The 60569-nt window shown below is 44.5% G+C and overlaps 1 protein-coding gene across 1 annotated transcript; it reads right to left on the reverse strand.

Moving 5' to 3' along the window:
• Positions 1-1966: 1966 nt before the first annotated feature.
• On the reverse strand, positions 1967-6569 carry LOC140719117 (uncharacterized). Its single transcript, XM_073033501.1, has 2 exons — positions 6511-6569; positions 1967-4588 (listed from the first exon to the last, which is right to left on the reverse strand). The coding sequence occupies exon 2, from the start codon at positions 4191-4193 to the stop codon at positions 3000-3002; it is 1194 nt and encodes a 397-aa protein (XP_072889602.1). The 5' UTR covers positions 4194-4588; positions 6511-6569; the 3' UTR covers positions 1967-2999.
• Positions 6570-60569: the final 54000 nt, after the last annotated feature.

Below are 60569 nucleotides of genomic sequence, written 5' to 3' on the forward strand. Positions count from 1 at the left end.
TATGTCAGTCCATGGCCTCCTCTACTGCCACGAATGGGCCGCACTTAGGTTGGACGAGTAACACCTCATATTCCGTATAGGCAGCCTATAACCTGATGGCATGAACATCGTTTTCTCGAACTTCCTGTTATTACTACCCCCCCCCCCCCCACCTTCACCATTCCCCATTCCTGGTTCCCTCTCCCATCTTATCTCCTTACCTGCCCACACTACCCTCAGATGTTCCATCCCCTTCCCCTTTTTCCGTGGTCTTCAGTCCTCTCCTATCAGATTCCCGGCTCTTTACTTCTCCCCCTCTCCTGGTTTCACCTATCACCTGCTACCTTGTACTTCGTCCTCCCCTCTCCCGGGTGGGGGGGGGGGGGGGGCACCTTCTTACTCTGACCTCTTCCTTTCCTGTCCTGATGATGGGTCTCAGCCCAAAACGTCTACTCTTTTCCGTATATTCTGCCTGGCCTGCTGAGTTCATCCAGCATTTTGTATGTTTTGTATTAGATATCTAGCATTTTCACATTTTCTTTTGTTAACAATTCTTTGGAGTTAGCAAAGAAAATCCTTTTCTCATGTTAGCAATTCTTTGGATGGTGTCGCTGTTTCAGTCTAAGACAAAGGCCACTTAATCACCTAAAACAGAGGTAAACAGAGAGCAGAGTATAATTAGTTCTGACATCCTGCATGTCCTAGTCTGGACACCCAGCATTTACATGTTAGCAGGACAAATTGAGCCTTTAACATCTCAATACAAAAGAACAATCAGATCGAGGGATATTCCAGCTGCTCAAATAGAGCAGAATTTAATCATTTAGATAAGAGATGTTACTGAAATTAGGCAAGGAATATAGGGAATTTCCTGCCTTATCTCCACCTTTTGTTGAAACCAAAAAGGTGTGGAAAGTCAGGAGACATCCTGGGTCTGTGTGAGCTCTTATCTCACTCAAAAGAAGGAGCTGCTCAGACCAGAATACACAGGCACAGTCGGTATTCCACCATAACCTATTATTTACAAAAACCTGAGAATCCCCCGATTCCCTTAAAGCTTTATCAGCAAGACCCTGCAGCGGATAGTGAGGTCAGCTGAGAAGATCGTCGGGGTCTCTCTTCCCCCATTACAGACATTTACACCACACGCTGCACCCGTAAAGCTAACAGCATTGTGAAAGACCCCACACACCCCTCATACAAACTCTTCTCCCTCCTGCCATCTGGCAAAAGGTACCAAAGCATTTGGGGGCTCTCACGACCAGACTGTGCAAGTTTCTTTCCCTAAGCCATCAGAGTCCTCAATACCCAGAGTCTAGACTGACATCTACATCTTTTATTATTATACTGAAATTTGTCCTTCTATGCGCCTATTGTCTTGTTTATTATTTATTTATTAATTATTATACTGCCCTGCACTGTTTTGTGCACTTTATGTAGTCCTGTGTAGGTCTGTAGGCTAGTGTAGTTTTTGTGTTGTTTTACGTAGTCTAGTGTAGCCTTGAGTTGTCTCACGTAGTCTAATGTAGTTTTGTGTGGTTTCATTTAGCACCATGGTCCTGGAGGAACATTGTTTCATTTTTACTATGTACTCTACCAGCAGTTTATGGTTGAAATGACAATAAAAAGCGACTTGACCTGATGACTTGAACTGGTTGTATGAAGTTATGTTTTGACCATCTACTGACCTGCACATTTAACTAGCGCTCTACTGGTTTGTATGTAGCGCTACAAATCTGATTTTAAAAACAGCAAGGGAAACAGTAATCAATCCTGATTTCCATCCGATGATGAAAAACTCTGAACTGCTTTTTGTTCCTCAGACAATTTGGAACATAAAATTAAGTTCATACAACTTTTGTTGCATGCTGAATATTCTCTCTCTGTCTTGGATTGTTCTAAGTTCTAAATCCTGCCAACTACACCAAATGACGGATTTTGGTGTTTAAATACAAAGTTATTTTAGAAGTCAGGAACGAGGCATAAATCTTGTTGCTTAACGATGGTTTTATTCAAAGTTGATAGAACAAAGACAGGGGTCTGTTACTTGAAGAAGAGAGAGAAACTAAATATGGCGCCTAGCATAAAACAGCTACTTTTTATTCAAATCTATAGATAATAATAAACCTGTTAGAAATCACTTGCAGTTAAAATTAACCAATTAGAAAACCTTACTTTACAAGCTTACAAGCTTCAGAATTATACTTTGTACAGCCACAAGAGGAATATTAAACTCTTATGAATGTAAAGACTACTTAAAATACAAGCAGATAATGAATTGTTAAACTGCAAAGAAAATGACCATAAAAATTAAACAATCGGATCCAACAGACTCTCAGGCCCTGTGCACTCAATCCACAGTGATAATGCATTCTGAAGCTCAGAGATTTCTGGGTAAGAACAGTGCCATTGAAAGTGTTTACAAGCATTGCCTCCCCAGTCAATATATTTTATGAAAACTCAGTTGCCAGTTTAACACAGCAAGCTCCCACAAGCAATATCCTCAATGTAAACAGCATTGTGTGTGTGTGTGTGTGTGTGTGGACAGTCAAAGTCAACCTAATTGTTTTTTCTGTCATTCAGCTTCCAAATACTGCTACTCTGTCATTCATTGCCATCTACCCCATCCCTTGCTCCAATTTTCTGTTCCTCATTACATGATCCTTCCCCAACTTCTGTCCAGAGCCCCAAACTCTGCTCTGTGTTGACTCGTCACTGGTTTCTGACACTGCTCCACAGAACATCCAACTACTGGTTCTCCTTTCAGTCTTCAGAGGACAGTGGTGTGTTCTAACAGCCCAGCTCATTAGAAGCAGTGACAACGACCTATAACATTGATATTTGCAGAGAATAAGGAGATGAACTACCAAAGTCAATTCTTTTTCAGCACAGAGATGCAACGGATGAAGGATATATCAGTCAGCTTGGCTTCTTCAGTCAGCAGGAAATCCAACCAACAGCCACTTTTGAACTTTCCTCTGGATTCGGCAACTGTGATGTTTAAATATCCAGCAGATTATTTAAACATTTTCTCCAGTGTGAACTCGGTAGTGGACCACAAGGGTGGATGACCGAGTGAATCCCTTCCCACATTCAGAGCAGGTAAATGGCCTCTCCCCAGTATGAATTCTCTGATGTAGCTTCAGTTGAGATGACCGACTGAATCCCTTCCCACATTCCGAGCAGGTGAACGGCCTCTCCCCGGTGTGAATTGACTGGTGGGCATGTAGGGTGCATAACTGAGTGAATCCCTTCCTACACACAGAGCAAGTGAACGGCCTCTCCCCAGTGTGAACTCGCTGGTGTGTCTGTAGATTGGATAACACAGTAAATCCTTTCCCACATTCCAAGCAGGTGAATGGCCTCTCCCCTGTGTGAACTCGCTGATGATCCTTCAGTTGAGATGATTGTGTGAATCCTTTCCCACATTCTGAGCAGGTGAACGGCTTCTCCCCTGTGTGAACTGACTGGTGTGTCCGGAGGTGAGATGACCAAGTGAATCTCTTCCCACAGTCTGAGCAGGTGAAAGGCTTCTCCCCAGTGTGAACTCGCTGATGTACCTTCAGTTGGGATGACTGAGTGAATCTCTTCCCACAATCTGAGCAGACGTACGGCCTCTCTCCTGTGTGAAATCGCTGATGTGTCTGTAGATGGGATGACAGAGTGAATCCCTTCCCACAGTCTGAGCAGACATACGGCCTCTCCCCAGTGTGAACTCGCTGATGTACCTTCAGGTGTGAGGACTGAGTGAATCCCTTCCCACAGTCTGAGCAGGTGAATGGCATGTCCCCAGTGTGAACTCGCTGATGTACCTTCAGATTAGATGACCGAGTGAATCCCTTCCCACAGTCTGAGCAGGTGAACGGCCGCTCCCCAGTGTGAACTCGCTGGTGTGCCAATAGGTGGGATGACAGAGTGAATCCCTTCCCACATTCAGAGCAGGTGAATGGCCGCTCCCCAGTGTGAAGTCGCTGATGTACCTTCAGTTGAGATGACCAAGTGAATCCCTTCCCACAGTCTGAGCAGGTGAACGGCTTCTCCCCAGTGTGAACTCGCTGATGTGTCAGTAGGTGGGTCGACTGAGTAAATCCCTTCCCACATTCAGAACAGGTGTATGGCCTCTCCCCTGTGTGAACTCGCTGGTGTTTCAGCAAATCAGATGACCGAGTGAACCTCTTCCCACACGTAGAACAGTTGAAGTGTCTCTCTCCCATGTGAACTCACTGGTGAGTCTGCAGGACTGACTGAGTGAATCTCTTCCCACAGTCTGAGATGTACAGCCTCTCCCCAATGTGAGCTTCCTGTGTGTCAACAATCAGTTGACCAAATTAATCTCTTCCCACACATGGAATAGATGAATGTTCTCTCCCTTGTGAACTCACAAGTATATCCGTAGGTGAGATGATCAGTGATTTTTTCTCCCCACATACGCAACTCATGAACGGTCTCTCTCTCTCTCTTGTGAACTCACTGGTGTGTCTGCCAGTAGGCTGACTGAATGTATCTCCCCACAGCGAACTCACTGCTGGGTCTGTGGGTCGGCTGAGTGAGTAAATCGCTTATTGTTGTGCTTGAAACTCCTGTACATAATTATTTTGTTGTTTCTAACCTGTAAAAAGAAATACAAAAGACGTCAATGGGTGAAGGCAGAATTTTAGATGAGATCATTCTATGACGAGCTCTGACATCACACTGTTGAAGGAACAACTCCATCTTCTAACTGGGCCTGGATCAGGAATTTGGGACTAACCATCAAATCTCTGTTTTGTCTGTATCAAAATGGGGCATTTCTACTGTTACGTATTCGGGCAACAATAATATAGATGAGTTAGGCAAGGGGTTTTATAACGAATAACACGTTTATTAAACACTGATAACAAACCCCCTTCAAATGTAAACAAACCCAAACAATGGTCCGAGCTCAGCTGCTGGCAGCTGGTCAGACAGTTCTTAATAGCTTTGCAGTCCCAAACAGTCTTTAAAACAGTATTGAAGAAAACAGTTCTCCAAAGCGAATTGCCGAATGAAAACAGTTCAAAGAATGATATGCCGACAGTTCAAAAGCTCACGGTACTTTTAAAAGGAGAGACTTTTTAAAGCGATGTAAATTCTCTTCCACGTCGATGTCCTTCGATTCCCAGCGTCGAACTCCCACGTCGAATCTTATTAAATATAACAACTTAAAGTGACTGACCTTCCTTCCACAATATTCTCAATCTCCCGCTTTTTCCAGCGGAGACTATCGTGAGAATAGTAAACGAAATCCTTCCGAATGAGGATCACACAAGGTCGAAGTCAATCCATCGAAAATCGATTTTTTCTCGATCTCCACTTTCCAAACTTCTCTTCACTCTCCATCAGCAAATAAACCGTTGGCTCTGACCTTTTAAACTTTAGGCATTATATAAAACTTCATTTTTAACTAAACTGCGTCATCACATTAAATCACACAGTAACATGAAGTCATCTTGGCAAATCCAGCCACGAACTGCCCCACCCGACAGGGTGGGTCTTCCTTTTATACCCTGTAGAAAAAACCTGTCACATGACCTCTACTGGCGGGAAAATGACATCACTCCACCATTACCTCATGTCCAGTATAACTTCAACCCCAGTCACGTGACAAGGGTACCACCGTCACGTGTCACGGGTACGTAACACTACTCACCTTCAATCTGTGATGTGGCTCAGTTTGTCTCCCTCCATTAATATTATTTCAAGATCTAGTCATGTCCCACAGCGCTACAAAGCGCACATGGTTGATCCTGGTGACTTTCTCATTGTTCTGACCCCCTGCCCTCTCAGGTGATTGATGGTGGTGATCTCATTGATGGCAATGCCAATGAATATGAAAGGGAGGGAAGTAGTCTTTCTCATTGGAGTGTCACACTTTTGTGATGTGAAAACTACAGGTCACTTGTTACCCAGGACAAAGGTGTCTGATAGCATTATGTACCCAGAAAGAATGGGACAAAACATGTTCTCATAGGTAGAAAGGTCCAGAACAAGAGAAGGTAGAACAAAGGTCATTTTCTCAAGAACTGAAACTGTTGGGAAGATGTTATTTTTCCCATCCAGCACTAATTGGCATTTTCATTGACTGGAAGGTGGACTCTTCGTCCAAAATTAACTCGGAACTACATTTTTGTTTCGAATTCCATAATTCTCAGATTTAGCTTGCTTGTGCTTTGTAGTGTCTGAGAGATCCATCTGCCTACGCTTCCAATCATGCCCTACAGACTAGCCGGGAAGGCCATGGCTGCCTCTATACCCAGAAACCCCCACGAACGAGATACACATCTATCCATCAATACACCGGCGATGCGCGTGCGCCGCAGGCATGACGCGAGCGCTGTAGCCTATCAGCAGAGAATGTCCCCCCCGGCCTGTGGCGCTGACAAGAGAGCGAAAAGACCGGGACTGTCGAGGATTTGCGGTGCCACTCGGTGTCCAGAGCTCACAGTAATTGACCCCCAGTGGCGGTGCGGACACCGGCTCCAATGAAACCGCCGCCCGGAGCCCCGCTCCTACCTGCTGCCGATGCGCCAAAGCCCGCTGTCCACTCTGCGCATGCGTGAATTTCGGGCACATCAGTGACCTGCACGCTTGCGCATTTGATCGAAGGGTCACTGATGGTCAGTTCCAAACGCGGAGGCAAAGTGCCGGTAATTGTGTCTACAGGTTCTGTGCCACATGCTTCAAAAACAGTCAGAACTGTTACTTTAATGCAGTAATCTCCCACAATCAATACACTCGACATCAACAGGCATTTCGTGTGTCACAAGCACAAGAAAATCTGCAGATGCTAGAAATCCAAAGCAACACATACAAAATGCTGGAGAAAATCAGCAGGCCCGACAGAGTCTGTGGACAAGAGTAAGCAGCCGACGTTTCGCGCTGAGACCCTTTATCGGGACTGGAAAGGAGATAGGTGAAGCCAGGGTGTAGAGAAGAGCTGGGAAGTTGATTGGTGGAAGAGATAAAGGACTGGAAAAGAGGGTATCTGGTAGAAGGCGGACGATCGTGGAGGAAAAGGAAGGGAGAGGAGTACCAGAGGGCAGAGCCGGATTAACCTAGTAGCAAAAGTAGCATATGCTACGGGCCCCGCCCGCACTAAATGCTTGCAAACTGCAGTCTGGTGAAATCGTCATTCTCACCGTACTCTCACGACTGATAGAGTGAGTTTTGGGTAGACAATTCATTTACACTTAAATAACTTCAGCCATCAGTCTTCTGTTCTTTGACAAAGTACTGTGGATTCAGTTCATAACAATGCATTTCCTGAGAGCTGTGAACGCAGTTTCATTCTGATAATACAATTTACTTTGCACTTTTGAGTTTGCTTCGGAAAACAAACTGAGACTGACAGCTCCAGCTCCCGGTAGCAGTCCGTCCTTAGACACACTCACAGCCAATCAGCGGTTACCGCTGGGAGAATCATGTTCTAATTGGCTGAGGAGTGTCAGTGGGCGGGACGGTGTGCGCTCGGAGCAGTCTGGGGAGAGGCCGGAGATTGGAAGCAGCACTTCGGGTAAAGGCTGCAACACCGGCCGGGGTCCAGTTGCGCATCTATTTGTCACTTATGGTTACCAAATGCAGTGGAGAATGCTCATTTTCAAAACTGAAAAGAATTTAAAATGAACTATGGAGCACCATGGGTCAAAACAGATTGAACAGTCTTACTCAGATTGAAGATGAACTGCGTGAAATAGACTTTCCAGTATCATCAACAAATTTGCTCATGCTAAATCTAGAAAATCTAACTTTTAAATTGTAGTTTTGTTACTTTTGACATTTGAAATTGATACCTACATGTTAAGTAATACTATTACTGAAGAGTCTATCATCTGGCTGTATAGCAAATGAAAAAATTCAATTACTTTACTATACAAGTAAATAATTTGTTTTAATACTTACGTGCATGTTTTTAAATTTAGGGCCCCTTTATAACATATGCTACAGGCCCCGCAGACCCGGCTCTGCCAGAAGGAGATGATGGGCCGGTCAGGATATAAGATGAAAGAGGGAAACAGGAATGGGGAAGTGAAAGAGAAGGAGGGGACAGATACCCGAAGTTCAAGAATTCGAAGCTCTTGCCGTCAGGTCGGAGGCTAACCAGACAGGATATAAGGTGTTTCTCCTCCAACCTGATGGCATGGACATCTCATAACTTAGAGGAGTGGTTTAGAACAAACCAGCTGTGTGAAGTGCAACCCTTTGAAAACAGTGAAAACAACCCAAAACGTCGAAAAGAGCAGGGAAGAAGTTGTTTAACCACCCAGGACATTGTCCCTTTGCCCAGAGCCCTGAGGAAAGAGGAATATTTGAGACAAAACCCCAGTGAAATGGTCTTCTGCTCTCTGCAGAAAGTCGTAGAGGAAACTTTAAGGAAACCAACAGAGTGGAGACCAGTTGTAACCTGTCATCACAGGGAGAGTGGGAGGTGAACAGCAGGGGTGGGTTTAAAAATAATGGAACAGAAACACAGTCAGTGACTAGTTGGACTGGGTGGCCCCTCTACTGCACAATGGGTGCGTGACAGAGACAGACAGCAGAACAAACCCCTCCAATGCTCAGTGACCAGGGTTCAGTCCTGGACCTGATAAGCAGCCTGCAGAATCTGACATTAACAATTGGTCAGGAACTTGCAAGTGGATTCAGTCACTATGATAACATGAATCTTATTTGAACTTCTTCCCTGGTGTGAAGTTGCTGGTGGGATGGTTGAGTAAATCTCTGCTCACTCACAGAGGTGTTGCTTCTACTTAATGTGAACTCACTGAAACCTCACTAAGTGGGATAATGGAATGAATCCTTCCCCGTACATGGAGCATGTGTACAGTTCCTCTCCCGAGGGCACACTGGCTGGTGTTTCAGGTGACTGAATGTATCCCATGCCACACTGGAATAGTTGAACGACCTCTCCCCAGTGTGAACTCTCTAGTGTTTCTGCAGATCGCAAGCTTGGATGAAAGCTGGTGCATGTTCCCAGCTGGGATGACATTTGACTTCCTGTTCCAAGGATTGATAACTGTAGGAGCCATGGACCTTAACTTCTGTCTGTATTGTATTTTGTGTTTATGGGCATTTGTCACGTGAGTTGGGGTGTGATAGAAGCAAATGAGTACAATTACATATTCTCGCTTTCTCTCAGTCGGTTTAGTCTAGTTGAGAGTTAGAGACAACCGGGGGGATGATCCCACCACTGCCCGTATGGAGTTTGTACGTTCTCCCTGTGGTTGTGTGGTTTTCTCTGGTGCTCCAGTTTCCTCCCACAGTCAAAGCCGTACCAGTTGGTAGGTTAATTGCTCATTGTAAATTGTCCTGAGATTAGGCTGGGATTAAATTGTGGGATTGCTGGACATGGCAGTTCAAAGGGCCAGAGGGGCCTAATCCACACTGCATCTCAATAAAGAAGAGTTTATTTTTTGTTCTCTGCTAAATATGCTTATTTATCACTTACACTTAATTATACTAATTGGGACACATGCCATTAATTTCAGTTTTGTTAGCTTTTGTTGCTGTAGATCGCTCATCTTGGCTGCTTTGATAATAAAGGATCGATCGTACATTTTTTGACTTGGAACTCAGTTAACTGGAAGCAGGTCACACAGTGTCAACTCCCATTCTCAGCCTCAGCAGTTTTGCAAACACGAGGAAATCTGCAGATGCTGGAAATCCAAGCAACTCACACAAAATGCTGGTGGAACGCAGCAGGCCAGGCAGCATCTGTAGGAAGAAGTACAATCTGTACTTTTTCCTATGTATGCTGCCTGGCCTGCTGCGTTCCACCAGCATTTTGTGTGTGTTGCTCAGCAGTTTTGGTTTGTTTTCAAGTAACCGCAATATTTTGCCAACAAAAAAGTAGTTATTCCGAATGAATACCTGTCTACGGCAAACGATTGCCCTGGACCTGTTGGCGAAATTGGAATCACAACACTTGAGAAAACTGGGCACATCAGCAACTGGAGCAGCTTGTGGTCAGATGATCCTCAAACTTTTGTTGATTCATGCTGTGTTTTTGGTCAGCGCTGCCTGTCCATTGGGGGCCATCGCTCAATTGCACGGTGTTTGCCTGAGGGATCGTTGCTTTGCTCTATTCAAGTTCCGAAACATGGTCCTGGTTGCCGATATTTGAACTAAACACTGTTTGTTTGGCCTGGTTTAAACTCTGTGGATGAGCGGTCAGTTTGTTTCCTAGGTTTATTGAACAGGATATCGCCAGTGTGTTTTGCATATGTGCTGCAGGGGAACAAAGAGTTATTTGCAAGAGGCTCGATAAGGAGAAAGTAACATGAGTGAATAGTAGCATGAAACTGTCGTCAATGACCTTGAAGTTGGGGTTTGCAAAGGAGAAATTAAACTTAATTCGAAAGCTTTAGCAAATAGAATCAAAAGTCTTCAAAAAGAGTATACATGTAAAACAAATGTGAACAAAATTAAAGGATGAAAACAACTAAAGATTTTATAGGAAATAAAGAAAACAATTTACAAGTGCTATCTTGACTTGGGGACTCGACCAAGCAACATCATGTGCTAATCCCATTATTTCCCAAGGGCAAACAGGGGAAAGCAAAATTGTTGTTTTTTAAACATTTTTAGCCTTAGTACTGCTTTCATAGAGCATATGAAACAATGGTTGACTCAAATATGTTCTATTGAAAGTCATGTTTCTTCAGATTTTAAACAGTAAAAGTTGAATGTAAATATCAGAACACTGGAACGTGATTCTGGAGAGGTAGTAATGAATGAGGAAGTGGTGGATGAGCTGAATACTGAGAATTTTGCATCAGTCTTCACGGTAGAAGACACTAGCAGTATGCCTGAAGTTCGAAAGTGTCAAGGCAGAAGTGAGCGAAGTTACCTTTACTAGGGAGAAGTTGCTTGGGAATGGTCTGCACCCCAGGGTTCCAAAAGAGGTGGCTGAAGAGATTGTCAAAGTACCAGTAAATGAACTTTTGAGAATCAATGGATTCTGGCATGGTCCAGATCATAGGGAAATTGCAAAAGTCTCTTCAAAAAGGAAATTATGGGCCAATTGGCCTGAAGTCAGTGGTTGGGAAGACATTGGAGTCAATTGTTAAGGATGATGTTTCAGGTTACTTGGAGGGAGATGATAACATGGGCCAAAGTCACGTGGTTTTCTTCAAGGAAAATCTTGTCTGACACATCTTTGAAGAAATAACAAGGAGGACAGGCAAACAGTAACAGTTGTAAGTTGTGTACTTGGATTTTAATAAGTCCTTTGACAAGATGCCGCATATGAGGCTGCTGAATAAGTTAAAGGCCCATGGTATTTCAGGAAAGGTCCTAGCATGGATAGAGCATTGGCTGATTGGCAGGAGGCAAAGAGTGTGAATAATAGGAGGCTTCTCTAGTTGGCTACTGGTGGCTTGTAGACTTCTACAGGGCTCCATGTCGTGACCACTCTGTTATATGTCAATGATTTGGATAACAGAATAGATAGATAGATAGATAGATACTTTATTCATCCCCATGGGGAAATTCAACTTTTTTCCAATGTCCCATACACTTGTTGTAGCAAAACTAATTACATACAGTACTTAACTCAGTAAAAAAAATATGATATGCATCTAAATCACTATCTCAAAAAGCATTAATAATAGCTTTTAAAAAGTTCTTAAGTCCTGGCGGTTGAATTGTAAAGCCTAATGGCATTGGGGATGGCTTTGTGGCCAAGTTTGGGCATGGTGAAGAAGAGGGTTTATATTCCATCTTGATAACCTCCAACCTGATGGCATGAACATCAATTTCTCGAAATTACTCCCCTCCTCTACTTCACCATTTCCCATTCTTTTTTCCCTCTCACACCTTCTCTTCTTACCTGCCCAACACTGGAGTGGGCAGTGTTAGAGTGATTTTCTTTTTTGAAGCTTTAGCTCTTCAAGGCTTCAGCCCTTGCTTGAGGCTTGAGTGAGAGAAAGTGAAAAGCTGCAGGTAGACTTTCTCCCCACAGCTTATTTCTTGTTATTTTTCCCCTTCTTTATGTAGGCACAGTTATTAGAACAGTAGGGACGCCAGGTAGGGTAGCAGTATGTGGGAAGACAGGGAGACCTCCAGTGTCCCTGACAACTACACCTGTGAGGAGTATATTTAACTGCAGCACGCTGTTAGGGAATTGAAGCTGAAACTGGATGAACTCCAGATCATTTGCAAGGTTGATGGGTTATAGATTAGACATTTAAAGAGGTAGTTACACCCAAGATGCAGGACACTGGGTGATACGAGGGGAAAGCGGTTAAACAGCCAGTGCAAAGTCACACAATGGTCATCCTCCTTAATAACAGGTGTACTAATCCGGATACTTGTGGGGGCAGAAATGACCTATCAGAGGAAAGTCACAGCAGTCATGTCTGTGGCACCGAATATTATTCTGTGATTCAGTGTGAAGGGAGGGGGGAGAAGAGGTGAGCTGTGGTGATAGGGTACAAATTAGTTAGATCAGAAAGGAGGTTTTCTAGATGAGAACAAGATTACTGAATGGTATGCTGTTACTCACGTGGAAGGTCCAAGACATCACCAGTGGAGTCCTCAGCATTCTTAAATGGGAGGATTAACAGCCAGAGGTTGCTCTCCATGTCGGTACCAGTGACATTGATAGAAAGAATGACAAGGTTCTGTAAAATGAGTTCAGAGAGGGTGCAAATTGGGGTGGATAAATCCTCAGGGCCTGACCAGGAGTTCCCTGGGACCCTAAGGGAGGCAAGTGCAAAAATTTCAAGATCCCTAGCAGAGATATTTAAATCCTTTGCAACAGATGAAGTACCGGAGGATTGAAGGATAGCTGATGCTGTTCCACTGTTTAACAAAGGCTCTGAAATAAACCAGGAAATAATAGGCCGGTGATCCTGACATCAGCACTGGGAAAGTTATTGGAAGGTATTATAACGAACCAGGAGCATGAGCATGTGGATAGACATGGACTGATTTGGGATAATCAGCACGGTTTTGCCATGTCTAACCAATTTTATAGTGCTCTTTGAGGAAGTTGCCAGGAAAATTGGTGAAGGTGATGCAGTGGATGTTGGTCTACATGCACTTTAGCATGGCATTTGACAAGGTTGCACATGGAAGGTTGGTCAAGAAGGTTCAGTTGACTGGCATTCGAGCTGAAGTAGGCATTGGCTTTGTGGGTGAAGCCAGAGAGGAAATAGTTGCCTCTCTGATTGGAGCCCGTGACTAGTGGAGTGCCCAAGCAATCAGTGATACGTGTGTTGCTGTTTCTCATCTATATACATTATCTGGATGGCAATGTAGTAAACTGGATCAGCAAATTTGCAGATGACACCAGGAATGAAGCATAGTAGACAGTGAGAAGGACAATCAAAGCCTGCAGCGAGATTTGGATCAGCAGGGGAAATGGGATGAAAAAAACAGCAGATGAAATTTAATGCAGACAACTGTGAGGTGTGCACTTCAGCAGGACCAACCACAGCAGGACTTTCACAGTGAAAGTTTGAGTACTGTGGAGTGCTACAGAACAAAGGGACCTGGGAATACAGGTCCATAATTTGTTGAAAGTGGTATCACGTGTAGATAGGGCTGTAAAGAAAGCTTTTGGCACATTGGCCTTCATAAATCAATGTATTGAGGATAAGAGATGAGATGTTATGTTGAAGATGGATAAGACAGTGAGGCCTAATTTAATGTATTGTATGCAATTTTGCTCACCTATCTACAGGAAAGATGTAAATAAGGTTGCAAGAGTACAGAGAAAAATTGCAAGGATGTTGTCAGGAAATGGAGATCCTGACATATAAGGAAAGATTGAATAGGTTAGAACTTTATTTCACAGAAAATGGAAGATTGAGAGGAGATTTGATGGAGACAGACAGAATTATGAGGGGGTTAGTTAGAGTAAATGCAAGCAGTTTTTCCCCACTTAGGTTGGGTGAGAAACAACTAGAGATCACGGGTTGAGGAAGAAAGGTGAAAAAGTTTAAGAGGAACGTGAGGGGAAACTTCTTCACTCAAAGGGTCGTGAGAGTGTGGAAGGAGCTACCAGTGCAGGAGGAGATACAGGAGCCTGAAGACACATATTTCAGGAACTGTTTCATCTCCTCCACCATCAGATTTCTGATTGGACAATGAAACCATGTACACCAGCTTATTATTCTTTTGCTCTCTTTTTGCACTAATTAATATATATACACATACATTCTTGTAATTTATAGTTTAATTATTATGAACTGCTGCTGCAAAAACAACAAATTTCTTGACATATGCTAGTCATATGAAACCTGATTCTGTTCTTGCTATACATTAATAACTTGAGGTACTGCAGGCCGACCACGTCAGCGAGTTGGTCGTTGATAGAGAAAATGAAGGAGCAGCGCATTGTGCTGCTGCCTGAGTTGGAGGGGGCTTACAGTCTAATGGCGAGTGACCATCTTGGTCGCTTTTCTTGTGATCGCAAGACCCTTTTGGACATTGTTAATGTGGTATGCCGCAAGTTCCATTCACTGAGTTATTGGCGGCGATCGGGGCGGACGTTGGGAGCCGCGTGGCTTCGGTCGTAGCGAGGATGAAGCCTCAGGCCACGTTGCCACCTGTTTACAGCCACTAGGAGATGGGTGTCAGCGCTGGTGCGCTCCACCGTGGGCGATGTGGCTTGACATCCAGGCTGCTGCTGTCCCCCGGCTTTCGCTTGGCAGAAGACGAGCTCTGCCGTGGTCGACCGCAGATTTCTGCAGAGTTGGATGGCTCGAGTTTGGTCTTTTTTTATTGTGTGGCTGTATCACTATAGGAAGGATGTGAAAGTATTGGAAAGGGTACAGAGATTTACCAGGATGCTGCCTGGTTTAGATTATGATGCATTATGATCAGAGATTAAGGGAGCTAGGGCTTTATTCACTGAAGAGGAGGAGGATGAGAAGAGACATGATAGAGGTGTACAAGATATTAAGAGGAATAGATAGAGTGGACAGCCAGCACCTCTTCCCCAGGGCACCACTGCTCAATACAAGAGGACATGGCTTTAAGGTAAGGGGTGGAAACTTCAAGGGGGATATTAGAGGAAGGTTTTTTACTCAGAGAGTGGTTGGTGCGTGGAATGCACTGCCTGAGTCAGTGGTGGAGGCAGATACACTAGTGAAATTTAAGAGACTACTAGACAGGTATTTGGAGGAATTTAAGATGGAGGGTTATATGGGAGGAAGGGTTTAAGGTCAGCACAACATTGTGGGCTGAAGGGCCCGTACTGTGCTGTATTGTTCTATGTTCTATCTTTCTATCTTATACGTGCTCAATGTACTTTGTGCTGTGTGTGGCTGCTAGTCACTGTGTTTTGGACCTTGGCCCCAAAGTAACACTGTTTTGTTTGGCTCTATTCATGTATGGTTGAATGACAATTAAACAAATTGAATTATTGCTATGGAAATTGAATATAAAAGTAGGGAAGTTATACATCAGTTACAGTATACACTCAGTGGCCACTTTATTAAGTACCTCTTCAGTAAGTTTGACATGCATTCAGAGATGCTCTTCTGTAACACGTGGTTATGTGAGTTCCTGTCAGCTTGAACCAGGCTGGCCATTCTCCTTAACGAGGTGTTTTCACCCTGCCACATCTGCCACTCACTGCATGGTTTTTTTTTTGCTTCTCGCACCATTCTCTGTAAACTCTAGTGACTGTCGCGCATGAAAATCCCAGGAGAGTCGCAGTTTCAAAGCACTCCATCTGGCACCAGCGGTCCTTCCGTGGTCAGAGTCACTTAGATCACAGTTCTTCCCCATTCTGTTGATTTGTCTGTACAACAACTGAACCTCTTGACCATATCTGCATGCTTTGAGGCACTGAATTGCTGCCACATGACTAGCTGATTAGATAATTAATAAGCAGGGGTACCTAATAAAGTGGTCACTGAATGTCTGTCCTCTAATTAATCCAGGCAATCTCCTGGTGCACCTCTTCTGCACCCTCTCCATGGCCTCCATATCCTTCCTGCAATACGGTGACCAGAAAAGCACACAACACTCCAAATACAGCCTAACTAGAATTTATAGATCTGCAATATGACTTCCTATTTTTTACACTCCATGTCCTGGCTGACAAAGACAAGCTCACCCATATGCTTTCTTTTCCTTTTCATCCAATCCATTTGCCTGTAAATTCCTAGTTCGTCTCTGTTACCCTTCTTCAACAGTGGTTACTCTCCAGACCCCTGAGACCTCACCGTTACTTAGAGAGGTACAAAGATTTCTGTCAAGACCCCAGCATTTTCATTATCCTGGGACAGATCCCATCAGGACTCTGAGTCTTACGTTAATGTTCCTCAGAAGACCCAACACCTGCTCCTTCTTACCAATACATCCTAGAATATCAGCACACATCTTCAATGACCTCACATTTCCATGTCCTTCTTGGTGAACTCCGGAGCTGATTATCTGTAATTTGTGAAGTGGGGTGCCATGCGCAATCATAATCGATTGAAAACGGACGTGGAAGCATGGAGAAACAGCGGGAAATTCCAGGAAGACCTTCTTCGTTGCTGCCGCTGCTGTGAGGTCCAGGTCTCTGCTGAGAAGACAGGCCCCCAGTCCTCGGGGTCGCATTGCCGATGGCCGTTGGCGGGGCCGTCTTAATATGCTCGGTAGAGGATGGTGCTGGGAGAAGCTGTGCCGGAGGGGATGGTCGTCGGCTCGGAGTTTCGACGGACTCAGGTCGCTTTCGGTGTGTGCTGCGTCTGCGAGGCTGAGTCGGGCGGCGCCGTGGAAGTCCATAGCGGGGGTATTCCCTTCTGCCGCCGACGTGGGATGGCGAGTCTGTCGGGACCCTGGGGACTTGTGGAAACTGGGTGGTGATTTCTTTTGAACTTACAGTCCTTTAACATCTTGGACTATTTTTACTGTGCCCATAGTCTGTTTTTTTATCAATTATGCTATTGTTTGCACTGTTGTAACTATATGTTGTAATTATGTGGTTTTGTGCAGGTCTTGTAGCTTTAGTTTTTTTTTTAGTGTAGTGGATTTGGAGCTCCTTTCCGGGGAACGCGCTAGACAGTAGCGCGATATTAATACGCAGCAGCCTCTCCGGACTCCGGATTGGGGATTGCCAAACGTTACGTGGATTTTCTGGTGTAGTCTGTTTTGTCATATGCTTTTGTGATATTCTGGGGGAACGTTGTCTCATTTTTTAACTGCATTGCATTTGTGGTTTCTAAATGACAATAAACAATCTGAATCTGAATACTGATCCAAAGTAGTAATTTGAAACCTCAGCCATTACCTCTGACTCCATGGACAATTTCCCTCCTTTCTCCTTCAGTTGATCTAGTCATCTCCTGCATCAATATAAATATAAAATACCATTGGAATATCCTTAATCCTACTTTCCAAGGACACCATGACCCCTTTTGGCTTTCCTAATTCATTGTTTCTTTCCTCCTTCCTTTATATTCCTCAAGAGCCTTGTCTTAAACCTTACATATGTTTCTTTTCCTTCTGACTAAACTCAAATTATCTCTTCCCAAACCTTAGATCCACTTCTTTCATCCTCACAAGAACATGTTGGTTCTGAACTCCAACCAGCTGGGCTTTAAAAGATATCTAATGTGAATTTACCCCCATACATCCACTCAGTCTACTCTCACTAGTTCCTGCCAAATATCCTCTTCTTCTGAACACCAGTCTGTTCCTTACCCATAACTACCTTAAAACTTACAGAATTATGATCACCATTGAAACGGACTAGGCTTATTTCCCAGTTCAAAATCTAGTGGGCTTCTATCCAAATTGGACTATCTACATACTGTTAAAGAAAGGCTTCTGGATATACCTAGTAAATTCATCCCCATCTTAGCCCTTGGCACAAAGGGAGTCCTAGTTAACATTGAGGAAGCTGAAATCAAACCCTTGTAACTACTCATTTGTTGATAGCTTGCCATAATCTGCCTGGACATTTGTCCGTGCAGCTCTGTCGAACAGCCGATGTAGCATCCCATCACAGTGAGAGCACCTTTCTTATTCCTGGATCCCACCCATATGGGCATGCTGAATGGAACATCTCTCTAGGTACTGTCTTCTCTGATCTATAATGCACCTCCACAGCTCTTTTATATTCCTCTGTATCATGACCAAGACATTTAAATCCTCGATAATTGAGAAAGATTAGTCTATACTCAATGGAAGCTGAAAAAATGAGAGCCAAATTTAGACTATATGAGATTACGAGGAGTTATCTGAAATTGATCCCGAGAGGCTCTCAGAATGGAAAATTGAGAATTAGGCCACGTACCTGATACTCTGTCTGCCTAATGTTTATCCACAATCCAGTCGCATGTCTATCCACTAACAACATAGTACACTGCAGCACAGTACAGGGCCTTTGGCCCAGGATGTTGTGCTGACCTTTTAACCTGCTTTAAGACCAATCTAGCCCTTCTCTCCTCCAGTTTTCTGCCATCCCTGTGTCTATCTAACAGTTTCTAAAATACCCCTAATATATATGCCTCTACCAGCACCCCTGGAAAAGCGTTCCACACACTCAACACACTGTGTAAAATAGACCTCTGACACCCCCCTATACTTAGCCCCAAACACCTTAAAATTATGCCCACATATTCTCCCCCTGGGAAAAAGCCTCTGGCTCTCCGCTTGATCTATGCCTCTTATCGGGTTCACCACTATCAAGTCACCTCTCATCCTCCTTCAATCCAAAGAGAAAAGCCCTCATTTGCATAACTATCCTCGTAAGACAATTATCCTCTAGTCCAGGTAGCAGCCTGGTAAATCTGCTCTGCACCCTATCTAAAGTCTTCACATCCCTCCCATAATGAGGTGACCAGAACCGCGCACAATACTTCAATTGTGGTGTAACCAGGGTTTATAACCACGCGGCCTCAAAAATCCATTTGTGGGCAATGCTTTCTCACACATCCAACTCGCCTACACCTGATAGAGGGAATTGAGTAGAATATTCTTTACCCAGATGGAGGAACCTGCTAATTTAAGAGGTACCTGAAATAAACAGAAAACCACAAATAATGTAAAAGCCAAATAGATTGTGGAAGAAGGAATTGATCAGAATTGATGGGATTATGCAAAATGCAGAATGATTGATTGGGCTGACTGGCCTGTCTCTGTGCCATGGATTTTAATGTAAAGTTGCAATTTTATGTTATAGAACTATTCATGAGTTACACGATTGTAGTAAATACCTATCTGTCAGTTCGAGGCAGGTTCCTTAAGCAGTTCCAGAGATCAACAGTAAGTCCCAGAAAACTGGCAAGTGCAAGATTACTTTCCAGCCGTAACCTAGCAATTAGGTCAAAGCTAAGATTAGATCTCATTGAATTCTGGAGTAAGTTGAGACACTCTTTCTATTTCATCTATTCTAAAAGTAGAGCGGCACTGTGGCACAACTAGTAGAATTCCTCCCTCACAGTTCCAGCAACCTGCACTTAATGCTGACCTCCGGTGCATTTGGTGAAGCGCTTGCACATTGATTTGAGTTCATAAGGCCATAAGATATAGGAGCAGAAGTAGGCCATTCAGCCCATCGAGTCTGTTCCACCACTTAATCATGGGTTGATCCAATTCTTCCAGTCCTCACAACTCCCCTGCCTTCTCCCCATACCCTTTGATGCCCTGGCTAATCAAGAACCTATCTACCTCTGCCTTAAATGCACCCAATGTGTTGGCCTCCACAGCTGCCCGTGGCAGCAAATTCCACAGATTTACCACCCTCTGACTAAAGTAATTTCTCCGCGTCTCTGTTCTAAATGGCCATCCTTGAATCCTGAAGCCGTGCCCTCTTGTCCTAGACTCCTAGCCACTACTAATTGCCCCAGCCAGTGGTGAAGTAGCATCAGCACTGGCCTGTGAGGTGGGTGGTCCTGAGTTCGAATCCGGCCGGGTCCCTTCCTGGGCAGCAGCAGTAACCGCGCGGAAGAAAAGCTTGACACTCTACCTCCGTATCTCGCCACGCAAGTCCTACGGGCAACTACACTATCCATGGAAGCGCAATAAGTCAACGACGACTCGACAGCACTCAACAACAACAGTTGCTTCTAGTGAGTGAACAGAGGGAATGGAAGAGAACATGGGGAGAATGATCTCGTGAGTTAGTGTAAAACTGGGTGCTTCGTGGCCTGGACAGATTTGGTCAGCCAGAGAGCTTGTATCTCTCCATGACTATGAAAATATTCAGACTCAGAGTCAGGTTTAACATCACGAAATTTGTTGTTAGGCAGCAGCAGTACATTGCTGCTGCCTAACAACAAACGAAAACTGTAAATTACAGGTCCATATATATATTTTTAAAAGTTAAATTGAATAAGTAGAGCAAAAAGGAGGGAAAAAAGTACTGAGGCTGTGTTCACGGGTTCAATGTCCATTCAGAAATCCGATGGCAGAGGGGAAGAAGCTGTTCCTGAATCATTGAGTGCGTGTCTTTGGGCTCCTGTACCTCCTCCCTGATGATAACAATGAGAAGAGGGCATGTCCTGGGTGATGGAGGTCCTTAATGATGATTACCTACTTTTTGAGGCATTACTCCTTGATGCTGGATGCTGAGGGGGCTAGTATTGTGTTGCAAGTTTATTATGTAGCTATGGCAACTAGTCACATAAGTGGGGGCATGGGAAAAGTGAATGGAATAAGTTACATATTCTTGCTTATTTCGTGGAAGTTTGTAGCTTGGGACTGGTGGAGGTCAAAATCTTTGCTGACCACTGAGATAACGCTCAATAATGCTTAATTGTATGTTTGCTGATTGCTAAAAAGGATTGAAATAGGGAATTCAACTCTTTGAAGCAATCATTGGAGCTGTGTGCATGTCACACAAGTATAACAACTCCATCTGGGGTTAAAGCTGGTGGAAACTGTTGATTTTGGACCAATTTTTACCACTACAGTTTGTCAGCAAGGGTTTCGACAGTTTTACCAAGTGAATGTCAGCACACGGATGTGCCTGAGAAATTGTAAGCACCAGCCTGAAGCGGATTGTGGCAAAAAATGACCATTTTTTGTCATTTGATGCTGTGTGTTTGGATTTGAAACACAATATGGGTTGGACTGAAAAGCTAGACGGTGGTGCTGGCCTGAAATGTTTAACCCTGGCTTCTGTTAAAAATCTGAAGTATTAAGTTTCTATTATTGAAAAGCTGCCATTGTTTTGTCTATTTATGCATTTGAAAGACAAGTGAGTCAGGCGGGAGGTAGTGACCTTGAAGGGAGAACTAAGGGAAAAATTTAATTTACTGGGAAATCTTTGGCGAACACAGATGTTTGTCCTTGAAAGGGCTATAATAAAGCTGTTAAGAAGATTTAAGATTTAATATCATCAATTGCTGCAACACCGTTCAAACAGCTGATATATCTCACTCCTGTATGCTTTCTCGTCCCCATCTGAAATTCTGCCAACTATAGTTGTGTCATCAGCAAAACACATAGATGGCATTTGAACTGTGCCAAGCCAACAATCACAGCTGTAGACAGAGTAGAGTAGTGGGTTATCCTTGAGGTGCACCAGTGCTGATCATCAGTGCGGTAGAGATGCTATTTCTGATCCACACAGACTGGTGTAGAAATCAAGGATCCAGTTGCAGAAGCGTGTATAGACTCTCAGGTTTTGGAGCTTTTCAATCAGAACTGTAGGAATAATTGTGTTAAACGCTAAGCTGTAACCAATAAACAACATTTAGGTGTATTAGTATTGTCTAGGTGATCCAAGATCACATGAAAACCCAATGAGACCACACCAGCTGTATACCTTGTGAGGTGTAGGCAAACTGCAGTGGGTTCAGGTCCTTGCTTAGGCCAGAGTTGATTCTAGCTATAACCAACTTCTCCAAACACTTCATCACTGTAGATGTGAGTGCTACTGGACGGTAGTCATTACAGACAGACAGACATACTTTATTGATCCCGAGGGAAATTGGGTTTCGTTACAGTCGCACCAACCAAGAATAGTGTAGAAATATAGCAATATAAAACCATAAATAATTAAATAATATTAAGTAAATTATGCCAAGTGGAAATAAGTCCAGGACCAGCCTATTGGCTCAGGGTGTCTGAAACTCAGAGGGAGGAGTTGTAAAGTTTGATGGCCACAGGCAGGAATAACTTCCTATGACGCTCAGTGTTGCATCTCGGTGCAACGAGTCTCTGGCTGAACATACTCCTGTGCCTAACCAGTACATTATGGAGTGGATGGGAGACTTTGTCCAAGATGGCATGCAACTTGGACAGCATCCTCTTTTCAGACACCACCATCAGAGAGTCCAGTTCCACCCCCACAACATCACTGGCCTTACGAATGAGTTTGTTGATTCTGTTGGTATCTACTACCCTCAGCCTGCTGCCCCAGCACACAACAACAAACATGATAGCACTGGCCACCACAGACTCGTAGAACATCCTCAGCATCGTCCGGCAGATGTTAAAGGACCTCAGCCTCCACAGGCAATAGAGACGGCTCTGACCCTTCTTGTAGACAGCCTCAGTGTTCTTTGACCAGTCCAGTTTATTGTCAATTCGTATCCCCAGGTATTTGTAATCCTCCACCATGTCCACACTGACCCCTTGGATGGAAACAGAGGTCACCGGTGCCTTAAGGTAGCTCATGCTGCTCTTCGTGGGCACTAATATGATTGCTGCCTTTTGAAGCAGGTGAGAACTCCTGACTATAGCAATGAGAGACTGAAAATGTCTTTGAATACACCCACCAGATGGCTGGCACAGGTTTTCAGAGTTCCACCGGGTACTCCATCAGGGCCTCTCATCTCGTGAGGGTTCACCTTCTTGATAGACGATCTGACTTCACCCTCTGAGACAAAGATCACAAGGTCACCAGATGCTGTAGGGATCCTCATTGCTGTAGTTTTATTCCCTCTTTCAGAGTATGCATTAAAGGTGTTGAGCTCCCCTGGGAGTGAAGCATCACTACCATTCATGATGTTAGATTTTGCTTTGTAGGAAATAATGGCCTGCAAACCCTGCCAGAGTTGACACGCCGCCTCTAACCTCAGTCAGACCTGTTCTTTGGCTCTTGACATAGTCCTCCATAGATCAAATCCGGCCTTCTGGCATAGTCCTGGGTCACGGGACTTGGTGAATGCCACAGATCTAGCCCTCAGCAGGCCACGAATCTTCTGGTTCAGCCATGGCTTTTGACTCGGGTATGTACAAAATGTCTTCAGGTTTTAATGAAGTCAGTGAGAACTGTAGCATATTCCTTCAGAGTCGAAGATAAATCAAGTCAAGTCGCTTTTTATTGTCATTTCGACTATAATTGCTGGTACAGTACACAGTAAAAATGAGAATGTTTTTCAGGACCATGGTGCTACATGAACAATACACTGAACTACACTGAACTACATAAACCAACACAAAAACTACACTAGACTACAGACCTACCCAGGACTGCATAAAGTACACAGAACAGTGCAGGCATTACAATAAATAATAAACAAGACAATAGGCACAACAGAGGTCAGTAGGTTGGTAGTCCGATGACTTGGGGGAAAATCTGTTACATAAGTAAACAGCTGAATGGCGGCGTCCGGGATTCCGTCCGTTTCTGTACTCCCGCCGAGTATTTCGTTGCCACAGATGTGGTCAATTTGAGGTCCATTTGAGAGCAGGATGAACGGGAGAGCCGGCTGGCTAGGGCTTGCTTTTTTCCTGGCATGGACTCCTGCTCACTTCCTCGCACGCCGCTTACGCTGTCCCCACCTCCGGCCACCAGCATGAGGCGACTCCCAGGACTGCAGGCCCGATTCCTTCAGCAAGCGGACATTGGAGAGCAGAATAAACGGGAGGGCCGGCCGGCTAGGGCTTACTTTTTCCCTGCCATAGACTCCTGCCCGCTCGCCTCGCTTCTGCTGTCGTGCACACCGCCCACGACATCCCCAACTCCAGCCACCGGCATCAAGCGACTCTGAGGACTGCAGGCCCGATTCCCTCAGCAAGCCGAGGTCGTGCAATCTACCCAGCAGGTTTTCATGAAGGTTTGTTTTTGGGCGAACTCTGTATTGGACCAGTAGCTGGCGATGGTAGATAGCTGCTCTAAACCCTAAATGTGCCTTAAAATTAAATTTTAATTTAAGATTAAATTTAAAAAACTAAATTAAAGTAGCACCAGATCCGAAAGGCCACTGCTGCCGTGTGCTGCGCCACCTACTGGAGGAAGGTCACTTGAGCAGGACTGTGACAGCACCCGCCATGTTTGTGCACCATGAGGACTTAATCATAAAACATTCCTCCACCTCCTCTGCTTTTGAAAGATTCAGCACGGGCATGGGCCTACTGAATACTATACAGTCTACCAACTCAAAGCAGCCCTGTAAGCATTTCTCCACCTCCCTTGTCTATGCTTTCTTGGTCCTCACTACTGGTGCTGTAGTCTTCAGACTCTGCATATACTCAGGGAGTAGAAGTCCAGCCAGATGATTAGACTTTCCAAAGTGTGGGAGTGGGAAAGCAGAGTAAAAGCTCTTCACGGCAGTGTAACAGTGATCTAGTATGTTGGCTCCTCTGGTTCCACAAGTGATCTGTTGGTGACAATTATTTAACCAAGCTGGCCTGCTTAAAATCCCCCCAAAAGATGGGGAAGGAATCAAGATATGCCGTTTCATGCCTGTGGTTTATATCAGTTCATCTAGAGCAGGGGTTCCCAGCCTAGGGTCCACAAACCCCTCGGTTTGTGGTAGAGTTCCATGGCATGAAAAATGTTGAGAACCCCTGGTTTAGAGCCTGTCTGACATGGGCCTGATGTGCAATGTATACTGCTAGCAAGATGATGGCTGAAAACTCCCATGGCAGATAATATTTGATCACTAGATGTTCCAGGTCACTTGAGCAGGACTGGGACAGCACCACCATGAAGATTTAATCATAAAGCATTCCTCCACCTCCTCTGCTTTTGAAAGATTCAGCATTTCTATCTTGGTGATGAATTGTGAAGTCATCAAGCAGTATCTCTGTGCCTGGAATGACAGGGGGATAGCCAAGTCTCCATGAAACAAAAAACAGAACGGACTCTGATGTGCCTCTGGGTACAGCAATCTTCATCACGAGGTCTTCCGTTTTATTTTTCAGAGATTGTACGTTTACCAGCGGTGTAGTCAGCAGTGGAAGTCGGAACCCCCTTCTCAAACGAACTTTTAATCCAACACTGTTTTTGCATTTGTTCCCAATGAAGATTACTCACTTGTCAATCTCTTCAGGGATCTATTATCCTTTCAGTCGGGTTCAGTGAGATCCGGGAGTAAATCAGTTTCAATGCCAGCTGATTTCCCAAAACTCTCCAAATGGGGGTCTTTTCCTTTCTGCCATCTGATTTTTCTATGATTGAAGGTACTTTGTTTACAATGAAGTGCATAAAAATGCTAAGTCACAATATTTGAACATAGAATTTTCCTTTTTGTTCACTGACTAATATTTAGAGGGAATGTCAAATGAATTAGCAACAATAGTCAAGTAACTGTTTAAGATGGAGAGAACCTAAACTCCTACACTGTTGTCACGGCAGTCTATCCAGCATCATGTTCTACTTCAGTTCAAGTAACTAAGGAAAGAGTTAAATGTGATTCTTCCTCGGTGTATGCTAAAATACACTGGAAGTCTGTAAGACAAAGTGGTGTTAGTCTGGAAGTGGGATTGTTTTGACAAAGTTAAAGGAGGACAAGTCAACCGCTGTGAGAGTAGATAGTGAGGATTACATGGAAGGTGAGCTCATTGTGCAGGTGCAGGTAACAAATGGTGCCTTATCATGAGAGAGTGCTGGGGTAAGAAGGTAGGTTAGACTTAAAGGGATCGAAGGGCATAAAAAGGGGCACTTCTTTTGTGCAGAGGAGGTAATCTTCTCGTAAGCTAGGTCACAACCAGTGCTGATGCCAAGATGGAGGAACTAGGGCGAAGTACGGTGAAAGCATGAGAGGCACAGACAGAGAGGGAGATAGAGAATAACAGAGATAGAGAGAGAGAGAAAGACAGAGGGTGAGAGACAGTGACAGAAGGGGGGAAGAGAGAGAGAGAGGAGGGGGGAGAGGGAAGGAGTGAGGGGGGAGAGAGGGAGAGAGGGGGGAGAGAGGGGGGAGAGAGGGGGGAGAGAGGGGGGAGAGAGGGGGGAGAGAGGGGGGAGAGAGGGGGGAGAGAGGGGGGAGAGAGGGGGGGAGAGAGGGGGGGAGAGAGGGGGGGAGAGAGGGGGGGAGAGAGGGGGGGAGAGAGGGGGGGAGAGAGGGGGGGAGAGAGGGGGGGAGAGAGAGGGGGAGAGAGAGGGGGAGAGAGAGGGGAGAGAGAGAGAGAGAGAGAGAGAGAGAGAGAGAGAGAGAGAGAGAGAGAGAGAGAGAGAGAGACACACACCATCATATAGAAGGGGAGGGGAAGAGGTTCTCTCTGGCACTGGCATTCTGCAGATCAGCTCATTTAGTGAATGATTAATATTAGTTTGTTCTCTGTACAACCTCTTCATTAACCATTTGTTTTTCTTTCTGTTTTCCATAAAGTGATTTCTTGAGGTTTAACACATGTACAGCAATGCCTTTGTGAGTAGGTAAGTGAATATCCCTTGCTGAATTCACAGAATGAGTTTTTAAATACTTTTACTACAGTAACTGATTAAATGGCAGCTATAATGTCAGAGACACTTCCTTGGGACTGGAAAGAAAGAGGGCAGAAACCAGAATTTAAAAAGTACAGGGATGGGGAGGTGCACAGTTTGGCAGGAGAAAGGGAAATCCAGGAGAGAGGGGGTAGGTCAGTCGATGTGGAACGGGGAGCAAAAGAGTGTGATGTGAGGAACTAGGAAGCGATAGGTGGAAGAGGCAATGGGCTGAAGAAGAATAGTTGAATCCGGTCATTGAGTACCTTCACTCCATTTGTCGCAGAGTCTCCCAGTGGACCCTTCCCATTTCCACACCAGCTTGTCTGTTTGTAGCTTCCTCTATTCCGCGATAAGGCTAGATGCAGGTTGGAGGAGCAGTACCTCACATTTCAAGCTGATAGCATCAACTTCTCTAAGTTTTCTCTAACTTCCAGTGACCACAGTATTTGGTTTTTTTAAGTTTTAAGTTCTCCTGCGTGAGAGCCAACAGCTGTCCGTCGTTTTAAGTTTTTCTAGTCTGTAACTACACAAACGCGCACTTTTACGGCGAGATTCAACACCAAACATGTCGCTTGTTTTCGGTAGATGTGTCCTGCACAGGAGGAGGAGATTCGCCGAAATCTCCATTTCAGTGTGGATAGAGATATTTTCAAAAACACATAGTGTGGACGCCTATTGTTTTTACGCAAAACCGGCGTTTTCAAAATTATCCGGTCTAGTGTGGATGTAGCCTAAAATTCCTCTCTTCTCAAAAGACTCGCATTTGAATCATTTTATAATCACCACTCAATAGTTTAGTAGCACTAGAAGTTTAGTCACCATTTGGTTAAATAAACCACTAGATCCCAGGGTCTCCTGGGACTAATACAGCAATTAGTCATAAGTGACATTCCCATACCACACTGGACACAGCCCCTCCCTGAATGTTGTCCATCACAAAGGAAGATGACAGTTAATATTAAAGAAATAATTATGAGCTTATCAGCAGTATAGCAATCATATGAACAGTCCGATTCCAGCCACAGTAACACAAATTCAATCATTCGAAAGCCTCAGCGCACAGACAGAGATGTCTTCATTGGGAACTGGTGTGCGATCATTATCCAAGTGAAGGGAAACAAGTAGAAACATTCCGTGCTTTACAAGAAGATAAAATAATAAATGTTATAAATAACAGACACACAAAAGTATTTCTGCTGACACAAGCAGACACACAAAAGTATTTGTGCTGACACAAATGCTATCTTCCAGCGATAATTTTGTTTAAACTTGCCTTGAAGGTCAGATATCTCCACATGACCAATCGGTGGAGGTTCTGGTGCAGAGTCAGTTTGAATGAGCTTCGCCTCCAAATCAAACAGCAACTGAGCAGAGTGTCCATGTGTCAAAGTCAAAGTAAATTTATTATTGACGCACGTACTGTGTATGTTCCATATACTACCTTGAGATTCTCTTTTTCTTCCAGGCAAATAATGTAATACAATAGAATTTATGAAAATCTATACATAAACAAAGACTGACAAATAACCAATGTGTAAAAAAACAAACTGTGCAAAGAACTAAAAAATAAACAAGTAGTACTGACAACATGAATCGCGAGTCCATTGGTTGTGCAGTCAGTTCAGCCAGTGAGCTGAGTGAAGGTTCTCATGCTGGTTCAGGAGCCTGATGGTTGTAAGGTAATAGTAACTGTTTCTGATCAAAGGCTCCTATGCCTCCTGGCTGATGGTAGTATCAAAAGATACTATCTGTAAGGAAGTATTCCTATAAGGAGTTTGTATGTTCTCCCCGTGACCACACGTGTTTCCTCCAGGTGATCCAGTTTCCTCCCACAGTTCAATAATGTACTGGTTGGTATGTTAATTACTCATTATAAATTGTCCCATAATTAAGCTAGCATTAAATCTGGGGATTGTTGGGCAGCATGGCTCGAAAAGCCATAAGGCCTGTTCCGCACTGATTCTCAATAATAAAATACAGTAAGTAAAATGGTTTGGATTCTCCTACTGAAGAATTTCAGCATGAAACATCGAATGTACTCCTCTCCCAGATGCTGCCTAGCCTGCTGATTTCCTCCAGCATTTTGTGAATGGTTTGGTTGTGTGAGTTAGTCAGGTGGATTTAAAAATGTCTCAGACGTAGGAAAAGTCCAAGACAGTCGCTCACGGTTACACTGCATGCTGCTTTCGCTCGTCAACTCCGAGTAGCAGGCAGCAACGCAGTCTACATCCTAGTTAGCTCCTCCTTCTCCGACCTGCAGACTGGCTTCTCCGAACAATGAGCAGCTCTCCGCTGCACCAGGAAAACAGACGTAAACGTCATAGAAGAGCGAGCGAGAAAATGGCCGACCCTTGCCCCGTTTAAATCGTCCAAACACCGCGTCGTCCACCACACTAGGACTGGGCCCCGCCCCAGCAATACGCTCTGGGCCTGTACTCTGCCACCCAGCCCCAGCCGTTCTCGACCTTTCCAAATCGGCTCAGCCGGATCAACCCAACCTCGCTCCCGGGTTCTGTGGACCATCTCCCAAACCTCTCTGCACTGACTCCCCTCCGATTCGCTCGCTCCACCTACACCTCCATTTCCGTCTCGACCTCACTTCTCCTTGAACATGCCACGCTCCGACTTTGCATCACACCAGCACGGCTCAGCCCGCGAGTCAGCCTCACCCTCGCTCACCTCTTCAATAGTTTACCACAAAGGAAAACCTTCAGCACCCTGTGGGTCTCCTTGGGTCCCATCAGTAATACTCCCACCTTATTGAGATTGAGTCGCCTGGAATTCAGAAGAATGAGAGGAGACCTTATAGAGACATATAAAATTATGAAAGGAATGGATAATGTTGAGGCAGGAAAGTTGTTTCTGTTGGTAGGTGAGACTAGAACTAGGAGAAATAGCCTCAAGATTCAGGGGAGTAGATTTAAGACAGAGATGAGGAGGATCTGCTTTTCCCAGAGAGTGGTGAATCTGTGGAATTCTCTGCCCAATGAAGCAGTGGAGGCTACCTCAGTAAATATATTTAAGACAAGGTTGGATAGATTTTTGCATGGTAGGGAAATTAAGGGTTCTGGGGAAAAGGCAGGTAGGTGGAGATGAGTCCATAGCCAGATCAGCCGTGATCTTATTGAATGATGGAACAGGCTCGATGGGCCAGATGGCCTACTCCTACTCCTATTTCTTATGTTAGCCCAGCACCTCCACAACAGGTCAATTTTTGATCTAAGTGAACTCCGTGACTGAACCTCCGCCCTCACCAGAGGGAGAGAATTCAGATTTACCAGCCTTTTAATTGAGAAAACTCTCCCCTTCTCAGTCCTGAATGGCCCATGTCCTGTTTCGAGAACCCTGCCCTGTTTCGAGAACCCTGCCCCAGGCGATCATAGACACGCTCCACCCCAGTACCTCATCAGCTGGGCCTTTTCAATCATTGTTTATAATTAATTGGTTTATTATCACATGCACCTTGTTGCCATGAAGATCACACAGTAACAATAAACACAATGGTGAGTACAACTCAGCTGAACGGTACAGAGAGGGCAGCACAACCGGGAACAGTTCAACAAGAGAAGGAGCAGTTCACAGCCCAAGAACAAGGCATCGCCACCAAAAAAGCACTGAGAGAAGCGACTGCCTCAGAAATCTGTCAGCAGTGATGAAGAAACAACTCTCTAACATTTGAGGTGTCCGCTTTTCTCTAAGAACGGGGTCTCCCTTGCACCACCATCGATGCTGTCCTCACCTTACCTGCATCTCCTCTATTTCCTGCACATTTACCCTCGCCTCGTCATCCCAGGATAGGATTCGCCTTGTGCTTACCTACTAGCCCACATCTTCCGGAGAACATCGCTCTCTGTAACTTGCGTCATTTCCAATGGGAGCCTACCACAATCACATCTTACCATTCCCCCCCCCCCCCACCCTTCACTTTCCATAGGGATCGCTCCTTACGTGACTCCCTTGTCCACTCGCCCCTCTCCACTCATCTCCTCCTGGCACTTATCCTTGCGAACGTGACAAGTACTACACCTGCTCCTTTGTCTCCTCTGACCTGTGCTCTTTCTCCTCGCCTCTGTCCTCTTCCATTTGATTTATAGAACATAAAAGCACAGCTCAGGCCATTTGGCCCATCACACTGTACTGACTTTTCACCTACTCTAATATCAATCCAACCATTCCCTCTCTCATCACCCTCCATGTTTCTATCATCTATGTGCCTACTTAAGAGCTTCTTAAATTTCCCTAATGTATCAACACCCCTGGCACATATCCACCACTCTGGACACCCCCCCCCCCAAAAACTTCTTCTAATCCCCTTAAAATGATGGCCCATTATATTAGCGATTTCCACCCTGGGAAAAACTCTCTGGCTATCCATTGATTCAATGTCCTTTAAAATCTTCTATACCTCTATCACATCATCTCCCATTTTCCTCCGCAGAGAGAAAAGCCCAAGCTTGCTCAACCTACTCTCCTGAAACATGCTTTCTAATCCAGGCAGCATGCTGGGAAATCTCCTCTGCACCCTCTCTAAAGCTTCCACATCCTTCCTATAATGAGGTGACCAGAACTGAACATCATTTTCTAACCAGGGATTTATAGAGTTGTAACATTACCTCGTGGCTCTTGATCTCAACTTTTATTCAGCCCCTTTTATTCTCAACCCCTTTCACCTATCCCCTCTTATTTCATCACCCTCTTACCTACCTTCCCCCTCACCTGCCAGCTTGTACTTCTTCCCCTTCCACAATCCCTTCCCCTCCTGATGAAGGGTCTCAACCTAAATGATTGTTCATTCCCCTGTGTGGATTCTGCCTGATTTGCTGAATTCTTCCAACATATTGTGTGCATTGCTGAAGATTTTCAGCATCTGCAGAATCTCCTGTTTAGGGCTCTGGAAAGGCCTCAGCACTATGGAGATGACTGCAGAGAACAAGTGAAATCAGCTCTCACCCCGTCCGGCACCCTGTCTGTTAAGTCTATCTGGGGCGGCATTTAAATTGATGCAACTGTGAAAGGCTCAGCACCCTGGAGACAGGAGTGAAGATCACGGAGAGCAAGTGAAATTCGTTCTCAGCTTCAATCTGTTTAAATTGTCTTAACAGTGAATTGTACCTCGTACTACGACCCAGCTGGAGTGAAAGACCAGCCGTCCAGCGACTCACTCCGAGCGTTCTTCACATTCCCACTACTTTTGCTCTATTGTATGCTCACTCTTTGCTCTTATTCTGTCATTGCTGTCCTTTGTCAGCCATGGTTCCTTCACCCTCCCTTTAGAATAATACTTCTTTGGAATGTATCTATCCTGCACCTCACAAATCATTCAGAGAAACTCCAGCCTTTGTTGTTCTGCCATCATCCCCTGCTAGTGTCCCATTGCAATCTAATTTGGCAAGCTCCTCTCTCAATGCCTCAGTAATTCCCTTTACTTCAATCCAATACTGACACATCTGATTTCAGCTTCTCCCTCGGAAACTGCAGGGTGAATTCCTTCGTATTATGATCACTGGCTCCTGAGGGTTCCTTACCTTAAGCTCCCTTATCAAATCTGGTTCATTGCATAATGCCCAATCTAGAATTGCCTTTCCTTCTAGTGGACTCAACCAAAAGTTGCTCTTCAAAGGCATCTTGTAGGCATTCTGGAAATTGCCTACCTTGGGATCCAGCACCACACCTGGATTTCCCCATCTACCCACATATTGAAATCCCCCATGATGATCTTACTTGTCCTTTCTATGTCATATTGTAATTTGTATCCCATATCCTGGCTACCGTTTCAAAGCATATATATACTGTAACTCCCATTAGGGTCTTTTTTATCCTTGCAATTTCTTAGCTCTGTCCACAATGATTCTACATCTTCAAATCCTATGACATCTCTTTCTAATGATTTGATTTCATTTATTACCAACAGAACCATGCCACCCCCTTTGCCTACCTGCCTGTCATTTCAATACAATGTGTATCCTTGGACATCAAGCTCCTAGCTGTGATCTTCTTTCAGCCACGACTCAGTGATGCCCAAAATGTCATACCTGCCGATCTCTAACTGCACAACAAGATCGTCCACCTTATTCTGTATTCTGTGGGCATTCAAATATAACAGCATCAGTCTTGTATTCATCGCCCTTTTAGATTTTGCCCCCTTGTTACACTCCAACATCCAACTGACTGCTAATTTACCCCATCATCTCTGTTTTTCTTCAGTCTCACTACACGCTGTATCTAGTTGTATACCAGCCTCCCCATCCTCAGTCCCATCACTCCAGTTCCCAGCCCCTGCCATACAAGTTTCAACCCTGCCCAGCAGCTTTAGCAATCTGCCTGCGAGGATATTGGTCTCATTCAGGTTCCGGTGTGACCTGTCCTTATTTTGGTACAGGTCATACCTTCCCCAGAAGAGATCGTAATGATCCAGAAATCTGAAACTTTGCCCCCTGCACAAAAACTTGTGATATCTACACTACGAATAAAATAATCAAAAACAAAGGAGCATCGAATGTCAGGAATGGGTTTAGACTCCCTATATATGTTTGTGTGCCCAAGATTTTTGCACGGTATTGTGTGTAAGTACACTTCTTGCCTATAACTCACATTACCCCTTAACTGCTCAGAGAAGATCTAATGCATTACCATTTTGAAGAACCAACATGGTGACCATTTCAGTTGCCACTTTTTCCAAGGTTTCACCAGCGTCATTACTTTCCTAAGGCTGCAGCAACATTTTTAGTCTCCTTTCAAATCCTCGTGACACCACAGAATGGGAATAAAATTGATGCAAAATTTTTTCCTTCTGAAATGTCTTGTTTACTTCTGGACTCGGGAGGTAAAGGTAGGGTGAGTGTATGTCTCAAGGCAGGAAAAATATACCATAAGTAACAAGATCCTAACCGATTATGTGGAAGAGAGGCGAGGACTCCATTCCCACACAGAAAGTACTTATTGTTCCATGAACTTAGACCATTCTGGAAATCCAAGCAACACGCACAAAACGCTGCAGGAACTCAGCAGGCTTGGCAGCATCTAGGAAAAGAGTACAGTTGACATTTCAGGCTGAAACCCTTCGGCAGGACTGGACAGAAAAGCTGAGGGGTAGATTTAAAAAGTGGGTGGAGGGGGGAGAGCAAATCACCAGGTGATAGGTGAAACCTGAAGGGGAGGGAATGAAGTAAAGAGCTGTGAAGTAAATTGGGAAGAGAAACAGAAGGCCATGAAAGAATGAAAAGGATGAAGGAGCACCAGAGGGAGGTGATGGGTGGACGGTTAAGGTGAAAGATGAAAAAGGGGTTAGGAAATAGTGAAGGATGGGGGAGGGGGGCAGGGGCATTATCAGAAGTTTGAGAAATCGATGCTCATGCCATCAGGTTGGAGGCTACCCAGACAGAATATAAGGTGTTGTTCCTCCAACCAAAGTGTGGCCTCATCACGACAGTGGAGGAGGCCATGGACAGACATATTGGAATAGGAATGGAAAGTGGAATTAAAATGGGTGGCCAATGGGAGATCCCACTTTTTCAGTGGGGCAGAGTGTAGCGGATGGAACATTTCATATTACATGACAGGAGTTTTGCTGAATTGTAATATTTTACTGATTTTCAATAAATATTATTCAAGATTTATTTTGGACATCGTGAAGTATAATTGCATAAACTATTCCCTACTGGAGTGGTACTTTCTGAACTCAAGCAAAAGATCACTTATTTCATAAACATGAGAAGATTAAACAGCTTTGTCATGGACATTAGATGAGAATAAGACACCTATAATACATGATGGGACATGAATAGGGTCAGATAAGATATTCCTTCAATCACACTGATTCTATTTACATAAATGATCCTGTTTAATATATGAGGGGGTGTGACCATTGTATATTTATAAATACAAGAAGTTCTTCAAGTGCTGGAAATCCAAAGCAGCACATTGGCGATAAGACAGTATCTATGCATAGAAACATAGAAAATAGGTGCAGGAGCAGGCCATTCGGCCCTTCGAGCCTGCACCGCCATTCAGTATGATCATGGCTGATCATCCAACTCAGAACCCTGTACCTGCTTTCTCTCCATACCCCCAATCCCTTTAGCCACAAGGGCCATATCTAACTTCCTCTTAAATATAGCCAATGAACTGGCCTCAACTGTTTCCTGTGGCAGAGAATTCCACAGATTCACCACTCTCTGTGTGAAGAAGTTTCTCCTCATCTCGGTCCTAAAAGGCTTCCCCTTTATCCTTAAAATGTGACCCCTCATTCTGGACTTCCCCAACATCGGAAACAATCTTCCTGCATCTAGCCTGTCCAATCCCTTTAGAATTTTATATGTTTCAATATGCAAATTAATAAACTGTGAATCATAGGTATACAGTAAAAATATCGCTCATGCTGGAATGTTTAATAAAAAGGATGTCTGTTTGTTCTGGATCTGTGGGATGACTGAGCATTGGTAAATATTTTGAAGTGTGCTGTATGATTACATCACTGTCATCCTCACATAAGACGCTAGAGGCCGCTGTAGAATCCCTATTATGTCCATCCTGTAATTCTCTGGGTTGGAGACGCTGTCTCGGACAGTCCAACGTAGGTTGTAACTCTTTGGAGTTCCAATAGCATTGCTACCTCAGAGTACTGTCCAATGTAGGTTCTAATTATCTGGAGTTCAGATGGTGTCACTATCCAATGTAACACACCCAAAATGCTGGAGGAACTCAGCAGGCCAGACAGCATCTATGGAAAGGAGTACAATCGACGTTTCGGGCCAAAACCCTCGCCTGTAATTTTTTCCCCCCACAGATGCTGCCTGGCCCGCTGAGTTCCTGAAGCATTTTGCGTGTGTTGCTCGGATTTCCAGCACCTGCAGATTTTCTCTTTGTTTGTAACTGTCCAATGTAGGTTGTAATTATTTGGATCACAAACCAGAGAATCTGCATGAAACATTGCCATAGAAAAGCAACATCCATCATCAAAGATCCTCACCACCCAGGCCATGCTCTCTTCTCGCTGCTGCCATCAGGTAGGAGGTAGAGGTGCCTCAGGACTCGCAGCAGTTACTATCCCTCAACCATCAGGCTGTTGAACAAAAGGGGATAGCTACACTCATTTAAGAACTTTTTTTAAATCTTATTTCATGCTCGTTATTTATTGCTTTTTTATATCCGCACTTGCAGTTTGCTTACAGTTCCTGATGTTTACAGTTTACAGATCCTGCTTTCTGTTCTGTAGATTTGCTAAGTATGCTTGCAGAAAAAGAATCTCAGGGTTGCACTGGTGACATGTATGTACACTGATAGTAAACTTTACTTTGAACTTTGAAGGCGCAGCTACGCTGACATTATAAACACGAGAAAATCTGAAGATGTTTGAAATCCCGAGCAAAACGCATAAACTCAAAGTTCCTCCAGCATTTCCTGTGGGTGACTTCGATCGAATCACCTTCTTGTGCTCTCGCTCGTTCGGTTAATGCGAAGATTTGCTCTTAGACTTTTTACTATTTTTATCATGCAAGTTGTATAATGTGTCTTTAGTAAAAGACTTTACTCATTCCATTAACTCTCACTCGATCAAACCGACCACGTGGTCTTATTTCTAAATCAGCGGCAGCCATTTTCCATTTCCTAATATGCATTCTTATTGTTAATAAACTTAACATTTTTGGGATCTTTTGACAGACTTTGTCACTTTGTCAAACTTAAATGTTTGTTTATTTCAAGCAGTAGTAAATCAAGGCAACTCGACCTGTTGTGTTGTCTAAAGGCTTCTTCAGTTCCGATCCATGGTGGGTAGTTTTCCGCTTATAAACTCTGAGTATATAAAAGTTTATCTAGGTAAGAGTTCTGAATAGGTTTCAAGACTTTAAGCATTTCCTTGATTCCATCCTAATTGGTACCTACTTTTTATTACTTTGACTGCAATCTCAAAATTTTAACAGTTTGAAGCTGAAATATTAACAACCAAAATTGTTTTATTCCCCATTCCTTTGCTAGCATGTAGTTTTCCATGAACTCCACTGGCTGACGCAAATTTATTATAATTTTATCTGTGTTCTACTGCTTGAATGAATTTAATTTTTGGTGCTTTACTGATTCACAGATTTTATTAGCGCTCCACTGGCTTGTATGTAGCTTGTGTTTTTTTTTTACAAATCTATTTTTAAAAATAGCAACACACCAGTACTCAATCATGATTTCCATCTGAGAATAAAAAAGCCAGAACTGTGTCTTTCTGAGACAACTCGAAACATAAAATTAAGTTCTTACACCTTTTGTTGCACACTGAATATTCCCTCTCTGTCTTACATTGTTCAAACTCTAAATCCTGCTGATTATGCCAATTGACAGACTCTGGTGTTTAAATCAGAAGTTCTTTTAGAAGTCAGGAATGAGGCATAAAACTTGTTGCTCCATTATGGTTTTATTCAAAGTTGATAGAACAGGAACAGAGCAGTGACGGGTCTAATACTTAGAACATAGAATAGTACAGCACATTACAGGCCTTTCAGCCCACAATGTTGTGTCGACCCTCAAACCCTGCCTCCCATATAACCCCCCACCTTAAATTCCTCTATATACCTGTCTAGTAGTCCCTTAAATTTCACTAGTGTATCTGCCTCCACCACAGACTCAGGCAGTGCATTTCACGCACCAACCACTCTCTGAGTGAAAAACCTTCCTCTAATATCCCCCTTGAACTTCCCACCCCTTACCTTAAAGCCATGTCCTCTTGTATTGAGCAGTGGTGCCCTGGGGAAGAGGCGCTGGCTGTCCACTCTATCTATTCCTCTTAATATCTTGTATACCTCTATCATGTCTCCTCTCATCCTCCTTCTCTCTAAAGAGCAAAGCCCTAGCTCCCTTAATCTCTGATCATAATTCGTACTCTCTAAACCAGGCAGCATCCTGGTAAATCTCCTCTGTACCCTTTCCAATGCTTCCACATCCTTCCTATAGTGAGGCGACCAGAACTGGACACAGTACTCCAAGTGTGTCCTAACTAGAGTTGAAAACTTGAAGAGAGAAAACAAATATGGTACCTAGCATAAAACAGCTATTTTTATACCCAGAGATAAGAAAAATTCCATTCAAATCTATAGATAATAATGAACCAATGAGAAAGCACTTAGTCAATACTGCAGTAAAAATAAACAATAAGAAAGCTTTTACTTACTTAATAAAGTACAAAAAAGTTTCAGAATTATACAATGTGTAGCCGCGAGAGGCATATTAAACTGTTATGCATATAAAGACTACTTTAAATGCAAGGTGATAATTAAATTGCAAAGAAAATGACAATTAAAATTAAACAGTCTCGGGCTACACGCTTAATTAACAGAGATAGTGCATTCTGAAGCTCAGAGATTTCTGGGTAAGAACTGTGTCATTGAAAGTGTTTACAAACATTCCCTTCTCTCTGCCAAAGGCACCAACCCAATCAATATTTTCATGAAAACCCCAAAGGCAGTTTAACACAGCAAGCTCTGAAAAGTAATATACTCAACGTAAACAGGCATTGTGTGTGTTCCAAGCCAAAGTCAACCTAATATTTTCCCTCTGTTAATCAGCTTCCAAATGTTGCTACTTTGTCATTTGCTGTGATGCCCCGACCCCCTGCTCCTCATCACTCCCTCCTTTCCACTGTCCAGAGCACCAACCCCTCCCTGTGCTGACCTGCCTCTGCTTTTGGACCCTGCTCCACTGAACATCAAACTAGTGGTTTGCCATTGTTTTAAGACTTTAGATGACAGCCGTGTATGTTAACAACTCAAAGAAGTTTCAGAATTATACTCCGTGTAGCCGCGAGAGGCATATGAAACTGTTATGCCTATAAAGACATAGCTCTTTAGAAGCAGTGACAACAGCCCAAGAGCAGAGCATGAGGAGGTTAACTAACAGTGCAGACTTTCGGATCAAAAAACACGTCAGACAGAATTGCAGTCAGCAGGAATTCAAGGGAAATCTCTTCACCCACAGAGTGGTGACTGCCTGGAACCCACCTCCACAGGGAGAGCGAGAGGTGATGAAGGGTCTCGGCCCAAGACGTCGACAGTATTCTTTTCCATAGATGCTGCCTGACCTGCTGAGTTCCTCCAGCATTTTGTGTGTGTTGCTCAGGTTTCCAGCATCTGCAAATTTTCTCATGTTTGTGGTGAACAGCAGGGACGAATTTAAGAGGAGTGTCGTGGAACAGAAACACTGGCAGGGACCAGCTGGGATAAGTTGACTCCCTACTTTATACTGGGTGTGCTGTAGATTCACTCGATGCCTGAGACAAGAGTTTGAAATAGAACTGATTTATTTGTCACAGATCTAGAATATTAAACTCCAGTGCTATTGAAGTGGAACATCAGCAGAAACTCCTCCCATGCCCAGTGACCAGGGAGTGATGAGCAACAGCAATAATTGCAGAGTTCAAAACCAACGGTCACTTGTGAACTTGCCTCTGGATTCAGCAACTGTGATGGTTAAAAGTCCAGCATGCAGCTTATTTAAACTTTTTCCCCAGTGTGAACCCGGTAGTGTGCCAGAAAGGTGGATGATTGAGTGAATCCCCTCCCACATTCCGAGCAGGTGAATGGCCTCTCCCCAGTGTGAACTGACTGATGTGCATGTAGGGTGCATTACTGAGTGAATCCCTTCTCACACACAGAGCAAGTGAATGGCCTCTCCCCAGTGTGAACTCGCTGGTGTGTCTGTAGGTTGGACAACACAGAAGATCCCTTTCCACATTCTGAGCAGGTGAACGGCCTCTCCCCAGTGTAAACTCACTGGTGTACCTTCAGTTGTGATGAGTGAGTGAATCTCTGCCCACATTCAGAGCAGGTGTACAGCCTGACTCCGGTGTGAAATCGCTGGTGTGTCTGTAGGTTGGACAACACAGAAGATCCCTTTCCACATTCTGAGCAGGTGAACGGCCTCTCCCCAGTGTAAACTCACTGGTGTACCTTCAGTTGTGATGAGTGAGTGAATCTCTGCCCACATTCAGAGCAGGTGTACAGCCTGACTCCGGTGTGAAATCGCTGGTGTGTCTGTAGGTTGGACAACAAAGTGACTCCCTCGTCACGTACACACAACCCCGTAAAAATATCAACAGCAATAGAACACAGCTGGAGTCTGGTTTTGCTGTTAAAACACTATTTTATTAGTAACTATGTCATATAGTAACTTAAAACCAAACAAATCAAGAGTTAACCGTGCTATGCACATATATAGGTGTAAAAACAAAGTTCCCAAACTTATTCAAGCTCAGGTGGCAAGAGTTACAGTCTTACAATGGTATGTAAGAAAAGTTCAGTTCAAATGCACAGGTTAATTAATGCAAGATGTTTGTAATCCAAAGACAAATGTCCTGAGAAAGCAATTACGTCAATATTCCACAGGTTCCACGACAGCAATACAAAATAACGATAGCAGTAGGTTTTCTCTCTGAAATTGTTCCACTCCACACATTAAGTATCACCATCACTGACCTTCAACGAATATCCTTTCAACACAATGATACCACACCCCAATTCAGCTACGGGACACCCCAAAGTTGTGGCCACAGGACACTCATACAGAATCCACGTATGGATTATCACCAACAGTAGCTTATCACAAAGGGGACCCTCTTCCAGGGAACAACCACCCAGGCAAGGGTCAACACACCGGTAGATTCCACAAGGTTACCCCAATCACTCACAACGTGATGGCCACTTATCCAGTTCCACGACATACGAAATAACTCCAACAGTGATTTGCCACAGGGGTGCCTTTCTTCAGTGAACTACCACACCCAGACAAAGGGTAAACACACACGTGGTATTCACAAAGGTTTCCCCTCACCAGAGAACCCACTCCTGTGGATTAACTAAGTGACAATCACACTTCCATAGTCGAATGGAAACAAACTCACCCTCATGGGCTACTTAGAGAGAGTAACTTATCAATACTCAGGATCAATCTCAACTCACCCCTTTTGGGCTACTGAAAGTTTAAACCAGCGACCAACTCACCGGTATCTTCCATTGACCGAATCCATCTCGACTCTGAGCATGTGTGTCTGTGTGTCCTTGTATATTCAAAACAAGCTGCAGAGAAACCATAACATCAAATAACTCCACCTCCCCCTCTCTGGAGCAGCTCAAACAGTGTCCAAAAGTCAGTCTCATTCTGTCGGCGTTTTAAAATGACAGTCCACAGAAAATATGAACCCTAGGGGTATTTAACACCCTACCCACAGTCTGAGCAGGTGAAAGGCTTCTCCCCAGAGTAAACTCGCTGATGTACCTGCAGTTGGGATGACTGAGTGAATCTCTTCCCACAATCTGAGCAGATATACGGCTCTCCCCAATGTGAACCCATTGATGTACATTCAGATGGGAGGACTGAGTGAATCCCTTCCCACAGTCAGAGCAGATGAACGGCCTCTCCCCAGTGTGAAGTCGCTGATGTACCTTCAGACTAGATGACAGAGTGAATCCCTTCCCACAGTCTGAGCAGGTGAACAGCCTCTCCCCAGTGTGAACTCATTGATGTTTCAGTAGGTGGGTCGACTGAGTAAATCCCTTCCCACATTCAGAACAGGTGTACGGCCTCTCCCCTGTGTGAACTTGCTGGTGTTTCAGCAAATCAGATGACCGAGTGAACCTCTTCCCACACGTAGAACAGTTGAAGTGTCTCTCTCCCATGTGAACTCACTGGTGAGTCTGCAGGAGGACTGACTGAGTGAATCTCTTCCCACAGTCTGAGATGTACAGCCTCTCCCCAGTGTGAACTTCCTGTGTGTCAACAGATCAGAAGACCAAATTGATCTCTTCCCACACACACAACACATGAACAGTCTCTCTCCCTTGTGAATTCACTGGTGTTTCTGCAGGCCGGCTGAGTGGGTGAATTCCTTCCCAGACACACTTTGGGTGAATGGCCTCTCTCTCCACGTGAACTCACTGGTGTTGCCAGCAGGGCGGCTGAGTAAATGAATCCCTTGCTGTTGTACTTGAAATTCCATATATAAATTCTTTGTCATTTTTAACCTGTAAAAAGACATCGATGGGTGAAGGACAGCATTGCAGATGAGATAACTTTAGTCTCGATGGTGAGCTCTGACACCACACTCTCTCCATAAGTATTATTTCAAGATCTAGTCATATCCCACAATGCTACAAAGAGCACTTGACTGATCCTGGAGACTTTCTCATTACTCTGACCCCCCGGCCCCTCAGGTGGTTGATGGTGAACTCACGATAACAATGCCAATGAATATGAAGGGGAGGGAGGTAGTCTTTCTCATTGGAGTGTAGCACTATTGTGATGTGAAAGCTACAGGTCACTTGTTACCCAGGACAAAGATGTTTGATATCATTATGTACCCAGAGAGAAAGGGACAACACATGTTGTCACGGGTAGAAAGGTCGAGAACAAGAGGAAAAAGAACAAAGGTGATGTTCTCAAGAACTAAAGCTGATGGAAGTATTTTGTTACTTCGTTCCATTCAACACTAATTGACTTTTTCATTAACTGGTAGGTAGATTCTTATCCAGAAATCTCTGAGCTTCAGAATGCATGGGTAATTTTCCCCCACCAGTCCGTAGGGCATGATTGGACGCGCAACGGATGAAATGGGAGCGGATACACCTCCCAGACACTGCCGACTCGAGCTCTCTAAATCCAAGGATTAGGAACTCGGAACAAAATTCTTACGAAGAATCTACCCATGGCCGCCTCTGTACCCAGAAAACCCCGCGAATGAGATACTCACCTATTTATCGCAGTCTCACCGGTGCAGAAATAACGCCAGTGCCTTCGCTCATCAATAGAAAGCTCCCCGGGGCCCGCGTATGGGTTAGGACCGGGAATGCGGTGCCTCGGTCGCGGAGCAGACACAGGTGCCGATAAAAAAAAATCCCCGTCCGGAGCCCCACTCCTACCTGCGGCCGATGTACCAGCGCCAGTTTTCCAGTGAGCGCATGCGCGATTTTCGGGAACTGCAACGTTTCCGCATGCGCATTTGATCGCTGGGTCACCGAAGGCGAATTCTCGCGCGGAGGCTTCTGGGTAAGAAAGGTGCCATTACAAGCGGCGGTTCTGTGACGCATGTTTCAAAAACAGTCATTTGGCAGCTACTTTAACGCAGCAAGCTCCCAAAAACGATATACTCTACATCCGTGTGTCAACTGTCAAATCTTGTGTCCCAGGTAGGTCACACTCTGGTGAACTACATATACCTGTCTGGACACGCCCCTCTGCTGACTGCTCCTGTGGCTCCTCCCACAGACCCCTGTATAAAGGCGATTGGAGGCACTGCTCCTCCCTCAGTCTCCAGGATGTTGTGTGGTGGTCTCTTGCTGCTAATCGTGATCTCTAGCAGCTAATAAAAGCCTATCGTTGTCCTCCTGTCTCCGCGAGTTATTGATGGTGCATCACACTCGGAGCCAGGAACACACATTTTCCGCGTTTCAATCGCAGCCCTGCGTCTGAGAGCCTCTTCAGCACCTGTTCTGTTAGCCAGATGCTCCCCCTCCATGGCTCCCGTGATCAAAATATCATCAAGATACACTGCTACGTGCGGAATCCCCAGCAGCAAAGAGTCCTTTGGAAAATGGCGAGGCTAGATGCCACTCCAAACACCAGGCGATTGTATTTGAATAATCCCTTGTGTGTATTGATTGTGACATACTCCTTTGAATCCCTCTGGTGCTCCCCCCTCCCCCTTTCTTTCTCCCTAGGCCTCCCGTCCCATGAGATGAAGAGTCCTTGAAACTGAGTCCATAGGTTGTGAGAACATTTCCCTTCTCCAGCTCTGTATCACGTTCGCCAATCACCTTTGCAGCTCTTAGCTTCATCCCACCCCCTCCGGTCTTCTCCTATCATTTCACATTTCCCCCTCCCCCCCACTATTTTCAAATCTCTTAGTATCTCTCCTTTCAGTTAGTCCTGACGAAGGGTCTCGGCCCGAAACGTTGACAGTGCTTCTCCTTATAGATGCTGCCTGGCCTGCTGTGTTCCACCAGCAGTTTGTGTGTGTTGTTTGAATTTCCAGCATCTGCAGATTTCCTCGTGTTTGCTCATTTGAATCCCCGTCGAGCAGCAGCTGGTGGTAGGCGTGGCTTATGTCCAGCTTTGTGAACAGCTTACCCCCCTGACAGGGTCACAAACAGTTCATCCACCCGTGGTAATGGGTACTCCACCAGCTTAGAGACCCGATTCACCGTAAGCTTGTAGTCCCCACATATCCTCACCATTTTATCTGCCTTCAAAACTGAAACAACGGGAGCCGCCCACCTTGAAAACTGGACGGGCTCAATGATGCCCAGCCCCTGTAAACGTTCCAGCTCCACCTCGACTTTGCCTTTCATGGCATAGGGCACTTACCTGGGCTTAAAAAAACGTGGTGTGGCCTCAGGGTCGACATGGAGTTTCACGGTCACGCCCTTCAGTGTGCCCAGCTCGTCCCTGAAAACGTCACTCTACCGCTGCAGAATGTCCTCTGTCGTGTGTGCATACTTAATTTCATGCCAGTTGAGCCGGATTTTGCAAAGCCATTCGGGGCCCAAAAGACTGGGCCCACTGTCCTTAGCTATCACCAGCCTGGCTTCAGCCTTCTGACTCCCGGCTGAAATAGCCACATATAACACCCCTAAATGAGGTATGAGCTGCCCCGTATAGGTCCTGAGTTTTAGCTTAGACGGTCTGATGGGAGGCAGGTTGGACCCCCATGTCCTCCTGTAGGTCTCGTCACTGATGAGCGATGCAGTAGCCCCTGAATCAATCTCAATCTTAATGTCCTTTCCCCTGACGGTAACTGTGGCATAAAATGGTTCAGGTGGTTCCTCATCCGTTTCCACTCCAAACATGTAGGCACACGCTGCCTCCTCGTCTGCTTCTAGATGGTGTGTGGCTGCCTGAGCCTGTTGAGCTTTCCCCTGCCCAGGCTTAACCTTACCCTTTAAACTCCTGCACTTTTTAGCTAAATGTCCCTTTTTGCTACAAGCATGGCAGACAGTATCTTTGAATTTGCAACCATTTGCATAGTGTGTCTCTCCACACCGAAAACATTCCACCCGCTTTGCCTGTTTACCAGACTCCCTCCTGACTTGGTGCCCTGCAGCCAACTGCAACCCCCCATGTCCTCTGTGGATATCCTTCACATTATTAGCAGCCATCTCCATGCCTTGGGCAATCTCTAGGGCTTTCTTGAAGGTCAATGGTGGGGTTTCCCCCAACAAGCGGCGTTGTGTGGCGTCATTATTAATGCCGCATACTAATCTATCACGGAGCACGTCATCCAACCCTGCTCTGAAATCACAATGCTCCGACAGCTGCCAAAGCTTGGCCACACACTGACCTGACTTCCTGAAATGGCTGTGAAACTTACACCGTTGAACTATCACAGAGGGTTTCGGATTGTGGTGGACCCCACGAGCTTGACCAGTTCATCATATGGAATTTCTCCCGGTTTCCGCAGTGTGGCTAAGTTCCATATCAGCTTGTACGTCCTTGCCCCCCACACACATTCAGGAGTACAGAGCGCTTCTTAGCCTCCTCAGTAATTCCATTAGCACAGAAAATGTGTCCCAACCTTTCCTCATACTCCAGCCAGTCCTCGGTTCCCTCCACAAATTCACCGATAGACATGAACGCGAGGCTCCCCGTCCTCTCACAGCTCCCATTTGAAACGCGCTGGCATGTCCACAAAACCAGTTCACCTCGTCGCCAGAAATATGTGGCAACTTCTACTTTAAAAAAGGACCGCTCGACAATTTCATGGCCAAAAGAACATCTTTATGTGGGACGGCAAATAATATTTACAATACTGAGGCTTTCAGGACATGGGTGGAGGAACTATATACAATGCACACCGGGAGTAAAAAGAGCGGAAGTAAACCCCACAACTCCAGAACCAGCTTCTTGTTACCAACGGCTTCCTGATTAGTATTAACTTACTTTTAATAATACTCACATTACAACACAACCTGATGCAGGTATAAAGCAGAAGAAATTCTGCAGATTCTCAAAACATAGAGAAACATACTCAAAATGCAAGAGGTATTCAGCAAGTCTGCAGCATCGATGCCGAGGAATAAGCAGCCGTGGCTTCAGGCCGAACTTCTTCACCAGTCACCATCATGGTAAAGAGTTTCAGCTCAAAACATCGACAGTTTATTCCTCTCCATAGATGCTGCATGACCGGCTGAGTTCCTCCAACGTTTTCTTTTCAGAAATAAACAATATATTTTTTTCAGCCAAACAGTTTCCAGATGTTGCCTGAGGGTTCATTGCTTTGTTTCATTGAAGTACGCAAACATTTGACGACATTTGCTTATTTGGCCTGGTTTAAACTCTATGGATGTGCGGACAGTTTGTTCGTTCCCTATGTTTATTGAATGGAATATCACCGGCGTGTGTTCCAAGTGGGCTGCGGTTGAACGAAGAGTTAACTGCGAGTGGTGCAATAAGGAGAAAGTAACATGAGTGAATTGGAGCATGGAACTATCATCAGTAATCTTGAAGTTGGGGCTTGCAAAAGAGAAATTAAACTTACTTCAAAAGCTTTAGTGAGTAGAATCAAAAGACTTCAAAAGGAGTGTAAAACAAATCTGAACAAATTTAAAGGTTAAACACTATTAATTAAGGATTTTATGGGAAATAAGGAAAAGGCTTTATAAGTGCCATCTCGTCTTGAGGACTTAACCAATCACTGTGAAGCTGTTGTTAAGTAACATTACAAGCAAATTGTATTTATTTGCAAGGACACACAGTGGGACAAAGACAGAATAGGTATTCTTTCAAACATTTTTAGTCTTAGTAGTGTATTCATAGAGCACATGAAACAGTGTTTGACCCAAAGATATACTATTGAAGGTCATGTTTCTTCAGATATTAAAAAGTAAAAGAGCGGCAAATGCAAATATTAGACTGCTGGAGATCTAGTAATGGGGGATAAGGAAATCACAATGAACTGAAGAAGTATTTTACACCAGTCTTCACTGTAGAAGACACTAGTAGTATGCCAGAAGTTCCAAAGTGTCAGGAGGTAGAATACAAAATACAAATACTTTATTGTCACCAAACAATTGATACTAGAGCGTACAATCATCACAGTGATGTTTGTTTCTGTGCTTCGCGCTCCCTGAAGTACAAATCAAAGTAAATATAATAAAAATTTAAATTATAAATCATAATTAGAAAATAGAAAAGGGAAAGTACGGTAGTGCAAGTCAGGTCCAGATATTTGGAAGGTACGGCCCAGATCCAGGTCAGGATCTGTTCAGCAGTCTTATCACAGTTGGAAAGAAGCTGTTCCCAAATCTGGCCGTACGTATCTTCATGCTCCTGAACATTCTCCCGGAGGGAAGTGGGACAAAAAGTGTGTTGGCTGGGTGAGAAGTGAGTGAAGTTGCCATTAGTAGGGAGAAGGTGCTTGGGAAACTGAAAGATATGAAGGCAGATAAGTCATCTGGATCAGATGGTCTACACCCCAGGGTTCTGGAAGAGGTGTCTGAAGAGATTGTGGAGGCATTAGTAATGATCGTTCAAGAACAAATGGATTCCGCCATGGTTCCAGAGCACCTGAAAATTGCAAATTTCATTGCACTCTTCAAGAAGGTAGAGGGACGTAAGTTTATTATAGTCCAGTGAATCTGAGCTCAGTGGTTGGGAAGATGTTGGAGTTGATTGTTAAGGATGTCATTTTGGTGTACTTGGAGGTAGATGCTAAAATAAGCTGTAATCATCATGGTTTCCTTAAGGGAAAATCTTGCACAGCATACTAATCACCCTAGAGAATGAGTCAGAAGTTGTTAGCTCAACCCTAAGAAAGGGTATGTAATGGCTAAGGCTTTGCTACAGGGACATTTTGGTAATGAACAGAAAGTTGCATCCACCTATCAAATCTCAAGATGTGAAAGATCTACAAGGCTGCAGTTGTTTTCTTAGAGTCTGTTGCAATGCCGTGGAATAAGTGCAGTACTTGCATGACTTGGATACGTGGAGAATGGTTGTCTGTGAACTGCAAAAAAGCCACGTTCACTCACATTGTTGATTTTATTGAAAAGCAAGTAAAGATTGCTATAGACCTGGTATTTGGAAATATACAGGATGCTACATCACCTGCAGTAAGCAAAGGTGTAAATAAAACTAAGCCAAAATTTCATTCTAAGGCTAAAGGAAGCAGCTTTTCCACTACTCTGGCCACTGTGAGAAGCAAGGTTAAAACTGAACCTGGAACTAATGAAAGTGAAATGGTCCTGTCAGTCTGTTCTGCGAAGGTGAACATACATTGGATTTGTTCCCCTATATTCCACAAAAACTGATACCCAAATAAGTATAACCATAACAAGTGGATGCTGCAACTATTTGGTTTCGCTCGAACAAATGGACCCAGACTCGGTCGTTCCTCAGAGACTCACTTTATTGTTAATACAGAGAAGAAAAATAGAGAGCTGCAAGAAAAGCTTTATATTGTACACTACCTACACCACTAACAGGTCGGGCTAACTTAAGCAACCCCTAGTAGTCTACACTGCCGAGTATACTTAGCAACGTCTGCGTGGTCCCTGAAGCAGGCAATCAACCGTGGGTGGAGGTCCTTGGCACCGGTTCAGCTGGGACCCAGGCGAGTGGTCTGCCCAAGAAGGGACTTGCCCATCTTTATAGCACTATTGCCGCCTCCCAGCCCAGCTGGTCGGGGCGAGGCATCCAATCCGACATTTACACGACCCTAAACTCTTGGTTTGGTGACCTTCAGCAATTGGCCTCTGCCTCCTCAGGGACAATGCATTCTGTTAATCTTACAACCAAACAAAGTAAAAAAATAATTCTTTAGAGACAGGGTGATTAATTACTTATACACGAATCAGCACTTTCGGTTTGCTTTCAGGCCATTTCATCAGGTAGACCAGAGTCACGTTGTTTCTCCCCTTATCTAGTATCAAGGGTCAATTTGCCCAACACGCAGGTAGACCTTCAAACCAGGACTGACCCACAAATTCCTAACTGTTAACCATTTCCTTGCCGTATCCATTTTTCATACCCACACATCTCACCCATACACTTACCAATACCCCTCATCTGGTGAAAAGGGTTCATAGTCAGAAGACTTAAAAGGAAATGGTGTCTGCTTTGGCTGTTTGTCGTCAGCGAGGATGGCAGGAAGAGCCTTTCATGCAAAGTATGGGGTAGCAAACATCCCAGGACACCTCATTTTCACTCTGACAAAAAGGGTGCAAAACTGAGACAAGCTGTGAAAGAATCAGACACAGCAGTGAATAGTGCCTTGGTATCTAATAACCTTCCAGGGGCTGGTAATTATGATTGTGAATTCCCCATAATTCCAGTCACCATAAGTCACCGAAGGGCAGCGAGGCAGTGGTTGCTCGTGCTTTCCTAGATCAAGGAAGTGGAGCACTGTTCTGCACAAGTGGGCTTCATGAACAAGCTCAACCTCACAGGAAAAAGAACATGTGTGTCCTCTTTCGCACCAGGGGTCAAGGGAAGGTCGGGAGTTTGTTGCGGGATTGGAAGGGGCTGAAGACTATTGTGAGCTACCTAATATCTGTACACAGGAAAGTATGCCTATCCATGGAAGGAACATTCCACATCAGAGGGATCTCCAGGGATGGTTTCAACGAAACATGTCCATTTGCCGGAGATTGATTTGGAAATTGAGATGTTGATAGGGACAAATGTGCCCAAAGTATTGGAGCCATTGCATGTGATTTGCAATGTTAATGATGGACCCTATGCAATTAGAACAATATTGGGTTGGACTGTGAACAGACCACTAAAAGGAGACAGTGGTGATGGAAGAGGCTTTGCTCAGCCAGAGCTGACTGTTAGCAGGATCTCAGTTTTGAACATCTTTGAGCTTTGGTAGTGGCAATTCAAGACAGACTTCCCTGAATGCAGTCAAAATGAACATCTTGGTTTGTCAAGTAGAGACCACAAGTTCATGGAGCTGGTTATGAATTCTGCAAAAACTGGTGGGCGGCCACTACCAGACTAGTTTACCTTTGAGAAAGAAGGAGGTTAACATGCCAAATATTGGGAAGATTGCTGAATAGCTTTGAGCGGGCTGTGTACAAGAGGAGCCAAAGTCACCTCTACTTTCTGAGGAGACTGTAATCCTTTGGAGAATGCAGGCCTCTCCTTCACACATACTACCAGTCTGTTGTCACCAGTACAATCTTCTATGCGGTGGTGTGCTGGGGCAATGTCATCAACACAGATTATGCCAACAGGCTCAATAAACTGATTAGAAAAGCTGACTCTATTATAGGAGTCAAATTGGACACACTGGGGGCTGTGGTAGAACAAAGGTCCCTATGGAAAATCCTGGCAATTCTGGACAATGTTTCTCACCCTCTGCATGACACCTTGGCTGAACAGAGGAGTACTTTTAGTAATAGATTAAGACAACTGCATTGCTCCAAAGAGAGCCTAATGAGGTCATTCTTACCCTTGGCCATTAGACTCTATAATGAGTCAACCTATGACCCCTTCATGTTAGACTGTCAGAGGTAGCTTAATTTTTATTCTTTCTTACTTTTCTTCTAATATTTGTATATCTGTGCACTTGTAATGCTACTGTGACACTGTAATTTCCTTTGGGATCAATAAAGTATCTATTTATTTATCGAAATCTAAGGAAGAGGTTTCAGAAGAATTTGTCATTTCACACACACAGCTTCATGAAGGATATCATCTCCAAAGGTTATTCCGGAAGTGTGTCAGCAGAGAATCTGGAATGCAATGATTGGAAAATATGGTATATTCCAAATCATGGTGTTTATCAACCCAGAAAAGTGATATTTCTTCTTAAATTTGACTGTGGAGTGACTTTTCAGGGAATATTACTTAATGCCCAGCTTCTACAGGGATCAGATCTTACTAGCTCACTGACTAGAGTTATAACCAGATTCAGAAAAGAACCAGCAGTGATCATGGCAGATATTGACTCAATGTTTTGTCAGGTTAAAGTCCAAAATCCGGAAGATGGCACCAGCAAACAACTCAACCAAAGGTGACACAAAGCTGCCCCTTACCCTTCTTTCATGTTCAAGTGTGGTTCTGCTCCTGTTGGAGCTTGTGATCTACATTTTGGTGGTGAGCTTTTGGGCCAATTTGAGTGATCTGCTGGTTTACTGTCTCCAAGCACATTTGGTGAGGCATGAGACCTCAGGGCCAATAAGTCTGGATGCAGAGCGCGAGCCCATGATCGACTCCAATTCTCGCTGATCAAAGCGTCGAGGAAGATTGAAATCATCGAGGCGAGAGCGGAAGGGGAATGGGTGTTCAGCACCATCTATCTGTCTCTTGCTTGCTGCTGCCAGAGGATGGTGTGACAGCCTCTCTCTCTCCCTCTCACTGACTGCTGCCAGAAGATTGTGCTGGAGTCTGGGTCTTGGGCAAGGTTTAATCAATGTGGTTTGTGGATTGGACTCTGTAGTTCATGTTATGATATGTTTCTAGAGTTGATGTGCTCCTTTTTTGTTGTTATTTTGTGCAATTTTGATCAGGGCAGCGTGCAGATAATGAACAGCACAGCACTAGATTGAACTGAACTGGATATGCCTGGACTCTTGGCGTTTTATAGTCCATGTTTTTTCACTTTTATTTATTTGTGCAATTTTTTTTGCATGTGGGGGGAGGGGAGTTTGACTTGGCTGTCTGTGGGAAGATGAATCTCAGAGCTGTATACTGCATGCTACTTTATTCCAAATGCACTTTGAATCTTGCAGACGCAAGTGAAGATGGCTATGGAGCTGTGGGCTACCTATTGATGCACAACATGCATTCTCAGGTCTACCATGCTTTAATCATGGGAAAATCTAGGATGGCTCTGTTGAAGTCAGCTTCCATCCCTCATATGGAGCTCACCGCTGCTACAATGGCAAACCGTATGGACACACTGTGGAGGAGGGAGGTGCATACGCAGCTTCAGGACCCATTGTTTTTGACTGATAGTACCTCTCTGCTGATGTATATGGAACTTCCAAGTTCTGGATCTTCGTTGCTAACAGGGTTTCAGAAATCCTTAACGTCTCACAGGCATCTCAATGGAGGTAAGTAAACGCTTCAAGCAACCCGGTAGATATGGCCTCTAGTGAGGTGAAAATTAAAGCACTCCTGAAGAATGAGACAGGAGTGTCAGGTCCTCAGTATCTTCTTCAGTCTGAAAGTAAATGGCCTGTGAATCCCAATTGTTCTGGAGAGCTTCTGCTAGATGATCCAGCAGTGTTACAATGAATGCCATGCAGATTGATAAGGAGATAGACGTGATAACGGGTATAATCCATCACTTTTCATCTTGGACCTGTTTGAGGAAGACAGAGGCATGGATTCTTAGATTTAAGAACCTGCTCCTGTTTCTTAGTTGCAAGAGGAAGCAATTGAGCATCGCTCTTGCTCTGTCTGAACCGAATGAAGAACAACAAAGTTATTCTTTGAAGAGAGAGACTGAGAAGACCCAAGGTCACATCAGTCGAGATTGTCTCTCAGTGGAGGAGCTCAGAAGGGCTGCAATGAATATCATTGGATTTTGCCAAAGAAAGAGATTTCCAGGTGAGTACCCAACTTTGCAAAGGGGAGAAGTGTGAGAATGAACAGTGAAGTAGAAAGTTTTTTTTTTGTTTTTTTTTCTTTCTTTTTTCTATAGGGGTGTTGGGGGGGGGTTAAGGGGAGGGGGGAAGGGTATATACATTTTTTTCATGTATTTTCTTTTATTTCTGTAATTATTTGAAAACTCAATAAAAAAAAGTAGAAAGTCTTGATGAAGGGTCTCAGCCCAAAACGTCAATTGTTCACTCCTTTCCACTGATGCTGCCTGGCCGGCTGAGTTCCTGCAGCATTTTATGTGTACTGCTTTAGATTCACAGCACCTGCAGATTTTCTCTTATTAGTCATATTTTTCAAACTCAACCCAGTACCTGAAGATGGAGTCTTGAGAGTTGGTGGATGGCTCAGTGAAGCAGTCATGCCTGAAGAATCTACACATCCTGTTATACTGGCAAAAGATCTTCATATCTGGGACATCTTTCTAAGATATGTACTTCAAAAGATGGGACATGGTGGCCTTAACCACATATTGTCCAGGGTTGCACCAGAATACCGGATTTACATTGCCAGCGCAGCTATAAGAAGAATTCTTTCTAAGTGTGTGGTTGTTCATTGTTACACACTGTTCCAGAATGCCAGTGCATGTCAGATTCGCCTCTGGACAGGGTCTCTCCACTTGAACCTGTGTTTACATGTGTAGGTGAGGACTACTTTGCACCTTTTGAGGTGAAGGATTCCTTTGTTAATGCACTCCAATGCTTTATAGCAAGACGAGGATGTCACTCTGATAATGAAGCATACTTGGTTGGAGCTGAGTGTGAGGTGCAAGAAGCCATTGAGAAGTGGAATCATTCGTGGATCAGTGTTGTCCTCCTTCAGAAAGGAACAAAGTGGATTTTAACCCCCAAGCTGGTTTACATTATGGAGAAACATGGGAGAGATTGATCAGATCCATGGAAAAGGTCCTTAATTCAATCATGAAGGTACAGAATCTTGAGGAAGAGGGTTTCCATAGAGTTCTTTATAAAGTAGAGGTTATTACCAATAGTTGTTCAATTACTAAGGCATACTCCCATGCCAATAATTTAGAAGCACTAACAACCATCTGTTGCTTCTGAAGACCTCACCATCCTTACCACCAAGAGAATGACAAGAGGAAGACATTTATGATCATTGTAGACAGAAGCAGGTCAAATACATGACAACTTGTTTTGGAAATGGTGGATCAAGGAGTTTACCACAGTTAAAGGAACATCAGAAATGGTCAGGTATAAAACACAATATCCTCCCAGAAGACGTTGTGCTTATAGTTGACAGCACAGTGGCTTGAAACTCATTAATCATGGGAAGAGTTATTTGAGTCTTTACCTGTGATGGACTGGGCCATATTCACTACTTCCTGTAGGATTTTCCATTCAAGGGCATTGGAGTTTCCATACTAGGCTGTGATGCACCCAGTCAATATACTCTCCACTACACATCTTTAGACGTTCGTCAAAGTTTTAGATGTCATGCTGAATCTTCACAAACTCCTAAGGAAATAGAGGTGCTGCTATGCTTTCTTCATAATTGACCTAATGTGCTGGGTCCAGGTCAGGTCCTCCGAAATAATAACACCAAGAAATTTAAAATTGCTGACCCTGTCCAGCTCTGATCTGCTGATGAGGTGGCTCAAAGACCTCTGGTTTCCATCTCCTGAGGTCTACAATCAGTTCCTTGGTCTTGCTGACATTGAGTGAGAGACTGTTGTTATGACACCACTCAGCCAATCTCCCTCCTATATGCGGATTCATCACCACCTTTGATTTGGTCTACGACAGTGGTGTCTCCAGCAAACTTGAATATGGCATTGGAATTGGTCTTAGCTTCACAGTCATAAGTGTAAAGCAAGCAGAGCAGGGGACTAAGCAGATAACTGCGAGGTGATGCATTTTGGAAAGCCAAACCAGCATAAAACTTATTCTGTGAATGATGGGCAGTAGGGATACCTATGAGCACAAGTGAATAGCTCATTGAAAACAAGATCACAGGTAGACAGGGTGATGATAAAGGCATTTAGCATGCTAATCTTCATTATTGAGACCACTGAGGATTGGATTTGGGGCATTATGTTGCAGGGTTTCGGCCCGAAATGTCAATTGTACTCTTTTCCATAGATGCTGCCTGGCCTGCTAAGTTCCTCCGGCATTTTGTGTGTTGCTTTGGATTTCCAGCATCTGTAGATATTCTTTTGTTGGTCGTATTGCTTGCTGGGGAGGCTGCACGTGGACTTATGTGTATGGTTTTGGTCACCCTGGTAATTTGTGGTGAAACTGGAGAAGTTTAGAAAAGGTTTGTGAGGATATTGGCAGGACTAGAGGGTCTGAGTTATGGGAAGAGGTTAACCAGGCTAGGTGTTTACTCTGGGAATGTAGGAGAATGAGGGGTGACATAATGGAAATGTTTAAAATGAGAGGTGTGGATAAGGTGGGTAGTCGCGGTCTTTTCCCCAGGGTAGGGGAGACCAAACCAGGGGGGCGGGGAAGGTTTAAAAGGGACCTGAGGGATAACTTAGCCGTACAAAAGGGGGTGGTACATAGAATGAGCTGCCAGAGGAAGTGATTGAGGTGGTACAATTGTATCATTTAAGCAGCACGTGGATAGGTACATGGAGAGGCAGTGGAGGCCGTCACTGAGGTTGATAGGTTCTTGATTAGTAAAGGTGTCGAAGGTTACAGGGGGAAGCCTGGAGAGTGGGTTTGAGAGGAATAATAAATTAGCCATGATTGAATGGTGGAGCAGACTCAATGGGTCAAATGGCCTAACCTGCCTCTATGTCTTATCATCTTATGGTCTCATCCACTGAATCCATCTGGCCAGGTTTTCCTGGCTGCTCTGCTTCCCGACCTTCCAGATGAGCCTATCAAGGGAAACCTTAATAAATGCCTTACAAAAATCGATATTCACCACATCCACTGCTCTATCCTCATTAAGTTACTTGAAAAAAATCTTATCAGGTTTGTGAGGCGCAACCTGACCCTCACAAATTCATTGCTGACTATCCCAAATAAGACAATGCTTCTCCAAATCCTTGGGAATCCTGTCTCTGAGAATCCTCTCTATTAGTTTGCCCACTAGTAATGTAAGACTCACTGGTCTATAATCCCAGAATTGTCCCATTTACCTTTCTTGAACAATGCAATAACATTTTCCATTTTCCAAGCCTCCAAATACTACTCCTGTGGACAAGGGGGATACATGCATCATCAGTGATCCAGCAACTTTTTCCGTCACATCCATAGTAACCTGGGGTATAGCTCATCTGATCCCGGGGACTTATCTATTCTAATGCTTTTCAGAAGCTCCAGCACTATCTCTTTCTTAGCTTGAACATCCTCCAGCACATTAACCTGTTCTACACTGATCTCGCATTCAATGTCCCTCTCAGTAGTGAACACTGAAGCAAAGTAATCATTAAGGTCCTCCCCTACCTTCTCTACCTCCTGGTACATTGTCCCATTCATCCCTGAGCCTTCGATTTTTCCTTATTCCTACTCACCCAGCCCAGGCTTTCTCATGTCCCCTTTTAGCTCTCCAAAGTCCCTTCCGGGAATTGTATCTCAACAGTTCTACCAGATTTTTGCTTCTGAACCTTAAATATGTTTCCTTCTTTCTTTTGGCTAAATGTCCCACCTCTCCTGTCAGCCATGGTTCCTATCATCCTTTCCCTGCCTCAATGGGACAGACCTATCCATAACTCCATGCAAGTGCTCCCTAAACAATTTCCACATTTCTGCTGTGCTTTTTCTTCATAACATCTGTTCCTAACTTAAACTCCCAAGTTCCTGCTTAACACAATCATAATTAGCATACTGCCGATTAAATACATTCCCCTATTGTCAGCTTCCGTTCTTGTCCATGGCTATGTCAAAGGATGCTAAAGTTGTGGTCACTACCTCTGAAATGCTCACCCACTGAGGGATTTGTCACCTAATCTGGATCATTAACTAGTATTAGATCCAGTTTGGTCTTTCCTCCGGTCAGCCTGTCCACTTCCTTACTGGATGCACCAAACAAATTTGGTCTCAGCTGAAGTTTTTGTACCAAGGAGGTGCCGATCAATATTAGGGAAGTAGAAGTCACCCAGGTTGATAGCCCTGTTATTTTTGCACCTTTCTAAACAATGCCTAATTATCTGCTCTTCAGTGTCCCATTGGCTTTCTGTGGGCTGAGATAAAGCTTCCAATATAGTGATTACTCCCTTCCTGTTTTGGAATTCCACCCATGCTGACTTAGTAGATGATCCTTCCGTGACATCCTCCATTTCTACAGACATGATACTACACTGATTAGCAATGCCACTTGTCTGCCATACCCCCTTCCACCCGTTTTACTTCCCTCCCCCTCTTCAGCGATTATCAGGTTGGTTCAAGATCCTGAAGGCAATGGGGGAGAAGCTGTTGTTGACCCTCGAGGCAGCAATGAGAAGAGGACGTGGTCTGGGTTATGGGGGTAATTGGTGATGGATGTTGTCTTCTTGATACATCACCAGTGTCCAGGATGGTGGAGACATCTGTCCCTGTGATGGAATGGGCTGAGTCTGTCTCTCTGTAGCCTTTTGCATTCCTGTGCACATCACCTTCCATCCTCTCACCTAATCATTCAACCAGTTCACATTTGCCAAGGCCTCTTTAGATCCTCCTGCCCGGTTTAGTGTTGTCAGCAGAGTTGGTAATGTGACATTCGGTCCTTTCTGGTGCTGATGAGCTGCAGCCCAGGCACTGACCCCTGCAGTACTTTTGTGATTACAGCCTGATCTACCCCCCCCCCACCCCATGAGATGCAATCATTCCCACTTCCTGATTTCTATCTGAATTCTCCATCCAGATCAATAGATAACGCCAGCTTCGATGCTCTCTCATCTTGTTGACCTACTTCATGTGTGGTTCAGTATTGAAAGCCTTCTGAAAATCCAAGTTCAGCACATCCACTGGTTCCCCTTGTCAACCCCACAAATGGTGACACAGCTGGGCATGGTCAGGAAGAAAGCAGATACTGGAAGAAGGAGGTTGTCTCCATTGGTCAGGCATGGGTTGTAAGAGTAAGGATATTATGCTGCAACCTTAAAAACTGTTTTGACCACACTTGGAGTATGTGTACATTTCTGGTCACTAGGAAGATGAGGGTGTGCTGGACAGTGCTGATGAGATTCACCAAGACATTGCCTGGATTGTAGAACTTCAGGTCTTCGAGGTGGTGGATAAGCTGGTCCTGTTTTCCCTGGAGCAAAGGAGAATGAGGGGTAGCCATGTATGACAGGTAGAGATACATCAATACAGCATGGACAAACCAATCCTTGCCAACCATGGTACCATCGTAGCTAGTCCCAATTTCCTGCCATAGGTCTAAGGCCAGCCCCTCCAAGTGCTTTTTAAATAACAAAGTTACATCTGCTTCAACCATTTGCTCTGGCCTCTGTATAGCAGTTAGTGTAATGCTGTTACAGTGCCAGAGATCGTCAATCAGGGTTCAATTCCTGCCACTGCCCGTAAGGAATCTGTACGTACTCCCAGTGACCACATGGGTCTCTCTGAGTGTTTTGGTTTCTTCCCACATTCCAAAGATGTACAGATAGGGTTAGTGGGTCGTGGGCAAACTATGTCTGCACCAGAGGCATGGCGACACTTATAGGCTGCCCCCAGCACAATCCTTTGACACAAAGGACACATTTCACTATATATTTTGATATTTTGATGCACATGTCACAAATAAAGCTAATCTCTCTCTATTATCTCATTTCATTAAAATCATCATCACGTAGAAACATTCCGTCAGATCCCTTTTAAAACTTTGGCCACCATAAATCTGTACCCCTTAGTTTTGGACTCCCATTCCCAGGATAAAAGACAATTATCACCCCCTTATCTATACCTCTCATGAATGTGAACACTTCACAGTTTCAAAGTGCATTGTTATCGAAGTATGTCTACAGTATACAACCCAGGGATTCATCCTCCTGCAGGCAGCCACAAAACAGAAAAAACACCATGGAAATCACCTGAAAACATCACGCACCCAACACCAGGGAAAAAAGAACAAATCTCGCAAACAGCAAAAAAAAAGCAAATGACACACAGAGTAGTCAGACTGCAAAGTCCCTGAAATGGTCCAGGAGCCACAGCCACCAAGTCAGTTCAGTTTAGCGCTGTGTCGATGACTGCAGGCCACAGCGGCACAGCCAGTTCCCCGCCACCACACCTCAATCCAATCACACAAGTTGGAAAGAGTAAACAGAAAACGCCTTGAACTTGAACCACAGAGTCACCCAAAAGCGAGGTTGCTTACTTCTTACTTCTGGAAAACCGTCCTCATTCTCCTTCATTCCAAGGAACAGAGAGATGGTATAGCCAGCTTCCCCTATAAGGCCCTCGAGTCCTGGCAACATCCTTGTAAACATTTGTTGCCCTCTTTCTTTCTCACAGACGTGACATGCATGTAAGGTGTTGAGCCTCACTTCAGTGGTTGGAAAATTACTGTTGAAAGTTGTTAAGAGACAGGGTTTAGTTGCGTTTTGTAGTGGTGACAAAGGTGACTGATGAGGGTGGGGCAGTGGATGTTGTCTACACAGAATTTTGTAAAGCCTTCAACGATATAAGGTGACAGTGGTTCTGACGCTCATTCCCAGAGGGAAAAGGGACGATGCACATGACACCCGGTCCCATTTTCTTCCTCCAAGGGGAAATTGCTCTATGCTCCCTGTTCAACTGCAAGCTTCACTCTTGAAGCCCTCTGACACTCCCTTCATTAATCTTCAGCCCCTCCTCTCTCCGGGTCTCACTTTCCCTCTGTCGTCTGGCAGGCAGGAGTTGGTTTTCCCAGAGATGTGTTGTGTTCCTGTTGAACAAAGTGATATCTGAAGTTGGGTGAAGCCCTGTGATGCTCCTGACTCTCTGGGCTCACTCCAGAATGACTGTCCAATACTTCACCTCACCAACTGTTGCCAAGGGCTTGTGCTCTGTGAAGTCACAGAGAGGGAAACATCCCAGAAAATCCCCTTTGTGAGGTAGCAGGGAGAGAGGAGGGTCTGAAACCTCACTGCTTAAACTGCTTTCTATGTGAAGAGACCTGACTGTGTCCCAGATTTGTCATGTCACAGTGGGGATTTCTGTTGTATTGTTCTGCTCCTTCAGTTGATTCTGGAGTTATTCTTCATCAGTGATCTGTTCGCATTTCTTCCCTCCCAAGATCTATCCTTCTGTTACCTTCTTTTGAAACTAGAAAGTCCAAATGTTGCCCCTCTTTCATCATCTCGTCGAGATTCTCAAGACAGAGTAAGATGAGTGGTGGTGGGAGCATCAAGGCCAGGAATTTCAGATGATTTGGAGAAAGTGGTGAAACAGTACTCCCCGTCCACTCCCACAGCCTCTAATGCACCCCAGTGACATGTCAGTCCTGCTGAATCACAACTGAGTTTATGATAATGGCAGAAGGAATGAAAGGAGAATTGAAGGGCATTTGTGAGGGATAGTAAGTTGCAGAGTGTAGAGAAATGGGTGGAAAGGGAAGATGGGAGTAATTGGATTGTCTTCCTAAGGGTTGACTTTGGTCTCGATAGGCCAACTGGCCTCTTTCCCAGGTCACTTTGCACCTGAATTAGCTCCCCATTTTATTCCTTAGTGCATGACCATACACTGTGTTCCATCTGCCATTTATTTGTCCATTCTCCTAATCTGTCCAAGTCCTTCTGCAAACTCTCTGCTTCCTGAAGACTACCTGCCCCTCCACCTATCTCTGAATCCTCTGCAAATTTGTATCATCTGCAAACTGTAATGTAGACCATTTTGCACTGGTCTTGGTTAAAGCAATGCAGTAAGCTGTGCACTGCCTGAATGCAACAGCCTTTTAAATTGACACCAGTGCAAATTGGGATGCGGTATAATTCCTGGGTATTCGGTTGAACAAACAGTCCAGGTTCTGGATGCTATAGCAGAAGGGTAATACTCAGTGAGATACCACTGATGGAGAATTTTAAATATTCGTCAACATGGAGCGGAGAGTGAGTTTTTAAATCTGCCAGGAGCGAAGGATGCTGGGAATGGAGAGGGTAGAGCACCATGAAATGGTCAAAGCAGAAGCGGTTTGGGTCATGTGGCAGCGAAGGAGCGCATGGGGGCGGTGAGTGGTGGGGTTGCAGATACACCTAGTCCTGAAACGCCAGAGTCATTTGATTCCAAACAATGGGTTTATTGATCATTGCAGACTGTCTCTCTGGTGCTTTCCACTCCCTCCCCTCTCCCTTCCCCTTTTCCCACCCGTGATCCCCTTCTCTCTGCCCCTTCCTATTATCAGTCCGCAACAGAGACCCATATCAGAATCAGATTTATCATCACATACTGCATGTCATTAAATTTCTATTTCTGTGGCAGCAGTACAATGCAACACATTAAAAAAGCAATTAATTACATAAGAAATACACACTCGGTGGCCACTATTAGGTACAGGATAGGATCCTGTTGTGGTC

This window comes from Hemitrygon akajei, chromosome 31 (genome assembly GCF_048418815.1).
Source record: "Hemitrygon akajei chromosome 31, sHemAka1.3, whole genome shotgun sequence".
Classification (NCBI taxonomy): domain Eukaryota; kingdom Metazoa; phylum Chordata; class Chondrichthyes; order Myliobatiformes; family Dasyatidae; genus Hemitrygon; species Hemitrygon akajei.

Bases quoted from the DNA above. Each gene is read 5' to 3' on its own strand.
- LOC140719117 (XM_073033501.1), bottom strand. From the start codon at position 4,193: ATGGGAGAGAGACACTTCAACTGTTCTACGTGTGGGAAGAGGTTCACT.